Source organism: Oncorhynchus nerka, linkage group LG4 (genome assembly GCF_034236695.1).
Source record: "Oncorhynchus nerka isolate Pitt River linkage group LG4, Oner_Uvic_2.0, whole genome shotgun sequence".
NCBI lineage: Eukaryota > Metazoa > Chordata > Actinopteri > Salmoniformes > Salmonidae > Oncorhynchus > Oncorhynchus nerka.
Window position 1 is genome coordinate 38,428,643 of NC_088399.1, and position 72,089 is coordinate 38,500,731.

General features: G+C 42.5%; 1 pseudogene; it reads right to left on the reverse strand.

Moving 5' to 3' along the window:
• Nucleotides 1–15,001: 15,001 nt before the first annotated feature.
• LOC115128907 (leucine-rich repeat transmembrane neuronal protein 4-like) lies at nt 15,002–45,109 on the reverse strand (annotated as a pseudogene).
• Nucleotides 45,110–72,089: the final 26,980 nt, after the last annotated feature.

A 72,089-nucleotide genomic window follows, 5' to 3' on the forward strand; every position in this document is an offset into this window, starting at 1 on the left:
AGTTACAGGTCTGTGAGAGCCAGAAATCTTGCTTGTTTGAAGGTGACCAAATACTTATTTTCCACCATAATTTGCAAATAAATTCATTAAAAAATCCTACAATGTGATTTTCTGTATTTTTTTTCACATAGTTGAAGTGTACCTATGATGAAAATTACAGGCCTCTCTCCTCTTTTTAAGTGGGAGAACTTGCACAATTGGTGGCTGACTAAATACGTTTTTACCCCACTGTATACAGTTGAAGTCGGAAGTTTACATACAATTAGGTCGGAGTCGTTAAAACTCATTTTTCAACCACTCCACAAATTTCTTGTTAACAAACTATAGTTTTGGCAAGTCGGTTAGGACATCTACTTAATGCATGAAACAAGTAATTTCTCCAACAATTGTTTACAGACAGATTATTTCAATTATAATTCAATGCATCACAATTCCAGTGTCAGAAGTTTACATACGCTAAATTGACTGTGCCTTTAAACAGCTTGGAAAAGTCCAGAAAATGTCATGGCTTTAGAAGCTTCTGATAGGCTAATTGACATAATTTGAGTCAATTGGAGGTGTACCTGTGGATGTACTTCAAGGCCTATCTTCAAACTCAGTGTCTCTTTGCTTGACATCATGGGAAAATCAAAAGAAATCAGCCAAGACCTCATAAAAAAAATGTAGACCTCCACAAGTCTGGTTCATCCTTGGGAGAAATTTCCAAATGCCTGAAGGTACCAAGTTCATCTGTACAAATAATAGTACGCAAGTATAAACACCATGGGACCACGCAACCAACATACCGCTCAGGAAGGAGACGCGTTCTGTCTCTCCTAGAGATGAACGTGCTTTGGTGCGAAAAGTGTCAATCAATCCCAGAACAACAGCAAAGGACCGTGTGAAGATGATGGAGGAAACAGGTACATAAGTATCTATATCCACAGTAAAACGGGTCATATATAGACATAACCTGAAAGGCGGTTCAGCAAGGAAGAAGCCACTGCTCCAAAATCGCCATAAAAAAGCCAGACTACAGTTTGGAACTGCACTTTTTGGAGAAATGTCCTCTGGTCTGATGAATCAGAAATAGAACTGTTCGGCCATAATGGCCATTGTTATGTTTGGAGGACGGGGGGGGGGGGGGGGGGGGGGGGCTTGTAGGTCGAAGAACACCATCCCACGGGGTTGGCAACATCATGATGTGGGGGTGCTTGCTGCAGGAGGGACTGGTGCACTTCACAAAATGGATGGCATCATGAGGGGGGGAAATTATGTGGATATATTGAAGCAACATCTCAAGACAGGAAGTTAAAGCTTGGTCGCAAATGGGTTTTCCAAATGGACAATGACCCCAAGGATACTTCCTAAGCAAAATGGCTTAAGGACAACAAAGTCAATGTATTGGAGTGGCCATTACAAAGCCCTGGCCTCAATCATATAGAACATTTGTGGGCAGAACTGAAAAAGCATGAGCAAGCAATTTGGAAAGTATTCAGACCCCATTTTGTTACGTTACAGTCTTATTCTTTCTATTAAATTTTTTTGCCCCTTTTTTGTCCTCAATTTCATCATATCCAAATTGGTAGTTACAGTCTTGTCTCATCGCTGCAACTCCCGTACGGACTCGGGAGGCAAAGCTCGAGAGTCGTGCGTCCTCCGAAACACGACCCAACCAAGCTGCACTGCTTCTAGACACAATGCCTGCTTAACCCGGAAGCCAGCCGCTCCAATGTGTCGGAGGAAAAACTGTGCACCTGGCGACCGTGTCAGCATGCATGCGCCCAGCCCGCCACAGGAGTCGCTAGAGCACGATGGGACAAGGACATCCCTGCCGGCCAAACCCTCCCCTAACCCGGACAATGCTGGGCCAAATTGTGCACTGCCCCATTGGTCTCCCATTCGCAGCCGGCTGCGACAGACCCTGGACTCGAACCAGGATCTCTAGGATCACTGCGATGCAGTGCCTTAGACCTCCGCACCACTCGGGAGGCTGACAGCCTTATTCTAAAATGGAAAAAGTTAAATATCACATTTTTACAAGTGTTCAGACCCTTTACTCAGTACTTTGTTGCAGTACCTTGGGCAGTGATTACAGCCTTGGGTCATCTTGGGTATGACACTATAAGCTTGGCACACCTGTATTTGGGGTGTTTGTCCCATTCTTCTCTGCAAATCCTCTCAAGCTCTCAGGTTGGATGGGGAGCGTCGCTGTACATCTATTTTCAGGTCTCTCCAGAGATGTTCAATCGGATTTATGTCCGGGCTCTGGCTGGGCCACTCAAGGACATTCAGAGACTTGTCCCAAAGCCACTCCAGTGTTGTCTTGGCTGTGTGCTTAGGGTCGTAGTCCTGTTGGAAGGTGAACCTTCGCCCCCAGTCTGAGGTCCTGAGCGAACTGGAGCAGGTGTTCATCAAGGATCTCTCTGTACTTTGCTCCGTTCATCTTTCCCTCGATCCTGACTAGTCTCCCAGTCCCTGCCGCTGAAAAACATCCCCACAGCATGATGATGCCACCACCATGCTTCACCATAGGGATGGTGCAAGTTTTCCTCCAGACGTGACGCTTGGCAATCAGTCCAAAGAGTTCAATCTTGGTTTCATCAGACCAGAGAATCTTGTTTCTCATGTTCTGAAAGTCCTTTAGGTGTCTTTAGGCAAACTCCAAGCATGCTGTCATGTGCCTTTTACTGTGGAGTTGCTTCCGTTTGGCCACTTTTCCATAAAGGCCTGATAGGTGGAGTGCTGCAGAGATGGTTGTCCTTCTGGAAGGTTCTCCACAGAGGAACCCTGGAGCTCTATCAGAGTGACCATCGGGTTCTTGGTCACCTCCCTCCCCCGATTGCTCAGTTTGGCCGGGCGGCCAGCTCTAGAAAGAGTCTTGTTGGTTCCAAACTTCTTCCATTTAAGAATGATGGCAGCCACTGTGTTCTTGGGGACCTTCTATGCTGCATAAATGTTTTAGTACCCTTCCCCAGAACTGTGCCTTGACACAATCCTGTCTCAGAGCTCTATGGAACATTCCTTTGACCTCATGTCTTGGTTTTTTGCTCTGACATGCACTGTCAACTGTGGGACCTTTTTCTAGACAGTTGTGTGCCTTTCCAAATCATGTCAATTGAATTTACCACAGGTGGACTCCAATCAAGTTGTTGAAACATCAAGGATAATCAATGGAAACAGGATGCACTTGAGCTCAATTTCGAGTCTCATAGCAAAGCGTCTGAATACTTATGTGAATAAGTATCTTCTGTTTTTTGTTTTAATAAATAAAATAAAAAAAATTTGCTTTGTCATTATGGGGTATTGTGTGTAAATTGAGGTAAAAAATATTTAATCAATTTTAGAACAAGGGGTCTGAATACTTTCCGAATGCACTGTATTTAATGTTGGCCGTTTCAACTTAGGTTTCAGAATAAGAGGGACATAAAACTGCTCATCCCTTTTCTTTATGTTTGACTTGATGTTTCTGCTAATATACCTGAGCAAATGATGGATGGTTGCTGATGACAGAGATCTATCATAAAAGTTTAATTAAAAACTATGAAATTATTTTTAAAAAAACTTTGAGCATCACTTTAAATGTCCTATCTTGACCATAATCATGGAGGAAGCAGACAATGTTCTGTCATTTAACAGCTGATTGAAATAGTTCTCTCCAGTAGCGGTAAGCAGTGTAGCTCATAATTGCCTGATGGGGAAAAGTGGCCTAACTCAATAGTAATACTCAAACTGTCATGCTGGTTGAATGCTTATCCTGATGAGCACTCTTCAAGGTAAAAGTATTCCATTAATTGCACCTAACCGCGGTTTATATCATCAAATCATGGCTATTATTTCCTGAGGGGTTCATTGTTTCAGCCAACAAACTCAAATATGTGTAACATCTGTTGTGACTTCTACCATATGAAAATGTATTTATTGTGACTATGCTCTCAGTTTGTGTCTCAGTGCTATTTTCCATTACCACTGGCAAGAAAACACTCGTTCTTTCTATTTGAAAGGAAATATCAGAGGGGGGGCATTGTAGTGTACACGAAATTGAACACAAATGTAAGTGTTTTGGAGATGTCTGAATGTAAATCTGTTCCAATTGAGCTTTCAGAGCATAAAGCATAGCATTGAGCTTTTAGGACATAAAGCATAGACTTCCTCTCAATTATTATACTTTTGATTTATAGGCGAGAAATATACCTCTGTACAAACTACCTCTGTGTAAACTACCTCTGTGTAAACTACCTTTGTGTAAACTACCTCTGTGTAAACTACCTCTGTGTAAACTACCCAGTTTTGTGTTCCCCAGTTATAATCATATTATTGACACTTGCACAGTAAACCAGACTTGACATCATAACAATTTACGTTTTTGTGAGTCCAAACACCTTTGATGACCAAACTGAAACAGCCTCAGAGGAAAAATCACACCATCTCTGATCCTTTCTCCCTTGTGCTTTAATTGGGCTTTGACCCAGCATGCAGCATTCGTCTCTCGTCCTCCTCTTGAGGATGGGCCGCAACTTACAGTCTTTCTCACCGCTTTCCGTTGGGACTGCCTGCACTGCACTGAGCCATAATGAAAGGCTGTGCTGGTCGGCAATATGGCTCTTTTATCAAGCTAAACCGAGCTGACGACTGCTGCTCAATTATTAAACATTCCCCGAAATGAGCAACAACATACCATAGAAAAAAAACCTGCTGTAGACCCCCTTTACTACTTTGCAGAGGACAGGGAGAAAAGAAATGTCTGTGTATGTTTGAGATGATGAGATTCACTTTGTCACTGTAATGGGGAGAAACACATTTGTACTAAGGCTACATTGCACTGGCATGTTTCCATGAAAACAAGAAAGTACAAGCCTTGGGATCCCCTTCTGGGAAAATCCATGCATTGTCTGAGAGAAAACTCAGATTGAATTAAATGAAGTTCCAATCAGAAATAATATGCCAGCCTTTAAAGTTGAGTTAATCACTTTGCAGGTAACACGAGGTCTCTGTATCTCCATGGATTAAGGGCACAACATGTTGACAGAGTGCAAAAGAATTAGCCACGCAACAGCTCTGCTTGTCATAGAGGAGCTTAGCCATTAAGAGGAATTTTAATGAATGGCTTGGTGCCTAGAGGTGCTAAATGAAATATTTCTCAAATAACTCACAAAAGGTGAGGCGTTTAAAAATAATTAGAAAGGGTTTTGTGCCGAATGAAAATTGGACCTCGGTGTTGTCAAATCAAATAAATGCCTTATACTTTTATTACCATGAATGACGCTGGAGGCTTACTTAGCTGCATAGACAACAAGGCAAAAATCAAAACTGATAAAACAATTCGCAAACTGTAAGGGTAAGGGTAAACAATGTTGATCATAAAGTGATCATTCATATGGATAACATAGGTTCTGTGGACTTCTTTTGTTTTGCTGCACTATAGTAGCATCATTCATTCAACCTGTAAACACACAAGTGTGTAGATTAATTTACTCATTATACAAACCAAACATTTACAGGGTTTTAGATTTTGCTTACTGTGATCTTTGGTTCCTTCCAGTTGAGTTTAATAAACACATGACTTTCTGTCACTTTTTTTCTCTCCTCCTTCCAAAACGATACCTCTCGGAGCATAAATAATCCCATTTTACTAAATCACTTCAGGTGCGTATCCATTGATAAAACAGTGCATCTGTACAGGGAAACATGCTTCCTGAGATCAAACGTATACGTGGTGCTGGTGGCTGGTGATTGTAATTACCCTGGTATTGGGTATAAATAAGTGCCTCATCCTGGCAGGCCTGGGGCATCCATCTGCATTAAACAGCCCTATCATAAGCTTTGGGATTACCCGTATTGCTAAGGCTCTTTTATGATTACCATAAATCTTCCCAAAACAGGCAGGAGCTAACCGAATGCCCCTTCCACTATGCCCTCTACTATTTTACTAAACACACTGCTGAGTTAAGCGGCCGGAGAGACTAGGCTGAAGAAGGCCGTAGCTACTGCAGTCTGGCAGGCAGGGGGACAAATGTTTTATTTTATTTCACCTTTATTTAACCAGGTAGGCCAGTTGAGAACAAGTTCTCATTTACAACTGCGACCTGGCCAAGATAAAGCAAAGCAGTGCAACAGAAACAACACAGAGTTACACATGGGACAAACAAACGTACAGTCAATAACACAATCTAAAAATATGTATACAGTGTGTGCAAATGTAAGGAGGTAAGGCAATACATAGGTCAATAGTTGCAATAGTGGTAATTACGATTTAGCAATTTACACTGGAGAGATATGTGAAGATGAGGATGTGCAAGTAGAAATACTGGTGTGCAAAAGAGAAAAAAAAAAAAATATATATATGGGGATGAGGTAGGTAGTTGATTGTATGGGCTATTTACAGATGGGCTGTGTACACCTGTAGCGATCGGTAAGCTGCTCTGACAGCTGACGCTTAAAGTTAGTGAGGGAGTGATAGAGGAAATTCTGTTTGAAATGACTAATTATGTATACATTCCAATCAGAACTGACTAGTCCAAATGCTATAATGTACTGTACATGTGAATTTTCTCTCTTGCTCCCTTTCCCAATTGTATATAATGTTGTCAGGAGTTTAGTAACAATGAAGGTCTGTTCCTTAGTTCATTCAGTTGTACAAATCTCCAGGTGGTGGGAACGGGCCATCTCCAGATTGTCGGGAATGTTGATTTATGCTGACTGGCCTTGACTTCGTGCTGATAACGCGAGGGCTCAAGAGCTAGAGGGGCCCTCTGTTTGTGAAATGGAACGTTTGGAAAACGCTGACGTCATTTTCAGTTTATAACCTGTGGAAATGTGTGTAAGCATTTAGTACTCTCTTGTAATAAACGCTGTTACTTTTGGCTTTTAAGACTGGTCTCAATCTACTTCATGCATAATTAATGAACTAACAATTCATTAATGAATTAGAAATGAGTGCGAATTGGTTTTGGCAATAAAACATAAAGGAATTTAGAATTCCTCTATCAGGGAGATATAAGAATCCAACTTCAGTGATTTTTGCAGTCATAGGCAGCAGAGAAATGGAAGGAAAGGCGGCCAAAGGATGTGTTGGCTTTGGGGATGACCAGTACAATATACCTGCTGGAGCGCGTGCTACGGGGGGGGGGGGGGTGTTGCTATGGTGACCAGTGAGCAGAGATAAGGCGGAGCTTTACCTAGCAAAGACTTATAGATGACCTGGAGCCAGTGGGTTTGGCGACGAATATGTAGCGAGGACCAGCCAACGAGAGCATACAGGTCACAGTGGAGGGTAGTATATGGGGCTTTGGTGACAAAACGGATGGGACTGTGATAGACTGCATCCAATTTGCTGAGTACAGTGTTGGAGGCTATTTTGTAAATGACATCGCTGAAGTCAAGGATCGGTTGGATAGTCAGTTTTACGAGGATATGTTTGGCAGCATGAGTGAAGGAGGATTTGTTGCAAAATAGGAAGCTGATTCTAGATTTAATTTTGGATTGGAGATGCTTAATGTGAGTCTGGAAGGAGAGTTTACAGTCTATCCAGACACCGAGTTGTCCACATATCAGAACCGTCCAGAGTAGTGATGCTATTCAGGCGGGCAGGTGCGGGCAGCGATCGGTTGAAGAGCATGCATTTTGTTTTACTAGAATTTAAGAGCAGTTGGAGGTCACGGAATGAGTGTTGTATGGCGTTGAAGCTTGTTTGGAGGTTTGTTAACTTCACTAGGATAGGGGGCAGCATTCGGAATTTTGGATGAAAAGCGTGCCCAAATTAAACTGCCTGCTACTCAGGCCCAGAAGATAGGATATGCATATAATTAGTAGATTTTGATAGAAGACACTCTAAAGTTTCCAAAACTGTTAGAATGATGTCTGTCAGTCTAACAGAACTGATATGGCAGGCGAAAACCCGAGGAAAATTCAACCAGGAAGTACTATTATTTTGAAAGACTGTTTTTCCATTGAAAGCCTATCCAACATACAAAGACTTAGGACCCAGTTCGTGAGCTCTGTTGCTTCCTCTACATGTGGCCATTCTTTAGGCATTGTTTCAGGCTTTTACTCCGAAAAAATGAGGGAGATACAGCACTTTCAATCAGAGGCCAGTGGAAATTTCCAGACATCAGCCATGTGCCTGATCGGGAACACGCCTTTCTTTTTTCTCCTTTCCTATTGACGAAGCTTTTGTCTGGTTGAACTATTATTGATTATTTATGACAAACACACCCGGAGGATTGATTTTAAACATTGTTTGGAATGTTTCTACTAACTTTTATTGTACTTTAAAAAAACTTTTAGTCTGGATTTAGTGCACGCGCCTTAAGCATTCGGATTACTGGACAAAACACGCAAACAAAAATAAGGTTTTTGGTCATACAGAGGGACATTATCGGACAAAACAAACATTTATTGTGTAACATGGAGACCTGGGAGTGCCACCAGGTGAAGATCATCAAAGGTAAGTGATTCCTTTTAATGCTATTTCTAACTTTTTTGACACTCTCCTTGGCTGGAAAATGGCTGTATGGGTGTCTGTGGCTAGGTGCTGACCTAACATAATCGCAAAATGTGCTTTCGCCGTAAAGCATTTTTGAAATCTGATACAGCGGTTGCATTAAGGAGAAGTTTATCTTTATCCGTATGTTTTATGATGAGTATTTCTGTAATTTGATGTGGCTCTCTGCACTTTCACCGGATGTTTGTTTGAGACAACGCATTTCTGAACATAACGCGCCAATGTAAACTGAGATCTTTGGATATAAATATGAACTTTATCGAACAAAACATACATGTATTGTGTAACATGAAGTCCTATGAGTGCCATCTGATGAAGATCAAAGGTTAGTGATTAATTTAATCACTATTTCTGACAATGTGAGCCCTCTCCTTGGCTGGAAAATGGCTGTATGGTTTTCTGTGACTAGGTGCTGAACTAACATTAACCTCCTCAACCTATGGGGGCGCAATTTCATTATTGGATTAAAAAAACGTGCCCGTTTTAAGCGCAATATTTTGTCACAAAAAGATGCTCGACTATGCATATAATTGACAGCTTTGGAAAGAAAATACTCTGACGTTTCCAAAACTGCAAAGATATTATCTGTGAGTGCCCCAGAACTGATGCTACAGGCGAAACCAAGATGAAACTTCAAACAGGAAATGAGCAGGATTTTTGAGGCTCTGTTTTTCATTGTCTCCTTATATGGCTGTGTAAGCGCCAGGAATGAGCCTGCCCTTTCTATCGTTTCTCCAAGTTGTCTGCAGCATTCTGACGTATTTGTAGGCATATCATTGGAAGATTGGCCATAAGAGACTACATTTACCAGGTGTCCGCCCGGTGTCCTTTGTTGAAATTGCTGCGTAATCTCCAAGCTGCTCGCATTCATCCATGTGATTGAGACAGAGAGGAGACTTCCAGGAATGATATATCATGAAGAGATATGTGAAAAACACCTTGAGGATTGATTCTAAACAATGTTTACCATGTTTCAGTCGATATTATGGAGTTAATGTGGAAAAAAAGTTTGGCGTTTTGATGAATGAATTTCCTTTTTTCTTTGGTAGCCAAACATGACGCAGAAAACGGACCGATTTCTCCTGCACAAATAATCTTTCAGGAAAAACTGAACATTTGCTATCTAACTGAGAGTCTCCTCATTGAAAACATCCGAAGTTCTTCAAAGGTAAATTATTTTATTTGAATGGTTTTCTGTTTTTTGTGAAAATGTTGCCTGCTGAATGCTAACGCTAAATGCTAACGCTAGCTATCAATAGCTATCAATACTGTTACACAAATGCTTGTTTTGCTATGGTTGAGAAGCATATTTTTGAAAATCTGAGATGACAGTGTTGTTAACAAAAGGCTAAGCTTGAGAGCTAGCATATTTATTTCATTTCATTTGCGATTTTCATGAATAGTTAACGTTGCGTTATGGTAATGGACTTGAGGCTGTAGTCACGATCCCGGATCCGGGATGGCTCGACTCAAGAAGTTAATGCGTGGTGTGCTTTCGCAGTAAAGCCTTTTTGAAAACGGACACAAGTTTATCTTTAAAACGAGAGGGGGATGACCGCGGCCGCTTTCCAATCTTTAGGAATCTCAGACGATACGAAAGAGAGGTTGAACAGACTAGTAATAGGGGTTGCAACAATGGCGACGGATAATTTTATGAAGAGAGGGTCCAGATTGTCTGGCCCAGCTGATTTGTAGGGATCCAGATTTTGCAGCTCTTTCAGATCATCAGCTGTCTGGATTTGGGTGAAGGTGAAGCGGGTGGGGGCTTGGGCCAGTTGCTGTGGGGAGGTGCAGAGCTGTTGGCCGGGGTTGGGGTAGCCAGGTGGAAAGCATGGACAGCCATAGAGAAATGCTTATTGAAATTCTCGATTATCGTGTATTTATCAGTGGTGACAGTGTTTCCTAGTCTTGGTGCAGTGGTTAGCTGGGAGGAGGTACTCTTATTCTCCATGGACTTTACAGTGTCACCAAAACTTTTTGGAATTAGTGCTGCAGGATGCAAATTTCTGTTTGAAAACGCTAGCCTTTGCTTTCCTAATTGACTGTGTGTATTGGTTCCTGACTTCCCTGAAAAGTAGCATATTGTGGGGACTATTCGATGCTAGTGCAGTAGGCCACAGGGTGTTTTTGTGCTGGACAAGGGCAGTCAAGTCTGGAGTGAACCAAGGGCTATATATGTTCTCAGTTAAAACATTTTGAAAGGGGCATGCTTATTTAAGATGGTGAGGAAGGCACTTTTAACCTGTTAGTACTCTAGGGGCAGTATTTCATTTTTGGATAAAAAGACGTGCCCGTATTAAGCGCAATATTTTGTCACGAAAAGATGCTCGAATATGCTTGGAATTGATAGCTTTGGAAAGAAGACAGTCTTACGTTTCCAGAAATGCAAAGATTTTCACTGTGAGTCCCTTAGAACAAATGTTTCGGGCAAAACCAAGATGTATGACCGACCAGGAAATGCACAGGATTTCTGAGGCTACGTTTTCCATGATCGCCTTATATGGCTGTGAATGCGACAGGAATGAACGGACTCTTTCTCTTGTTTCCCCAAGGTCTCTGCAGCATTGTGACGTATTTGTAGGCATATCATTGGAAGATTGACCATAAGAGACTACAATTGCCAGGTGTCCCTCTTGGTGTCTGCGTGGCAATTGGTGCGCAAAAATCAACTCCCAGTATTTTTCCAGTCACTTATCAGAACGAGGCAAGATACAAGGACGGTGCTTTCAATGGAGAGAAATATGACAAACCACCTTCAGGATTGATTCAAACAACGTTTTCCATGTTTCAGTCAATATTATGGAGTTAATTCGGAAAAAAGTTTGACATGTAGGTGACTGATTTTTCGGTTAGTTTCGGTAGCCATATGCATAGTAACAAAAGGGAACGATGTGTCCTACACAAGAATCTTTCAGGAAAAACTGGACATCTGCTATGTAACTGAGAGTCTCCTCATTGAAACATCTGAAGTTCTTCAAAGGTAAATTATTTTATTTGATTCCTTGGCTGGTTTTTGTGAATATGTTGCGTGCTAAATGCTAATGCTAACGCTAAGCTAGCTATCACCACTCTTACACAAATTAGTGATTTTCTCTGGTTCTAAAGCATATTTTGAAAATCTGAGACGACAGGATTGTTAAGAAAAGGATAAGCTTGAGAACAGGCATATTTATTTCGTTTCATTTGCGATTTTTAAAAATCGCTAACGTTGCGTTATGCTAATGAGCTTGAGGCTGTAGTAACGATACCGCATGCGGGATGGGGCGTACTATCAGGTTAAAGAACAACCAGGCATCCTCTACTGACGGGATGAGGTCAATATCCTTCCAGGATACCTGGGCCAGGTCGATTAGAAAGGCCTGCTCGCAGAAGTGTTTTAGGGAGTGTTTAACCTCATAGTCCGCCCAAACCCGTATGCGGTAGCGTAACTACAGCCTCAAAATCATTACCATAACGCAACGTTAGCGATTTCTAAAAATCGCAAATGAAATAAATATGCCTGCTCTCAAGCTTATCCTTTTCTTAACAGTCCTGTCGTCTCAGATTTTCAAAATATGCTTTAGAACCAGAGAAAATCACTAATTTGTGTAAGAGTGGTGATAGCTAGCTTAGCATTTAGCGTTAGCATTTAGCACGCAACATATTCACAAAAACCAGCCAAGGAATCAAATAAAATAATTTACCTTTGAAGAACTTCAGATGTTTCAATGAGGAGACTCTCAGTTACATAGCAGATGTCCAGTTTTTCCTGAAAGATTCTTGTGTAGGACACATCGTTCCCTTTTGTTACTATGCATTTGGCTACCGAAACTAACCGAAAATTCAGTCACCTACATGTCGAACTTTTTTCCGAATTAACTCCATAATATCGACTGAAACATGGAAAACGTTGTTTGAATAAATCCTGAAGGTGGTTTCTCATATTTCTCTCCATTGAAAGCACCGTCCTTGTACCCTGCTTTGTTCTGAGATTTGAATGGAAAAATACTGGGAGTTGATTTTTGCGCACCGAATGCCACGCAGACACCAAGAGGGACACTTGGCAATTGTAGTCTCTTATGGTCAATCTTCCAATGATATGCCTACAAATACGTCACAATGCTGCAGAGACCTTGGGGAAACAAGAGAAAGAGTCCGTTCATTCCTGTCGCATTCACAGCCATATAAGGCGATCATGGAAAACGTAGCCTCAGAAATCCTGTGCATTTCCTGGTCGGTCATACATCTTGGTTTTGCCCGAAGCATTTGTTCTAAGGGACTCACAGTGAAAATCTTTGCATTTCTGGAAACGTAAGACTGTCTTCTTTCCAAAACTATCAATTCCAAGCATATTCGAGCATCTTTTCGTGACAAAATATTGCGCTTAAAACGGGCACGTCTTTTTATCCAAAAATGAAATACTGCCCCTAGAGTACTAACAGGTTAACTGTGATGAGAGGTGGTCGTTTGACCGCGGACCCATAACGGACGCAGACAATTAGGCAGTGATCGCTGAGATCCTGGTTGAAAACAGCAGAAGTGTATTTAGAGGGCAAGTTGGTCAGGATGATATCAATGAGAGTGCCCATGTTTACGGATTTGGGGTTGTACCAGGTAGGTTCCTTGATAATTTGTGTGAGATTGAGGGCATCTATCTTAGATTGTAGGACGGCCGGGGTGTTAAGTATATCCCAATTTAGGTCACCTAACAGTACGAACTCTTACGATAGATGGGGGGCAATCAATTCACATATGGTGACCAGGGCACAGCTGGGAGCTGAGGGGGGTCTATAACAAGCGGCAACAGTGAGGGACTTATTTCTGGAGAGTTGGATCTTTAAAAGTAGAAGCTCATAGTTAAAAAATTAGAAAATCTTTAGAAGCAGAAACTGTTTGGGCATAGACCTGGATAGTATGACAGAACTGTGCAGGCTATCTCTACAGTATATTGCAATTCCGCCCCCATGCGGACCACCGAGGCAGTTAAAGCGGCAATCAGCAGTTCGAATAGTCCCCGGCCCTGTTTAGGTAAAAAGCTCAGGGACGGGACTGGAGAAATATAACCACACTCAAATTCATAGATGGATGCAAGGATTGACCATTCATGATATCTACACTATAGTTTTAACCATGGTTCGAGGCTTTTCAGTATTTATTTACATTTACTTTGTTTACAAACATTGGACTAAAACAAGCTGATATTTTAGGTTCCGATGGGGTACGACAGTTGAACTAAGCTCTTGAGGCATCTATAAGTTATAATCTTCAAGAATCAATGGGTACATATCATTAATGTAGAAGTCCATCATTTGATGTAGCAACTGCAGATTGGTCCATTAAATAAGCCACCAGTAATAGGCATCCAGCCATGGAGACTGGGAGCATGTTGATCCCCACCTCTCCTTTTTCTGCCACATTAGAAGACAGGCAGCCAGGGCAGGTCCAGTCGCTCTATTATGGGGGATCCTACTAATGCTGATCAATACCTCATTAATCCATGTTGTGACTTGGCTTGAATAGACTTGAATAGAATTAGTTTTTTGGAATCTTATGAGTTGGAGAGCTTCACTTCTCAGTTAGGTCAAGACGGGGTTATGTAAACATAACAAACATGATGTTGTGACTAATCTACAGTATATCTAACCATCCAAGGAGCCAAGCCATGATGCCGTATCAATGACTTATGTGAGACCTTAAAGCAGGAACAGTGTATACAGGATGTGTCACTGGAGCCATGCAAAATGTTTTTGCCTTTCATCATGTGCATGTTTAAATATTGTGCCTCAAAATGCTACTGAAGCACAACGCTGTACGAAAATAAGCTGATTGGTAAATAAACTATACAAACTAAAAACGAAACAAAGTGCATTAAAGCCAGAGAGCCGAACATGACACGTGGCAGTGTAATAATGCAGCTCCCTGAACCCGAGCTAGGTTGCCATTGCCTCCTGGTTCTAAATAAAAAATGTACGTTTCCAGTGTCTGGTTCGATTTATGAATCAAAACCGCAGAAATAATTGGAAACCGTCAAGGTTCTAAGTCGACTGTATTATGAACCAAGATTCAAGGGTGCTTACCCCATTATATATTACTTTTTTTGCACTATGTGGTCAAAATAACACTTTGATATTGTGAAAATGCAGTTTCAGCCTGTTCAGGTGGGATGGAACTTCAGGTGGTTCAGGTGGGATGGAACTTTTGGCCCACGTGATATCACATTGCAATCTGATTATAATAGACCAATGACTGTTCATCTGGGTAAGGGGGTGGGCTCTAGACCATCAGCCAATCAGGGCTGTGTATGTAAATATCTTCACATTTGTTTCCTAACGCCCACACAATCAGACTGAGCATTTGAAAGGACAAAGGGAAATAAATGATAAAAAATATATTTTGAAGTTATTTTCATTAAATAAACACACACAGTGATGTATTAGACATACAGTGACGATTTAAAAATACAATTACAAAAGCTGCATGGGGGTTTAACAGTGTATGCCTGATAAAGGATTTACCTCTCTTTCTTGAGCCTTTGTGTTTTTGCTTTTGGGGTTTTGTTTTTAAAGGCTGATGTGACTGGTCATACCTCGCATTCCCTGGAGCCAGAGATGCAGGTGCAGGACCCAGTCCCGTTGCCGAGCACCTCCAAACCCTCCGGGGTGGCAGCCGGGTTGTAGCTCATGTAATATTCCTGCAGCTGGGAGCTCAGGTTCTGCTCTGGCTCGGGGCTCTTTTTCCGTCGCTTGCGGCCCACCACGGAGCTCTGCTGCAGGAGTCGTGCAGCGTTCGGGTAGCGCCTCCACGACACATAGATGACGGTCAGGATGAGCGACATGGAGAAGAAGAGCGCCACACTGCCCACCACTACCTTGTGGAAGGACATGAGCTCCAGCTCTGGGGGCTGAGTCACCACCAGGCTGCGGAGGGAGGTGGAGCCTGGGGAGGGGAGTCTCTGGGGTCAATTCCTACCCGGCTTGGGAAGGTCGGGTGGGGAAGGGGCTGAGGCCGAGGTGGGGGTAGGGGGGCCAGGGTGGTAGGTGGAGGCAGGGGTGGAGGGGGGCTGGTGGGAGCAGGTGTTGGGTCGGGTGTCGTCTCAATTAAATCTGGTGTCGGGGAAGGAGTTTCTGTCTGGAAGTAGTCTGTTTCCTCACAAATTCCGTTGTTCCTCGTAGCCTCCATGATCTTCTCTCCCTGGAGATGCTTTGGGCTGCTGCATATCATGGTGGTGTCTTTAGTGCCTCGAAAGTTTCTCAGCCAAGCCACCAGTGGGCAGATGCCTGTCCCACATTCCCACACGTTACCCGCCAGGCTGATGGAGGTCAGGGATATCCAGGCAGACACTGCCTCCTGGGACACATTGGACAGTTTGTTGGACTCCAGATTGAGGATCTGTAGGTTGGGCAGGCAGTGGAATACGGCTGGGTCCAGGGTCTGGATCTCGTTGCCAGACAAGTCCAGTTTCTGCAGCGTGTGCCAGCTCCAGGGCAGGCCCTGGTTGACTGCTCGGATGCGGTTCCACTGCAGATAGAGCCCCCGCAGGTTAGCAAGACGTGGAAACAGAAAGAAGTTGATCCGGGAGAACTGGTTGTGTTCCAGGTGCAGCTCCATGAGCCTCTGCAGCCCCAGGAAAGTGGTCCTGGTGAGGGCCCGGAGACGGTTGTAGCCCAGGTCCAGAAACTCCAGGCTGCGACATTCCAGGAAGGCCCGGATGGGGATGTTGGTGAGGCCGTTTGAGCGGAGGTGGAGGTTCTGCAGCTTCCTCAGGCCGTGGAACTGCCCCGGCTGCAGCATCTGCAGCTTGTTGTAGGACAGGTCCAGGCTGCGGAGGTTGGGCACCCCGTGGAAGGTGGCATTGTGGAGCTGAGAGATCTTGTTGGAGCTGAGGATCAGCTCTTTAAGCCTGCGGACCCCCTGGAAGGCCCGGCTATCTAGAGCAGAGATCTGGTTGTGGTCCAGGTAGAGCCAGAGGATTTGGTTGAGGTGGGCAAACTGGTAGGGGAGCAGTGTGTGCAGGTCATTGTAGCGGAGAGAGAGGCCTTGGCAGCCCACTGAGATGTTCTCAGGGACATCTGAGAAGCCAGCTGACTCGCAATGGACGATTTTCCCCTCACAACGGCAGCTGTGGGGGCAGGTGCGTTCACCAGAGCAGAGCAGCAGCAGGGCCTGGAGGACGAGGAGCAGGAGGAGTGGGAGGTGCACCAGTCGTCCATCACACAGCTTAGAACCTACGGATAGAGAGACAGAAAGGGAGAGAAGAAGCAGGCATGTTAGAAAGGAATTCTTACTAATCCACATAGACAAAAATACCCATAAAATTATAAATATTAATGATTTTATAGTTCAATTAGAGTACGTTCATCATTGCCACATTCAAGGATGTTCCGTACATTGTAAAAGGATATTCTAAAAAATATTTGATTTTAAATTAATACATATAACACATATACATCATGTTTTCATATTCTCGTTGCAATCAATATGAGATTGTTGTACAACAGTTAGTGCATTATGAATATTACGCTTTCAAGGTCTGTTGATTGACATGGCAAAAATGTCTAAGTGCACACACACAATGTTTGTATTGGGTAATTGTGCTCCCTTTTCACCCCGGTGAATCTGTGCAAGGCTCATAGTCTTGTGTTACAGCTCTTTGCATTTCTAATGCTGCAGTAGACAGCACACAGACTACAGGCTTATGCCCTGATAAACTAGTCAGGAGACAAGACCCTACTTGTCTTGACACATAACACTCCTCTCACCCCCTCTGTGATTCAACGCTTTGATCCTATTCTTCTCTGCTTTGTTCTCTTTGTGCAGCAGATAATAACGTCTTGTCCCCATTTTAAACCATTTGTTAGGAAACAAGAACACCTGTAGATTTAGCTCTAATTGAGGCACATTGCTGCCTGCTGTGTGATGTCTTCCCTTTGCGCATAAAGACAGACAGTGTGACGTGACAGTTAGCAAAATTGAATTCCCTCGAGAACTGATGTGTCCATGAAGTGGCACCTTCAGCTGGAATGTTACTTCAATGTAATCGAGGAGGTCTCTAGGTTATGGATGGATGACTGTGTGTGTGTGTGATCAGAGGCTCCGTACAGTACATTGACATGGGGCCCCAGATCAAAGCAACCCATTCTCTAGGGCAGTGTTCCCTGATTGATATCCGTGAGGACAAAAATGTGAAAAAATTCCCTATTTCCTGAAATGACATAACTTGCACACCATGCCACTGATGAATGCTAGATATCACGCCCTCAATGAAACAATTGAATATTGAAGCGTATATATGAAATGTAAATGTATGTTCTAAGTAATTTAGCAGACACTCTTATGCAGAGCGACACAGTTGTTGCATTCATATTAAGGTAGCTATGTGAGCCAACCGCATATCAAAGTCAGATGCTAGGTTTTCATCGAATTGGCGACAGATTTTCATGTGAATATTCAAAAATCTGCATAAAGAAAATGTGCGCATTTTCCCACCAGTGGTGTGTTTCCACCATACCGACTTGTTGCAGATAAAAATCAGTGTGTGATGTCGTAGGTCACACAAAATGTACTTCGCTTAAATGTTCATGTACTGAATAAAAATCTAAAGTTCAATATGTTTCCATTGCATTTTCAACTCTACCAATAGTTTTGTCACAAAATCTGTTGCGTTAAATATCATATGTGCCGACTCTGGTCTTGGCACATGCACTCTAGCCAACAGCTCACAGACACAGTGCAGATAGGCTGAGTGGGGAGGCTACTTACATTATGAAATTATTATTGATAAGAGCGATATTTGTATTTGTCAAATGGCAGTCAAGCATCGATCATCACGTCACCAGAAAAATACCCTTGATATTTATTTGAATGTACAGTTGAAGTCGGAAGTTTACATAAATTTAGGTTGTAGTCATTAAAACAAATTTTTCAACCACCTCGTAAATTCCAGAAAATTATATCATGGCTTTAGAAGCTTCTGATAGGCTAATTGACATCATTTGAGTGAGTTGGAGGTGTACCTGTGGATGTATTTCAAGGCCTACCTTCAAACTCCGTGCCTCTTTGCTTGACATGGGAAAATCAAAAGAAATCAGCTATGACCTCAGAAAAAAAATTGTCTGGTTCATCCTTGGGACCAATTTCCAAACACCTGAAGGTACCATGTTCATCTGTACAAACAATAGTACGCAAGTATAAACACCAGACGCGTTCCGTCTCCTAGAGATGAACGTACCTTGGTGTGAAAAGTGTAAATCAATCCCAGAACAACAGCAAAGGACCTTGTGAAGAAGCTGGAGGAAACAGGTACAAAAGTATCTATATCCACAGTAAAACGAGTCCTATATTGACATAACCTGAAAGGCCGTTCAGCAAGGAAGAAGCCACTGCTCCAAAACTAATGATGACCATCGTTATGTTTGGAGGAAAAAGAGGGAGGCTTGCAAGCCGAAGAACACCATCCCAACCGTGAAGCACGGGGGTGGCAGCATCATGTTGTGGGGGTGCTTTGCTGCAGGAGGGGCTGGTGCACTTCACAAAATAGATAGCTTCATGAGGGAGGGAAATTATGTGGATATATTGAAGTAACGTCTCAAGATATCAGTCAGGAAGTTAAAGCTTGGTTGCAAATGGGTCTTCCAAATGGACAATGACCTCAAGCATACTTCCTAAATTGTGGCAAAAAGGCTTAAGGACAACAAAGTCAAGGTATTGGAGTGGCCATCACAAAGTCCTGACCTCAATCCTATAAAAGCTGTGTGGGCAAAACTGAAAAAAGCATGTGGGAACAAGGAGGCCCACAAACCTGACTCAGTACTCTAGCTCTGTCAGGAGGAATGGGCCAAAAGTCACCCAACTTATTGTGGGAAGTTTGTGGAAGGCTACCCGAAACGTTTATCCCAAGTTAAACAATTTAAAGGCAATGCTACAAAATACTAATTGAGTGTATGTAAACTTCTGACCCACTGGGAATATGATGAAATAAATAAAAGCTGTAATAAATAATTCTCTGCTATTATTCTGACATTTCACATTTTTAAAATAAAGTGGTGATCCTAACTGACCTAAAACAGGGATTTTTTTACTAGATTAAATGTCAGGAATTGTGAAAAACTGAGTTTAAATGTAATTGGCTAAGGTGTATGTAAACTTCCGACTTCAACTGTAGCATCAATCTCATCACCATGCACTTTCACCACCGTGTGAATTTCATCATAACTTATTTTATTTTATTTATTTCACCTTTATTTAACCAGGTAGGCAAGTTGAGAACAAGTTCTCATTTACAATTGCGACCTGGCCAGCAAGGAAGGAACTTATTCCATCTGTGACTCCAAGTTTCTTCAATATGATGGTTATTATATCAAGATTTACGCATAAAGGCATTTCCACCGCAATTTCTTGCATAATTAATCTTAGACACAAAAAGATCCCACCATGTCAAATGAACAAATGATCTGTCAGCATTTGTAAAATTGTACCGAAACTTCCTGTTTCCATCATACCGTAGCTGTCGAGATTTTCTTTTATACAGTACTCGAATAAAAACTGTTGAAGGAAACGTGATTATAGTAAGTCGTTTTTCCCTTAATAAAGTAGCTATCAACAAAGTTAGTGCTAGTAAGAAAAGACGAGGGAGTATAGTTCATAAAGGCAAGTGTTTTTTTTCCTTAGTGAGATTAAATACCAACCTCTGCTGCTGTTTGAGAAAAAAAAGTAATGCCCTAATGCCCTCATTCAGAATGCCCTAACCTGCAGTGCCTTTGCAAAGTATTCAGACCCCTTGACTTTTTCCACATTTTGTAAGGTTACTGCAGTGTTACTCACTATTTTTTGTAAGGGGGCCACTTTGGGTTGAGACAATCATTCAGAGGGCCACACAGATGTTTAATTTGTACTTTTTCTTCCGACATTATCAATTGAGAGAAAATTCAGAGCAATAGAGCACATGCAATTTATTTGATGTACAGCACATCACAAATATATACACACACACATGTTATGTAGCCTATTCGATGTGTGTCAGACCCATATTAAGGGTTACCTCAGTAGTTCGATGAGTGAAAATGTGCCTTCTGCTCCTTGACTGAATTCATTCTACATGTATAGTCTGTTGGTGCTATCCTTGTGAGGAAATCCAGGTGTGCATTGGTCAGTCTGTTTCTGTTTTTGTGTCACAATACTCATTGTTGAAAACGTTTCTTCACATGAATAAGTGTTGACAAAAATGGTCACCTTTTGCACGCACTGCTTCAGAAGTGGATACTCTGTGTCTGACACAAGGCTCCAGAAATGGGTTCACCTGATCTTAGTTCACCTTACAATGTGTCATTTGCCTGCAGCTCCACTATCTCACTCTTTATTCCAGCACGGTCAGGACAGAGGGCTGTGATGACAGGGGTCAAAGATGACACTAGAACATGAAAGGGGTTCTCACTGACGTTGATAAACTCCTTGTATTCCATGATATTCTTGAATCTTGACTCAAACTACTTCAACTCTTCCAACACACACAAATGCATCACAGCTAAAAATGTTGCAGTATGCTGGGTTGGGTGTGGTGACTGCCATGAGTTTTGGGTAAAATATGAACAGTATGGAGATTTAATTGTGAAATGCTGTGACCACACGCAGAATTTTGCCCAGTTGTATCTTTCCTTGGAGCTGGAGATTCACCATGTTTAGGTAGCATGTGATGTCAGTTAAAAAGCCAGAATTAATATCCACTATGGATCATCCAGCTCTGGCTCCTCTCTCCCTTTGCTTGCAACACATTCATGAATTTGAGGGAGGAGAAAGAGAAATCTTTCCAAACTGCCACAAAACAGCCAACTCACCTCGTTGTGAAATATCAAGTCGCCGTATTCCGTTTGGTATTCCTCCAGCAACTCAGTGCCCTCGCAATAATAAATGTTCACCACGTGCACGACGTGCTGCATCACATTCTTTGAGTTTAGCCACAAGTGCTTCCTGATGAATGATACTGTACAATGAAATGTAACAAATTTGGGGAAATCCTCTCACTTTCTCACCAGGCCTATGAATCCCTTCTCCTTACTTCGCATGCTTGGGGTGCCGTCAGTGCACACAGATGCCATATTTGACCAGTCAATATTATTATCAGCACAAAATGTAACATGGGCAGTAAACATTTTTTGAGGGAAGCGGACCCAAACACATAATTGGGCAATGTCACTTACATCAGTGCTTTTGTCAAACGCAATTCTAAAACACGGCACCACGGATATGTCAGTAATCAGTCGCTTACCGATGTCCTCGCCGATGTCTTCTACAGTATGTGTCTTGTTATGGTCGAGTCAGAGTTGCAGTCCCTTAGTTTGTGAAATCAGCACATCGGCCACTTTCAGCCAAAAAATATTCCTTGACAATCTCCACATCTGTGAAGGCCTTCTTGTTTCTCGGAGTATCCAAGCAATCTCATATGTTGCCTCTGTTGTTTTCTCTGCAACAGTGCTAGATCTGTCCATCATCTGTCGTTGTTCTTTGAGCTGTCCTTTTGAGTTGTGCTATTTTGCGGTTTCTGTGGTTGCTTTGTGGCAGATATGTTTTGTCAAAGTGGGCATGATGTGACTGGAAATGTCACTCTAAATTTGCTCGTTTAAAACAATTGACTGCTTTCTGGCTAATTGAGCAACTCCCATCATGCAGTACAACAAAAATACTGGTATGTCCATTTCTCTTGGAACGTTCTGTGTTTTTCTTGAATTGACCGAATCCTTCTCTTTGCCACCGGAGCCATGTTAGCTACGTTAGCTATGTTAGCTACGTTAGCTATGTTAGCTAGCTGCATTTCCCCGCCCCCATCTTCCTGATTTTCCTGTTTCTCCGGTGGTTGTTCGTTCATAGCTGTCACGTTGTTCTCCAGCTCTTCCACCTCATGTTCATTGTCAATAGATTTACGTTTGTTTTTTACAATAAATCGATCCATGTCGATCAGACTGCAAAATTAGCTAGTAGCAAACTGATGTGTCGGTCGCTGTAGCTGAGCAGTCTATTTCAGCAAACGTTCTAGTTCAGCCTTTCTGTTAAACAGCTGCGCTATACTGCCATCTATCTGCCATCCAGAGAACAATAGATATATTCAATGAAGTGATTCAGGCCTGCCTTAAACACATTGAATTGAAATTGTATCATTGTTATGTATTATGAATGTAAAACAGGAAAATCACTGCAAGCTGCAAATTAAGGGCTCGCGGAATGAGTACCCCCGGGTTAAAGCCTTATTCTAAAATGGAATAAATATTTTTTTCACCTCACCAATATACACACAATAACCCATAATGACAGCGCAAAAACAGGATTTTTGAATTGTTTGCTAATTTAAAAAAATAAAACAGAAGCATCACATTGTCATAAGTACTCTGTACTTTGTTGCAGCATCTTTGGCAGCAATTAAAGTCTCGAGACTTCTTGGGTATGACACTCCAAGCTTGGCACGCCTGTATTTTGGGAGTTTCTCCCATTCTTCTCTGCAGATCCACTCAAGCGCTGTCAGGTTGGATGGGGAGTGTTGCTGCATAGCTATTTTCAGGTCTCTCCAGAGATGTTTGATCGAGTTCAAGTCTGGGCTCTGGCTGGGCCACTCAAGGACATTGAGAATCAATTTCCGAAGCCACTCCTGCGTTGTCTTGGCTCTGTGCTTAGGGTCGTTGTCCTGTTGGAAGGGGAACCTTAGGACCCCAGACTGGGGCGGAGTGCTCTGGAGCAGGTGTTCATCAAGGATCTCTCTGTACTTTTCTCTGTTAATCTTTCCCTCGACTAGTCTCCCAGTCCCTGCCGCTGAAGAACACGCCCACAACATGATGTTGCCACTACCATGCTTCACCGTAAGGATGGTGCAAGGTTTCCTCCAAACGTGACGCTTTAGTCTTGGTTTCATCAGAGTTCAGTCTTGGTTTCATCAGAACAAAGAACCTTGTTTCTCATGGTCTGAGAGTCTTTAGGTGCCTTTTGGCAAACTCCAAGTGGCCTACATGTGCCTTTTACTGAGGAGTGGCTTCAATCTGGACACTACCATAAAGGCCTAATTGGTGGAGTGCTGCAGAGATGGTTGTCCTTCTGAAAGGTTCTCCACAGAGGAACTCCGGAGCTCTGTCAGAGTGACCATCGGGTTCTTGGTCACCTCCCTTTCCAGATTGCTCTGTTTGGCCGGGCGGCCGGCTCTAGAAAGAGTCTTGGTGAGAGAAATAATCTTCTTCCATTTAAGAATGATGGTGGCCACTGTGTTCTTGGGGACCTTCAATGCTGCAGAAATGTTTTTGGTATCCTTCCCCAGATCTGTGCTTCGACACAATCCTGTGTCGGAGCTCTACGGAGAATTTATTCGATATCACAACTTGGTTTTAGCTCTGACATGCACTGTAAGCTGTGGGAGCTTATATAAACAGGTGTGTGACTTTCCAAATCATGTCCAATAAATTGGGTTTACCACAGGTGGATTCCAATGAAGTTGTAGAAACATCTCAAGGATGATCAATGGAAACAGAATGTACCTGACCTTGATTTGGAATCGCATAGCAAAGGGTCTGAATACCTATACAGGGTCTGAATACAGTATATATACCTATATTAAGTATTTCAGTTTTTAATTTTTAATACATTTGCAAACATTTCTACAAGCTTGTTTTCGCTTTGTCATTATGGATTATTGTGTGTAGATTGCTGAGGATTTTTTTCTTTAATCCATTTTAGAATAAGGCTGCAACGTAACAAAATGTGGAAAAAGTCAAGGGGTCTGAATACTTTCCGAAGGCACTGTATATGGTGATGCTACAGCTCACTCATGAAAAGACGTATGGTTTTCATGAATTCATAATGGTATGTAAATGTTGTACTTGTCTGGGCCTTGAATTGCATTTACATTCTGTGCCCCCTCAGTATTTACTAATGTTCTGACCTTGGTGGTTTGAGTGCCCATTGCCCACACTATTGCCTTACATTGGCTTTAGTGTCTTTTTAATAACAGCACTGGACACACACTGGACATGAAGAAACAGGCTTCTTTCTTTTACAACTCCGATGCTGATGTCTTCAGCGAGTTTTCTGCCATTGAAATCGTTGTGCGGGCCACTTACATGTTCTTTCAGGACACATTAGTCCAAAAAAGTGTAAAAATATACAGTATATATACTATAATATTATATATACACACACACATATTGTATTCTGTTCTGTCAGAGTGACTGAATTCACACCCCTTGAAATGAATTCAAAATGGATTCAAGTTAGATGTATTTTGTCACTGGCATACACAAAAGTCCCCATCATGTCAAAGTGGAATTATGTTTTTCACATTTTTACAAATTAATAAAAAATGAAAAGATGAAATGTCTTGAGTCAATAAGTATTCAACTCCTTTGTAATGGCATGCTAAAATAGGTTCAGGAGTAAAAATGTGCTTAACAAGTTACTTAACAAGTTGCATGGACACACTGTGTGCAATAAAATGTTTAATATGCTTAATATGCTTTTTAAATGATTACCTGATCAATGTACCCCACACATACTGTACCACAAAGGCCGGGGTGGCTTTTCAATGCCTCGCAAAGAAGGGCATCGCTTGGTAGATTGGGGGGGGGCAGACATGGAAGTTGGTGAGGTTATTATTACACTTTGGATGGTGTGTCAATACACCCAGTCACTACAAAGATACAGGCGTCCTTCCTAGCTCATATGCCGGAGAGGAAGGACTTTAAAACAGTTACAGAGTTTATTGGCTGTAACAGGAGAAAAATGAGGATGGATCAACAACATTCTAGTTACTCTACAATAATGTACAGAATACAAATATTCCAAAACATGCATCTTGTTTGCAACAGGGCATTAAAGTAATACTGCAAAAAATGAGGCAAAGCAATTCACTTCTTGTCCTGAACACAAAATGTTATGTTTGGGGCAAATCCAATCCAACACATGACATCCAATACAACACATAACTGAGTACCACTCTCCGTATTTTCAAGCACAGTGGTGGCTGTTTGATGTTATGGCTATGCTTGTAATCGTTAAGGACTGGAGAGTTTCAGTATAAAAAAAGAAACAAGCACAGGCAAAATCCTTGAGGAAAATCTGCTTGTCTGCTTTCCATGAAACATTGGGAGATGAATTCACTTTTCAGTAGGACAATAGCCTAAAACACAAAGCCATATTTACACTGGAGTTGCTTACCAAGAAGACAGTGAATGTTCCTGCGTGACAGAGTAACAGTTTTGACTTAAATCTTCTTGACAATCTATGTCAAGACCTGAAAATGGTTGTCTAGCAATTATCAACAACCAATTTGAAAGAGCTTAAAGAATTTTGAAAAGAATAATGGGGAAATGTCACACAATCCAGGTGTGGAAATCTCTTAGAGACTTACCCAGAAAGACTCACAGCTGTAATCGCTGCCAAAGGTAATTCTACAAAGCACTGACTCAAGGGTAGAAATACTTATGAGAATGATACATTTCTGTATAAACTTTCTAAAATCTTAAAAAACATGTTTTCACTTTGTCATTATGGGGTATTGTGTGTAGATGGGTGAAGAAAAAACAATAATTGAATACATTTTACATTCAGGCTGTTACACAACAAATGTGGAATAAGTCAAGGGGTATGAATACTTTCTGAAGGCACTCAGTGGACAGTTTATTAGGTAGACAGTGAGTCTCGTGGCCGTGGCTTTCTATTTAAAGCAGGCAAACAGGCTGCTTCAAGGACAGCTTTTTTCCATCTACGTAACATTGCAAAAATCAGAAACTTTCTTTCCAAAAATGATGCAGAAAAATGTATCCATACTTCTAGGTTAAGACTACTGCAATGCTCTACTTTCCGGCTACCCGGATAAAGCACTAAATAAACTTCGGTTAGTGCTAAATACGGCTGCTAGAATCCTGACTAGAACCCCAAAAATGTATCATATTTCTCCAGTGCTAGCCTCCCTACACTGGCTTCCTGTTAAGGCAAGGGCTGATTTCAAGGTTTTACTGCTAACCTACAAAGCATTACATGGGCTTGCTCCTACCTATCTTTCCGAATTGGTCCTGCCGTACATACCTACACGTACTCTATGGTCAAAAGACGCAGGGCAGCCTAGTGGTTAGAGTGTTGGACTAGTAACCGGAAGGTTGCAAGTTCAAACCCCCGAGCTGACAAGGTACAAATCTGTTGTTCTGCCCCTGAACAGGCAGTTAACCCACTGTTCCTAGGCCATCATTGAAAATAAGTATTTGTTCTTAACTGATTTGCCTAGTTTAAAAAATAAAAAATTGTCCTTAGAATTTCTAAGCAAACAGCTGGAGGCAGGACTATCTCCTATAGAGCTCAATTTTTATGGAATGGTCTGCCTACCCATGTGAGAGACCTACTCGGTCTCAACCTTTAAGTCTTTACTGAAGACTCATCTCTTCAGTACGTCATATGATTGAGTGTAGTCTAGCCCAGGAGTGTGAAGGTGAACGGAAAATCTCTGAAAGCAAACGAACCGCCCTTGCTGTCTCTGCCTGGCCGATTCCTCCCTCTCCACTGGGATTCTCTGCCTCTAACCCTATTACAGAGGCTGAGTCACTGGCTTACTGGTGCTCTTCTATGCCGTCCCTAGGAGGGGTGCGTCACTTGTGTGGGTAGAGTTGCTGCCGTGGTTCCTGTCTGGGTTGGCGCCCCCCCCCCCCCTTGTCTCAGAATGCTAAGTTGGTGGTTAAAGATATCCCTCTAGTGGTGTGGGGGCTGTGCTTTGGCAAAGTGGGTGGGGTTATATTCTTCCTGTTTGGCCCTGTCCGGTGGTATCATCGGATGGGGCCACAGTGTCTCCTGACCCCTCCTGTCTCAGCCTCCAGTATTTATGCTGCAGTAGTTTATGTGTCGGGGGACCAGGGTCAGTCTGTTATATCTGGAGTATTTCTCCTGTCTTATCCGGTGTCCTGTGTGAATTTAAGTATGCTCTCTCTAATTCTCTCTTTCTCTCTCTCGGAGGACCTGAGCCCTAGGACCATGCCTCAGGACTACCTGGCATGATGACTCCTTGCTATCCCCAGTCCACCTGGCTGTGCTGCTGCTCCAGTTTCAACTGTTCTGCCTGCGGCTATGGAACCCTGACCTGTTCCCTGAACGTGCTACCTGTCCCAGACCTGCTGTTTTCAACTCTCTAGAGACAGCAGGAGCGGTAGAGATACTCTCAATGATCAGCTATGAAAAGCCAACTGACATTTACTCCTGAGGTGCTGACTTGTTGCATCCTCAATAACTACTGTGATTATTAGTATTTGACCATGCTGGTCAGTTATGAACATCTTGGCCATGTTCTATTATAATCTCCACCAAGCACAGCCAGAAGAGAACTGGCCACCCCTCATAGCCCGGTTCCTCTCTAGGTTTCTTCCTAGGTTTTGGCCTTTCTAGGGAGTTTTTCCTAGCCACTGTGCTTCTCCACCTGCATTGCTTGCTGTTTGGGGTTTTAATCTGGGTTACTGTACAGCACTTTGATATATCAGCTGATGTAAGAAGGGCTATATAAATAAATCTGATTTGATCAAGGCATTCAGTTACTGTTCGATTGAACATTAGAATTGGCAAAATGAGTGACCTATGCAACTTTGAGTGTGGTATGATCGTTGGGGCCTAGCGCGCCGGTTCCAGTATCTCCAAAACTTCCGGCCTCCTGGGCCTTTCACATACGACTGGATGTAGGGTTCACAGAGAATGGTAAGGCAAACAAAAAACATCCAGTCAGCGGCAGTCTTGTGGGGGAAAACAGCTCGTTGATGAGAGGTCAAAGGAGAAAGGCAAGAATCATGCTAGCTAACAGGCGGGCCACAAACAGGCAAATAATGGTGCAGTACAATAGTGTAGAGGTCGACCGATTAATCGGAATGGCCGATTAATTAGGGACGATTTCAAGCTTTCATAACAATCGGTAATCTGCATTTTTGGACACCGATTATGGCCGATTACATTGCACCCGACGAGGAGACTGGGTGGCAGGCTGACTACCTGTTACTCGAGTGCAGCAAGGAGCCAAGGTAAGTTGCTAGCTAGCCTTAAAAAACCATTTTAACACAATCACTAGCTAGCTACACATGGTTGATAATATTACTAGTTTATCTAGCTTGTCCTGCGTTGCCTATAATCAATGCGGTGCCTGTTCATTTATCATCAAATCACAACCTAATTCGCCAAACGGGTGATGATTTAACAAGCGCATTCGCGAAAAAAGCACTGTCGCTGCACCAATGTGTACCTAACCATAAACATCAAAGCCTTTCTTAAAATCAATACACAAGTATATATTTTTAAACCTGCATATTTAGTTAATATTGCCTGCTAATATGAATTTCTTTTAACTAGGGAAATTGTGTCACTTATCTTGCGTTCAGTGCAAGCAGAGTCAGAGTATATGCAGCAGTTTGGGCTGCCTGGCTCGTTGCGAACTGTGTGAAGACCATTTCTTCCTAACAAAGACTAATTGATTTGCCAGAATTGTACATAATTATGACATAACATTGAAGGTTGTGCAATGTAACAGCAATATTTAGACTTAGGGATGCCACCCGTTAGATAAAATATGGAACAGTTCCGTATTTCACTGAAAGAATCAACTTTATGTATTCGAAATTATAGTTTCCAGGTTTGACCATATTAATGACCCAAGGCTCGTATTTCTGTGTGTTATTATTTTAATTAAGTCTATGATTTGATAGAGCAGTCTGACTGAGCGTTGGTAGGCAGCAGCAGGCTCGTAAGCATTCATTCAAACAGCACTCCTGCATTTGCCAGCAGCGCTTCGCTGTGCTTCAAGCATGTGCTTCAAGCAAGTTTATGACTTCAAGCCTGCCAACTCCCGAGATTAGGCTGGCAATACTATAGTGCCTATAAGAACATCCAATAATCAAAGGTATGTGAAATACAAATGGTATAGAGAGAAATAGTCCTATAATTCCTAGAATAACTACAACCTAAAACTTCTTACCTGGGAATATTGAATACTCATGTTAAAAGGAACTACCAGCTTTCATATGCTCTCATGTTCTGAGCAAGGAACTTTTTTACATGGCAAATATTGCACTTTTACTTTTGTTACGGTTTTCTTTCGTCGAAGAAGAGGAGGACCAAAATTCAGCGTGGTTATTTGTATACATCTTTAATAAAGATGAAAACACAAACAGTATACAAAAACAATAACCGTGAAAAAACCTAAACAGCCTATTTAAAAAAAAATTTTTTGGTTATCTTTAATAAAGACGATACAATACAAAACGTACCGTGAAAAACCTAAACAGCCTTATTTTTTTATTTTTATTCGATACATCTTTAATAAAAAGATAAATGAACAGTAAACGTACCGTGAAAACCTAAACAGCCTATTATTATTATTATTTTTTATATATATATTTTTTTATAAAGAATAATTTATTATCTTCAATACCATTCATTCTTTACAACTCATAATTTTCATACATACTCAAATAATGGTATTTTAATTTAACTAATTTAACTAAACATAAACCCCAAACAAAACCTCAGGGGAGCATCTTCCCTCCCCGTCACCCTACAAAATACCTTTCCCTATCTCCCCTTCCCTAATCTATCCCCTTACAAATCTAAATGACACCCAGCCCTAAACCCCCCTTCCACCTCTCCCGAGCAGCATGCTGCCCCCACTTCCTCTCCTCCCTCTTCATCCTCACCCTCAAATCTCCTTCCACCCTCCTCACTATCCCTTCCACCCCCCAATCTCTCCCTGTCTTCACCATGTTCTGCCTGGCTTCCCATAGCCCCTGTTTAAAGAGACTCATGAGAAGCCAGAGCAGAAACCTGTCCCTATCCGTCCCTCTCGCTCTCCCTACACCTCTCTCTAACCTGGCCCACGTCAATACAAAATCCCCCCTTACCAAACCGAACAACACCCGTGCCCTATCCCATACTACTCCGGCAAAGGCACAGTCCCAAAAGACATGGCGCACAGTCAGTCTCCTCCCTGCCACAAGAGGATCTTGGACAGGTGGGGGATTGCACCAAACTATACCGGTACATGATGGAATGTACCGGCAAGCACTTATTTATGGAGGCTCAACCAATTCAGGTCCTTGAGCCTGTTGTCCAGACCCCGCTCCTGCACTCCCTCCCAGACCACTTCCGAGATGCCCACTACAGGCGCCGGACTCCCTGCCTTTCTGACCTCCTCGTACAGGTGCCTGTGATCTAAACCTACTCGGGCAACTTCAACCTCAGGGTGCGCAGGACCCGTGTTAGACCACACCATTACGCTTCTCGCCTGATACGAGAAGAACACCCGCAGGAGGTAACCGGACGGGTGTATCACTGGATGAGCAAGCTCCGTTAACAAGAAAGAAACAAAAATTGTGTCCAGCTTGAGGGGGAAATGTGGTACCCCCCTACCTCCCTCCCCGATGGGACAGATCATGCGTGCCCTGGCGACCCACTCGCACCTGCCACTCCACATGAACTGAAACACAAGCCTCACTAGAGGCCTCCTCAGACAAGCCGGCAATTGGTAGATGTACGCCAAATACAAAAGAGACGGCAACACATCCACCTTTAGGACCAGGACTTTGCCCATAAAAGACAAATACCTAGCCTTCCACATTGCTAGCTTCCTCTGTACCACTGCGATACGCATTTTTCAGTTTAGCGTCGCTGAGCCGGAGGTCTCAAAATGGACCCCGAGAATCCTCAGGGCCCCCTCACAGAGAGATAACCCCCCAGGCACATCCGTTCTACCGCGCCATCTTCCGGAAAACTTGACGGAGGACTTTGCATGGTTCAGAACTGCTCCCGACGCTCGGGTGAAATCCCCAAAGATGGCAAGGGACCTTGTCAGGCACGAGTCCTTGCACAACAGCAAGGAAGTGTCGTCGGCGTACTGCGTCATCTTAACACGCAGCCCACCACTTCCAGGGATCAACAAGCCTTCCACCCCTGTGTCTGCCCTAATGGCAGTTAATCAGGGCCTCCATCACTTCTCTAATGTCCTCCGGCAACCGCCTGGACAAGTGTTCTAAAAACACATTTCCCTGCTCTACATCTATTTCCCTTTCCTTAAATAAACTTTGGAAATGATCAGTTGTCACCCTGACCATATCCTCTGGTTCTCTAACTATACTACCATTTTCTTCCCTAACGCCATGCATTACCTTCCTACTCTGTCTGGCCCTAACCGACTTAAAGAACATAGCAGAACAAGTCTCATTATGTTCTAGAAAGCCACTATGCGCACGCTCCAGGAAAGCTTGAGCCTTCCGCTCCTGCAACTCCCTGAGCTGCGCCTTTAGGGTTGCGGATCTCTCCCAGTCAAACGACCCGCCGAGGTTGCCTGCCTCGTACTCGAGTTCAATTAACCTTTGGATACGATCCACCTCCCTCCTCTCCTCCCTTTTTTTCCTCTTGCAATACCCTATTATAAAAGCACTAATCCTCACCTTAACTAATTCCCACCACTCTAACACCCCCTCGCACATGGACCGGAGGCCTTCAAGCCTCCAAAAGAAACCATAAAACCCGTCAACAAAAGCCTGCTCCTCCAGCACATCCCGATCTAACTTCCAGTACCCCCTACCAAAGAGGCAGACTGGCGACCCCACCTGCAGGAGCACCCCGTCGTGATCCGAAAAGAAAACAGGCAACAGCCGCCCAGACAACTTGCCCAAAGACCTGGGTACAAAAATATAGTCGAGCCTCCGCTCAACACCCCTGGAGTTGCGCCATGTAGGACCGGCCATTTTCGGAGTAGTGTGCAGACCACCATCTACCAGACCATGGCAAGCCATTAGCCCGGCAATGGCGCCTGCACTGCTATCCCCCCTATTCCTAAATCTGTATTAAAATCCCCCCCTATCACTAATTTCCTATTTGTGACACACAGGGGCGTCAGACAGTCCACCATCTCCCTCCTGTCTGCCACCACCTGTGGCCCATACACCACCACTAATCTAAATTTACAATCCCTTATCGTGACATCCACCCCTATAACCCTCCCCTGCATTACCACAAAAGAATCCTCCACTTTTACCTCCCTGTGCCCACACAAAATCCCTACCCCCGATGAGTGCACCCCCCCAATACCCCAAACCGACTCCCCCTTGTCCCACTCCCTCTTAAACCTACTAACATCCCCTCCATCCCTCAGGTGAACCTCCTGTAAAAAACAAAAATCAAACCCCACACCCTCCAAATAACTAAAAACCGCCCTCCTCTTAACAAAATCCCTTAAAAACCTTACATTTAAACTAACAAAAGTAAAATTAGACCCCATGAAAGAATAAAATAAAAACATGTAATACACTCAAATTCTAAACCCAGACAGAAAAAAAAAACAGGAGACTCACCCGATGCTCCCCTGCTCCATATCTACCGGTGAGAACACCATCCGTACTCCCGACATCCCCCCCTCTTCCTCCATCTCACCAACCCAGGATGCAGGAATAGTGTTTGGCTCGGGGTGCCCTGCACCCTGGGTCTACCCCCACACTCCTCCCCTCCCCAGTGCTGCAGCTGGTTTGGAAAGTCCCCAAACAAAACACTCCCCACCTCCTCCTGTACCCAGTCCTGAGTCTTGTTAGGTGTGTCCCCACCCAACAGAAGTTGAGGGCCTGGGGAAACCAGCAACAACCCAGAGGTTTCTCCCACCCCCATCACTCTCTTGGCCATCCCCTCCCTCTCACTGTCGGCCAATCGCACCCTCCTCTTCATTCTCTTCTTTGGTGATGGCGGCAGTGGAGAGATACCACCCTCCCCCCCCCGCCAGCTCCTCCACCATACCCCTCATCTCTTCCACCAGGGCACTTTCCCCCCAGTCCACTTGCTCTTCCACCGTCTCCTTCTCCAACACTCCTCCCTCGCTTTCTTCTCTCTCATGCTCCTCCACTCGGTTGCCTTCTTCCGCCGCTTTTCCTGTTTCTCCTACTCCCGTGCCTTCCGTTTCCTTCTCTCTTCCATCCGCCGCTTCTTGCTCCTCCTCCTTCCTTGCGGCCTTCCCCTCTGGACCTGTACTCTGGTCATGAGGCGTGCTTTCTTCCCCTCCTCTTCTTCCCCCATCCCCCGCTCCTGCTCCCCCCCCAGCCGCAGACGCATATGACCTCTGACGAGCCGGGCACCCCCGCCACAGGTGTGCTGACGAGCCACACCCGTGGCACGCCTTAGGCTTGTCACAATCCCTCGCCTCGTGTTCCTCAGATCCACAAAATCTGCATTTTCTTGTGCTGCACGAGGCGAATATGTGGCCGTAGGCCATACAGCGCCTGCAAAATGGGGGCTGACGTGCATAAAACAACGTCCCCCTGTCAGCCCCTAGGGAGAACATAGCAGGAGGATGGAGGTAGCCACCATGTCCCTTTGGGTCCTCCCTGAGGAGGGCCTGGAAGCCTCTCCTCCCATTCCAAAACCCTAGGGAGTCTTTGAGGTGCCTTGCTGAGGAGACGTTATCCATGTATCTCCCCAGAAAGGCCCTCACCTCTTCGTCCTTAACGCAAGGGTTGTAAATGTTAACAGTTACAACCCTAAAGTTGTTCTTCGCCAGGCTCGTTATTTCATAGTGGCTCATCGGCCTCTCACCTCCCACTGCTCTTGCCCTTCTCAGGATATCATCGTGTTTCTCCTCTGTATATGGTGCCACGTCGTATGCTCCCTCCAACGAGTTGCCTTGGAAACAAAACACGTCCTTCACCGTCAGCTTTAGAATCCCCATCAATATTATACTTCCAAAAGTTTCCCGTCCTAAAGGCTCCAACTCCTTTTCCTTCCAAGCAAACCGAATCGTGTTGGCCAGCCCAATCCCAGGGACCGACCGTGTTGATGTATTTAGCACCATCTCCGCAAGGAGAATGGCGCTCGTTCCCTTCTCTTCCAAAACAAGGAAAAAAGAAAAACCAAAGTGACTGAGCCTATTTGGTGCAAACAAACACAGAGACAGGAACAATCACCCACGAAACACTCAAAGAATATGGCTGCCTAAATATGGTTCCCAATCAGAGACAACGATAAACACCTGCCTCTGATTGAGAACCACTCCAGGCAGCCATAGACTATTCTAGACAACCCCACTAACCACTATCCCATAACCTACAACAAACCCCTAGACAAAACACACCACATAAAATAACCCATGTCACACCCTGGCCTGATGAAAATAAATAAATAAAACACAAAATACTAAGACCAGGGCGTGACAACTTTCTTCTCCAACACTTTGTTTTTGCATTATTTAAACCAAATTGAACATGTTTCATTATTTATTTGAGACTAAATTGATTTGATTGATGTATTATATTAAGTTAAAATAAAAGTGTTCATTCAGTATTGTTATAATTGTCATCATTACAAATATATATATATAAAAATTGGCCCATTAATCGGTATCTGCTTTTTTTGGGTCCTCCAATAATCGGTATCTGTGTTGAAAAATCATAATCGGTCGACCTTTACCATAGTGGTCTGAGACGCGTGCAGAACGGCATCTCTGAACACACAACTCGTTGGTATTTGTCACGGATGGGCTATTGCAGCAGACGACCACACTGGGTTCCATTCCTATCAGTTAAAAACAAGAAGCAGCAGCTTCAGCGGGCACGTGTTCACCAACACTGGACAAATAAGGAGTGGAAAAACATCACCAGGTCTGACGAATCCCAGTTCCTGTTGTGTCATGCTGATGGTAGTGTCAGGATTTGGCATAAGCAGCATGAGTCCATGGCCCAATCCTGCCTGGTGTCAATGGTACAAGCTGCTGGTGGTGGTGTAATGGTGTGGGGAATATTTCCCTTGATACCAATTGAGCAATGTTTCCATGCCCTGAAGAATTCAGGCTGTTCTGGACGCAAAGGGGGATCTGACCTGGTACTAGATGGTACTAATACCTAATAAACTGGCAACAGAGTTTATATACACACTTTACATTCAATACGCAACAATTGAAACATTTTACTGAGTTACAGGAAATCAGTCAATTGAAATAAATTAATTAGCTCCTAATCTATGAATTTCATATGACTGGGAAATCTGTTGGTCACATTTACCCCCCCCCCCCTGTCAGTATCTGCTGTGGCCACCATTCACCTCATGCAGAGGGACACATCTCTTTCACATAGAGTTGATCAGGCTGTTGATTGTGGCCTGTGGAATATTGTCCCACTCTTCTTCAATGGCTGTGCGAAGTTGCTGGATATGGGCGGGAACTGGAACACGCTATTGTACACTTCGATCCAGAGCATCCCAAACATGCTCAATGGGTGACGTCTGGCGAGTATGCAGGCCATGGAAGAACTGGGACATTTTCAGCTTCCAGGAATTATGTACAGTCGTGGCCAAAGGTTTTGAGAATGACACAAATATTAATTTTCACAAAGTCTGCTGCCTCAGTTTGTATGATGGCAATTTTCATATACTCCAGAATGTTATGAAGAGTGATCAGATGAATTGCAATTAATTGAAAGTCCCTCTTTGCCATGCAAATGAACTGAATCTCCCCAAAATATTTACACTGCATTTCAGCCCTGCCACAAAAGGACCAGCTGATATCATGTCAGTGATTCTCTCGGTAACACAGGTGTAAGTGTTGATGAGGACAAGGCTGGAGATCACTCTGTCATGCTGATTGAGTTTGAATAACAGACTGGAAGCTTCAAGAGGAGCGTGGTGCTTGGAATCATTGTTTTATCTCTGTCAACCATGGTTACCTGCAAGGAAACAAGTGCTGTCATCATTGTTTTGCACAAAAAGGGCTTCACAGACAAGGATATTGCTGCCAGTAAGATTGCACCTAAATCAACCATTTATCAGATCATCAAGAACTTCAAGGAGAGCGGTTCGATTGTTGTGAAGAAGGCTTCAGGGCACCCAAGAAAGTCCAGCAAGCGCCAGGACCGTCTCCTAAAGTTGATTCAGCTGCGGGATCGGGGCACCACCAGTACAGAGCCTGCTCAGGAATGGCAACAGGCAGGTGTGAGTGCATCTGCACGCACAGTGAGGAGAAGACTTTGGAGGATGGCCTGGTGTCAAGAAGGGCAGCAAAGAAGCCACTTCTCTCCAGGAAAAACATCAGGGACAGACTGATATTCTGCAAAAGGTACAGGGATTGGACTGCTGAGGACTGGGGTAAAGTCCTTTTCTCTGATGAATCCCCTTTCCGATTGTTTGGGGCATCCAGAAAAAAGCTTGTCCGGATGTAGTTACCTGGTATATTTAGTTTACCAATAGATGGCAGTATTGACTCAAGACGGGGGTTAGCTTCCCGCTAACCATAGTTATTTCCTATGTCTGCCTATATAACTATGATTAAGAACGCTTCAGGTAGCTTAAAAGCCAGGTGCATTGGAGAATGTAATTCTAAGTTACAATGAAATGCTAAACCGTACTTAAGTCCCATGAGTCATAACTCTAAGAAGCCTTTGAGGATACTACATATTTGGCGATGAGGATAACTATGGAGAACTGCGCTGGATTTTTTTGCCACGAATTTAACGTGCATTGGAGAATGTAATTCTAAGTTACAATGAAATACTAAACCGTACTTAAGTCTCATAACTCTAAGAAGCCATTAAGGATACTAAACCGGAGAAGACAAGGTGAGCGCTACCATCAGTCCTGTGTCATGCCAACAGTAAAGCATCCTGAGATCATTCATGTGTGGGGTTGCTTCTCAGCCAAAGGAGTGGGCTCACTCACAATTTTGCCTAAGAACACAGCCATGAATAAAAAATGGTGCCAATACATCCTCCCAGAGCAACTTCTCCCAACCATTCAGGAACAGTTTGGTGACGAACAATGACTTTTCCAGCATCATGGAGCACCTTGCCGTAAGGCAAAAGTGATAACTAAGTGACTCGGGGAACAAAACATCAATATTTTGGGTCCATGGCCAGGAAACTCCCCAGACCTTAATCCCATTGAGAACTTGTGGTCAATCCTCAAGAGGCGGGTGGACAAACTCCAAGCATTGATTATGCAAGAATGGTTTGCCATCAGTCAGGATGTGGCCCAGAAGGTAACTGACAGCATGCCAGGGCGGATTGCAGAGGTCTTGAAAAAGAAGGGTTAACACTGCAAATATTGACTATTTGCATCAACTTGATGTAATTGTCAATAAAAGCCTTTGACACATATGAAATGCCTTTAATTATACTTCAGTATTCCATAGTAACATCTGACATTTTGTGTCACTCTCAACTTTTGGCCACGACTGTACATATCCTTGCGGCATGGGGCTGTGTATTATCATGCTGAAACATGAGGTGATGGGAGCGGATGAATGGCACAACAACGGGCCTGAGTATCTCATCATGGTATTTCTGTTCATTCAAATTGCCCTTGGTAAAATACAATTGTGTTTGTTGTCTGTGGCTTACTCTGCCCATACCATAACCCCACTGCCACCATGTTTGCCCACTGAAGTCGGTCACAATGCCGAATTGCAGTCAAGTCAAGACCCTAGTGAGGATGAGCTTCCCTGAGAAGGTTTCTGACAGTTTGTGCAGAAATTCTTTGGTTGTGCAAACCCACAGTTTTATCCGGGTGGCTGGTCTCAGACGATGCCGCAGTTGAAGGAGCCAGATCTGAAGGTCCTGGGCTGGCGTGGGTACTCGTGGTCTGCGGTTGTGAGGCCGGTTGGACGTACTGCCAAATTCTCTAAAATGACGTTGGATGCGGCTTATGGTAGAGAAATTAACATTAAATTGTCTGGCAACAGCTCTGGTGGACATTCACACAGTTAATATGACACTTGCATGCCCCCTCAAAACTTGAGGCATCTCTAGCATTGTGTGGTGTGACAAAACTTCACATTTTAGAGTGACATTTTCTTGTCCCCAGCACAAGGTGCACCTGTGTAATGATAATGTTGTTTAATCAGTTTCTTGATTTGCCACAGGTCAAATGGATTACCTTGGCAAAGGAGAAATGCTCACTAACAGGGATGTATACAAATTTGTGCACAACATTTTTATGTCAGCTCATGAAAATAGAATCTGCACTTTACATGTTGCATTTCTATTTTTGTTCAGTGTATACATACTTTAAAAATACATTTTCAGGACGGAAAAACTTTTAGTGTAAACTTAAACGACTACAGGACCTAAATATAAAAAAATATATATAATCTTTGAGAACTAACAATCACTAAAATAAAAGCTAGACAGTTAGAGATAATTACAAATTTAGAAGTATGTTATTACTTTTGAGCAAAATAACAGAGCATTCGCCATGGCAAAAGGGATAGAATCGCAGGAAATTAGCTTGAATAAAACTGCAACATTGTCTCTCAGCTCGATGGCAAAATGTGTAGAATTACAGGAAATTAGTTTTAAAACGTCAAAAATGTATCTCAGATCCATGGAGAAATGTAGAACATTTCGGAACATTGGCAAAAAAATAAAAAATAACATTGTCTACAAAATGGGGATCTCAAAAATTCTCTCTCAAATCCTGCCTCGTCGACGGGCTGACCGTGCCCATTGCCACACCCACTAACTAATCCCTTTTTGATATAGAAAAAAACTCTGGCCTTGTTGTATGTTTCATCTCACAGTCCTTTGCTTCTGGATTTCAGTTGCCATTCATCCAGTTGCCGCTCACCTTACTGCTGCACCCGACCTACTCAGCAACAATACAATTAATGCCGTTTTAGGTTCTCTGTTGTGTGCCTCTCCACGTTATCAGTTGTCAGTACATGGGACTTCAGGTCCACTTCTCATCAAGGTTATGGCTTGTTGCAGTGATGTATGACAATGTGTTTATAGACGTCCAACCATCTGTTGTTAATGCCACGTATGGTGTTTGAGAGCTCGTGTGGTGTTTGCAGAACAATCATTGTACAATTTCTCCAGCCAGGCCATCACGTTGTTTTTACATGGCATCTTGCAGTCTATATACCATTAGGGTATTGAAGCTGACATCCTCTACCATTGACAATGGCTGCATATCAACTGCAATCAGCACTGTGATTTTCTCACTCTGCCCCTTATCACACTGCTGCCAGCAACAATTTGGGTCTCACGTTGCCTCCCTTTCAACATTGCACCTGTAGCCTGCTGCCACACTAGCTCAATTCCAACTCATTTCATCACTTTCTCATTTAACTTCTCAAAGTATTGCCATAGAGGATTTCACTGCTGTGACTTCCCTGTCTTACTCTCTGCCATTTTTCCAACTGTTAATTATGATGAATAATTGATCATTTGAAAGATTCATTACTCCTCCTACTAGGCCTATAGTATTTTTGCATTAGGTATTTGTAAAATACCTTTATGATGATGATTAAGACCTGTTAGTGGCAGTTTTGTGATAACTGCACTGTGATTTAATATCTGTGAAAAAATGTTTTGGGATTTTTTTGTAAACGTTAACGATCACAAATCCATGTAAAAGTTTAAAAGTCACACTCATAACAAGTATGGTCAGAAAATGATCAGCATCCATTTCGAAGCTGTAATTGATCAGTGACCCATTTAGGCCCAGAATCACCCTGAAATTTTGGCTTTCAAAGATTAGTTACCAAAATTAAACCCATTACAGGAGAGAATTCCCATAAGCCTCTGGCTTAGTAGAAAGAACACCTCTGTGAGAGAAAATCATCCAGCCTACAATACTTCCAGTTTATGAAATTATGATTCAAACTGTGTTGGAAATGATGATTTAAGCTACTGTGTGTAAATTAAGCTCTGAGGTCCTCAAAGTGATACAGTATGCAAGGCCAGCGCCCTCACCTTTATTAAGAGTACACCGACAGAGCCGGCCAATCATCCATTGCAATTTACAGACTCATCACTTTTACCTAAATGGTAATCCCACTGGAACAGTTAGCACATCCCTCAATGAGCCTACAGAGAACCCTCTCTTAAATCAAATAACTTACAGATGATTTGGTGGCTTGCATTAGCACACGTGCCTCTCAATAAAGACCTATGCTATAAGGGGGGAAATCAATAGAGAGACACATCTGGACATATTTAAACCACGAGCTAAATTCTCCAGGTGTAACATTATCTGGGGTCGGACCAGTCTCTCGTGCTTCGGGCTCATTGATGACTTTGCAAGACGGCTACGCTAATTAGCACACATCGGCTCAACATAGATCTCAGAACGGACACGGAGCAATAACACCCAGTGGAAGTGTCTTTATTGTGCTCCCTCGGGGGCTTTTAAAGAGTGCCAGGCAGAGACGTGGCCATTACTGGTCATTAAACATGGCGTACTGTTCAGACGTAACCTGATTTTCTCCCTCACATAGATCTGACATAATATAGGGCCTGCCAGGAGTCCCCCTTCCCAACGTGGTGCCAATACTCTCTAGAAACCACTTAAACGGAGATGAATCAACAAGCTTGTGAGATAAATAGAGTAAACAAATTGTTATGCCATTGCCTGCCTCTGTAGGCATACCAAGGGGAATTAAAAAAGAACATGAGAGGTGCAATGACAAAGGACTAGAATTACTTAGACACACACGAGCACACACACAGACACACAGGAGCACACAAACACTAGAGCACACACACACAAACTTATTTGAGATTCATTACAATGCTTAGCTAACATTAGCATTACATAAAATACCCCCAGCCTAAGGTTTTATCTGGTACCCTCTCTATCCAATGTTAATTATAGACTAAAGTTACTTTTCAATCTGATTTCAGAATGAACAAATTGAGCATGTGCCTCCCAATGCTCTAATTCTGCTACAAATATCATTGAGAGGGAAATATCATAAAATTATGAACACTGACAGCTCAACTTATTCTAATGTCATTTTTAACAACAATGTTCTACTTCAAGGCCGTTGCATAATGGTAGTATATTCCACAGAACCTTTTTTACAAAGTCGAAGGCATGAAACAAGGTTCTGGTGTAAGCATAGCTACCACCTCAGGGTTGCACTGCAGATAAAAATCTATCCAAATTCCACCCGCTTCTCTCTGTTGCTAAAATACATTGATGGCATCGAGCTCCTCCAAGGTTAGTTCATTTAAAAGCAACTCATTTAAAATCGTCTATGAGGCTGGCCCTTTCATAAGCCTGGGTTGGATTCTGGCAGCCATGGCAGAGTCAGCTGTCGTCTTCCTTGGCGGAGCGACAAGTTGATATTTCATTTGAATGCACAGTGCTCTTGTGGTGGGCTGACGCAAAGGCTATTACCCAGAGTGCCCATGTGAGCAGAGTGGCCAGCCCCAGGAGTGCTGCACCGTGAAGCACTTCAGAGAACCAAAAAATATGACATATAGCCTAAGCCCTCAGCATAGAGCATGGGTCAGGTACGGTATGCTATGGAATGTGCAAAATACATAGGGCCCTCCCTATTCAATCACTCTCAGTAATAGGTTTCCTTAATAAGTAGAAATCCATAAGGATATTGCACTACTAGCAATGGGGAAATTCATAAGGACATTATATTTTCTTTCCCCATTGCTAGTAGTGCAATATCAAGATAACATGGCTCAAGATGTTCTATTCTAATGTGTCTTTGAAATTAAGAATAAGATACTCAAATTGTATATCTGAGCTCATTAAAACACTTCAACGTCATCTTATGTATTCTACCCTGAGCTGCTGCCTACATGGAAACATGCTCTCCTCTATAGTAGGTAATTACTAGAGGTGGGGTTACCAAGGGACATGGGAGTTAGGTGCTTCAAAGACAAACAAAATGGAGGAATTAACCTCTCCTTGTAAAGGTAAAACGCCAAGATCAAACACATCCTTTATAGTACATTTTGCTAACTCAACAAGTGGATAAGGAATAGATGCAAGAGAATCCATAGTCTAGACTTATTCTTTCAACATTGATAGTGTCTCCTTGGACACAGGAGCAGAGAGCTTTTAGTACATTGCCTTCGGAAACTATTCAGACCCCTTGACTTTTCCACATTTCGTTATGTTACAGCCTTATTCTATAACGTATTAAATAAAACATTTTCCTCAGCAATCTACACACAGGTTTTTAATTATTTTATTATTATAAATGTGCAAAAAATATGAAATAGCTTATTTACATAGGTATTCAGGCCCTTTGCTATGAGACTTCAAATTGAGCTCAGGTGCATCCTGTTTCCATTGATCATCCTTGAGATGTTTCTATACATTTCTTGATTGGAGTCCACCTGCGGTAAATTCAATTGTTTGGACATGATTCAGGACAGGCACACACCTGTCTATATAAGGTCCCACAGTTGACCGTGCATGTCAGTGCAAATTACCAAGCCATGAGGTCAAAGGAATTGTCCTTAGAGCTCTGAGACAGGATTGTGTCGAGTCACAGATCTGGGGAAGGGTACCAAAAAATGTCTGCAACATTGAAGGACCACAAGAACAAAGTGGCCTCCATCATTCTTAAATGGAAAGTTTGGAAACACCAAGACTCTTCCTAGAGCTGGACGCCCAGCCAAACTGAGCAATCTGTGGAGAAGGGCCTTGGTCGGGGAGGTGACCAAGAACCTGATGATCCCTCTGACAGAGCTCTAGAGTTCCTCTGTGGAGATGGGAGAACCTTCCAGAAGGACAAACTGCTCTGCAGCACTCCACCAATCAGGCCTTTATGTTAGAGTGGCCAGACGGAAGCCACTCAGTAAAAGGTACATGGCAGCCAGCTTGGAGTTTGCCAAAAGACTCTCAGACCATAAGAAACAAGATTCTCTGGTCTGATGAAACCAAGATTGAACTCTTTGGACTGAATGCCAATCGTCACATCTGAAGGAAACCTGGCACCATCACTACGGTGAAGCATGGTGGTGTCAGCATCATCCTGTGGGGATGTTTTTCAGTGGCAGGGACTGGGAGACTAGTCAGGATCGAGGGAAAGATGAACGGAGCAAAGTACAGAAAGATCCTTGATGAACACCTGCTCCAGTTCGCTCAGGACCTCAAACTGGGGCGAAGGTTCCCCTTCCAACAGGACAACGACCCTAAGCAAACAGCCAAGACAACGCAGGAGTGGCTTCAGAAATGGATCGGCCCAGCCAGAGCCCAGACTTGAAGCTGATCAAACATCTCTGGAGAGACCTGAAAATAGCTGTGCAGCAACGCTCCCCATCTACAAACCTGTTTTTGCTTTGTCATTATTGGGTATTGTGTGTAGATTGATGATGGGAAAAAAAACAATTTTATACATTTTAGAATAAGGCTGTAACGTAACAAAATTTGGAAAAAGTCAAGGTGCCTGAATACTTTCCGAAGGCACTGTATGTATTAGTGCTGAGCCAAGCTCTGGCTTAGTAGCACTATACGTGATATACTGCAATATTGAGTGTGTTCACTCAGATTTAAGACACATACAATTAAAAAGACTTTCAAGCCATAGAAGTTCGTGACATATTACCGATGCAGGACTGCCATCATGCAACACAGATTAATTGGTCACACTGAAATTGCAATATTGAAATGAAGTACGCCTTACACACTTAAAACCCATTATTTCACACACATTTATTTAGAAATGGGAGAGAGCTGTAAAGTTCACAGTGGAAGCAGGGCGCAGTATAAAATCGACTGATTTATGATAAAAGCTTATTTTATAGGTAGAGCTAGCAGAAGTGTAGCAGCAAAGGCAGTGGAAGTGGAGGCAGAGGTAGAGTAGATAAAGCTATAGCACAGCAACAGCTGTAGATGTACAATAAAGGAGCTGGTTACTGGTGGCAACAGGATACTGCTGCTAATCGTTATCAGAGAGACAGTAATTGTGAGAGAAATTCATCCTGGATTACAGTACATAAATTAGAGCCTTAAATGAAATGAGGACAAACATCCTTAACCTCAATTACTCTGTGTTCATCTCTATGGCTGGAATGAGGTAGATTTGGTACGTCTCTGATGCAGAACTGAGGGAGAGAGGCCAACCCACACACATCCCTGGGATCATAGTGGGAGGCTGGGGAATGGATTAACAAAGCATATTAAATTATTTGAGAAAAAATATATCAGGGAAGGCTCAAGAGAAGAGCAAGAGCTGTCTTATGTGCTCTCTTCAAGAACATTTTGGGGGGGGAGACTAGTTTGCATTTTACTTTGTCTTTTCCTATGTCTCAACTGTGCTGATTAGTGTTTTCCTGTGCATATTATATAACGGTATAGTTTTGGGTCTATTTTTCTAAATGATTTATTTTAAATAAGGAAAGCAATATTTTCCAGTATTTCATACAGGGTAGATAACTCAAGCGTTAAGAGATAATGTCAAGATTAAACTGCACAATTATGGGCATTAAGTGCTGATTAGCAAATATAATCTTCCGATTAAAGGATTGTAGATAATTCTAGAATTTCATTGCTTATTATCGATGAACAGACTTGCAGTTGAGCCAACAACTTTTTTAAAGTTCAAGTTTCAAGTTTTATTAGTCGTGTATACGAATCAGAGCAGGTGGTCAGTCCAGTTCAAGTGTTCTGCTGTGGCTTTTCAAATAGAAACGGTCTCTGAGCATGTTGGTATCAGACCTTACCGTGATCTGGGGTCAGGATCTGGGGACCCAGGCCAAATCTTTTCAGTCTCCTGAGGGGGAAAAGGTGTTGTCGTGCCCTCTTCATGACTGTCTTGGTGTGTTTGGACCATGATAGTTTGTTGGTGATGTGGAAACCAAGGAACTTTAAACTCTGGACCCGCTCCACAACAGCCCTGACGATGTGAATGGGGGCGTGTTCGGCACTCCTTTTCCTGTAGTCCATGATCAGCTCCTTTGTCTTGATCAGGTTGAGGGAGAGGTTGTTGTCCGGGCACAACACTGTCAGGTCTCTGATCTCCTCACTATAGGCTGTCTCATAGTTTTTGATGATCAGGTCTACCTACCACTGTTGTGTCGTCAGCAAACTTAATGATGGTGTTGGAGTCGTACTTGGCCACGCAGTCATGAGTGAACAGGGAGTACCGGAGGGGACTAAGCACGCACCCCTGAGGGGCCCCAATGTTGAGGATCAGCGTGGCAGATGTGTTGTTGCCTACCATTACCACCTAGGGGCGGCCCGTCAGGAAGATTGAACTCTTTGGCCTGAATGTCAAGCGTCATATCTGGAGGAAACGTGGCACCATCCCTATGGAGAAGCATGGTGGTGGCAGCATCATGCTGCAGGGATATTTTTCAGTGGCAGGGACTGGGAGACTAGACAGGATTGAGGCAAAGATGAAAGGAGCAAAGTACAGAGAGATCCTTTGATTTTAAAAAAACTGCTCCATTCAGGATCTCAGACTGGGGTGAAGGTTCACCTTCCAACAGGACAACGACCCTAAGCACACAACCAAGACAACGCAGGAGTGGCTTCGGGACAAGTCTCTGAACGTCCTTGAGTGGCCCAGTCAGAGCCCTGACTTGAACCCAATCCAACATCTCTGGAGAGACCTGAAAATAGATGTGCAGCAGCACTCCCCATCCAACCTGACAGAGCTTGAGAGGATCTGTAGAGAAGATTGGGAGAGGGTCCCCAAATACAGGTGTGCCAAGCTTGTAACGTCAGACTCAAGGCTGCTAAAGGTGCTTGAACAAAGTACTGAGTAAAGGGTCTGAATACTTAAGTAAATTTGATATTTAAAAATATATATAATAATAAATTAGCAAAGAAATCTAAAAACCTGCTATTTCTTTGTCACTATGAGGTATTGTGTGTAGATTGATAAGTAAAAAATCTATAGAATCAATTTTAGAATAAGGCTGTAACCTAACAAAATGTGTAAAAAGTCAAGGGGTCTGAACACTTTGCGAAGGCACTGTATACCTGTTTGCTTTAAGTGTGTGGTATCTTTGTCACAGGAAACAAGCTGTAATAGCAGGGATAGGAGATTCAGCACCATTGAAACTACTGACAGAATTCTGATGTTCAGCACCACATTACACTGGACAGCGACTGTCTCTGGTGCAGCCTGTAAATAAGGCCTAACCATGGAAGTAACTCTGTTTGATAGCCTGGTTAGTCATATTGACGTTTTTCAACCACGCTTTTGAAATATAAATAATAAGGAATACATGTTTACATTTTAGTAGACACTCTTATACAGAGCGACTTACAGGCGCAATTATGGTTAAGTGCCTTGCTAAAGGGCACATCGGCAGATTTTTCACCTAGCCAGCTCGGGGATTCAAAAGAGTGATCTTTCAGTTACTGGCCCAACACTGTTAACCGCTAAGCAACCTGCCACCCTAAACCATTTAAACTAACCTAAAACAGTCCTCTCCATTGTTGCTTTGAAATCCCAACCAAAAAGTGTTACATATTTTCATAAAATAAAGTAACTTTACATATCTTTATCCAGGAGGAGATTAAGTGGCTACATTAAGCCAGATGTGATCCCAGGTCTCGAAGCTGAGAGCAGTTCTTGCATGTCTTGTTTTAGTAAACATGCAAGGCAAAGGTGATTTAGCATGGATCTACTCTGTCTTACAAGCACTCATGTCTGGCCGATTAACAAGCACAATGAGCAAGCAACAAATAAATTAGCATGGCAGCCGACAGACACAGACACAGTCACAGACAAACCATTCTACATCAAAGAAAGCTGGTGATTAGACCATGTCATCTTATAGCTCCCCAATGATCCCTATCACCTATCTGTCATCATTTGTATCTAAAAGCCACCAATAAAATGCTAATTGTTCTTAAATGTTAATGTCCCACCCCACAAAATCTAAAGAGGCCCTTGAGAGGAAAAACCATGCCAGTGCCTGCATCTACGGATCTGTGCATTTCAAAGTCTGACATTAATTAGGTAAGGGATGGGATTTAAAGTGGAAGGTAGTAAAACTCTTTTACTTTGTTCCATCACAGTTAAATTTAAAGGAAGGGGCTTTATATAGTCTCAATCGAAAAATATTATTCATATTATTCAATATTATTCATTATTCAACTCTTCCATATCCGCCAGTCAGCCAGACTCTTCCATATCCGCCAGTCAGCCAGACTCTTCCAGATCCGCCAGTCTGCCAGACTCTTCCAAATCCGCCAGTCTGCCAGACTCTTCCAGATCCGCCAGACTCTTCCAGATCCGCCAGTCAGCCAGACTCTTCCAGATCCGCCAGTCAGCCAGGATCTGCCAGAGCCTTCCTCCTCTCCTGTGCTGCCGGAGTCTGCCCCTCTGTCCCGAGCTGCCCCTCTGTCCCGAGCTGCTCCTCTGTCCCGAGCTGCTCCTCTGTCCCGTGTTATTAAGTAGGGTTGCCGTGGCTAGGAGGTCACGGAAGCGGACAAGGTGGGGGAAGACTACGGTGAAGAGGGGGCCACGTCCAACACCAGAGCCGCCACCGCGGACAGATGCCCACCCAGACCCTCCCCTATAGGTTCAGGTTTTGCGGGGGGGTACTGTCACACCCTGACCATAGTTTACTTTGTATATTTCTATGTTTTGGTTGGTCAGGGTGTGAGCTGAGTGGGCATTCTATATTTCATGGCTAGTTTGTCTATTTCTATGTCTGGCCTGATATGGTTCTCAATCAGAGGCAGGTGTTAGTTATTGTCTCTGATTGGGAACCATATTTAGGTAGCCTGGGTTTCACTGTGTGTTTGTGGGTGATTGTTCCTGTCTCTGTGTTTTGCACCAGATAGGGCTGTTTTGGGTTTTCACGTTTCTTGTTTTTGTTAGTTTGTTCATGTGAAGTGATTTATTAAAACATTAATCAAAACAACCACGCTGCGCTTTGGTCCGCCTCTCCGTCAATGGAAGAAATCCCTTACAACCTCCACAAGTCTGGTTCATCATTGGGGCCAATTTTTAAACGCCTGAAGGTACCACGTTCATCAGTACAAGCAATAGGACGCAAGTATAAATACCATGGGACCACGCAGCCGTCATACCCCTCAGGAAGGAGACGCATTCTGTCTCCTAGAGATGAACGTACTTTGGTGTGAAAAGTGCAAATCAATCCCAGAACAACAGCAAAGGACCTTGTGAAGAAGCTGGAGGAAATAGGTACAAAAGTATCTATATCCACAGTAAAACAAGTCCTATATTGACATAACCTGAAAGGCCGCTCAGCAAGGAAGAAGCCACTGCTCCAAAACCGCCATAAGAAAAGTCAAACTACGGTTTGCAACTGCACATTGGGACAAAGATCGTACTTTTGTCCTCTGGTCTGATGAAACAACAATAGAACTGTTTGGCCATAACGACCATTGTTATGTTTGGAGTAAAAATGGGGATGCTTGCAAGCTGAAGAACACCATCCCAACCATGAAGCACGGGGGTGGCAGCATAATGTTGTGGGGGTGCTTTGCTGCAGGAGGGACTGGTGCACTTCACAAAATAGATGGCATCATGAGCAAGGAAAATTATGTGGATATATTGCAGCTACATCTCAAGACATCAGTCAGGAATTTAAAGCTTGGTCGCAAATGGGTCTTCCAAATGGACAATGACCCCAAGCATACTTCCAAAGTTGTGGCAAAATGGCTTAAGGACAAAAAAGATATTGGAGTGGCCATCACAAAGCCCTGACCTCAAACCTACATAAAATGTGTGGGCAGAACTGAAAAAGTGTGTGCAAGCAAGGAGGCCTACAAACCTGACTCAGTTACACCAGCTCTGTCAGGAGGAATGGGCCAAAATTCACCCAACTTAATGTGGGAAGCTTTTGGAAGGCTACCCAAAACGTTTGACCCAAGTTAAACAATTTAAAGGCAATACTACCAAATACTAATTGAGTGCATGGTAACTGACCCAATGGGAATTTGATGAAAGAAAAGCTGAAATACATAATTCTCTACTATTATTCTGACATTTCACATTCTTAAAATAAAGTGGTGATCATAACTGACCTAAGACAGGGAATTTTTACTTGGATTAAATGTCAGGAATTGTGAAAAACTGAGTTTAAATGTATTTGGCTAAGGTGTATGTAAACTTCCAACTTCAACTGTATATAATCAATTAGTTGGATTATTTGTTGGATTTCAGTCCAACTGTCCTTTCTACCAAAAAGCTCTGACACATGAGGCGAATCAAATTCCACCATTGTTAAAGAGTATTAACTCCTTATTTCTAGGATACCCACTAGCCTACAGTACTCCCATGTCGTTTTTCACAGTATACCAGTACCACGGTACTATCATGGTACCAAAACCTCATAATAAAACATTTTACGATACCTAGTACCATTTCATATGATACTACCACATTTTTGGTGGTATCATATGCCCTACCGATCTAAAGAAGCCGCTGGCGCCTGTTATAAAATGTTTATAAAGTCACTTTCATTTACAAATTTAAGCAACAGCCACTAACTAGTCACTTGTACGCTCCGGTCCAATACCCACTTCACTTTCAAACGTGTGGCAGGTGTAATCTGCCAGCCGCATTTCCTTCCAGCCACCACTCACCTGCTTCTCTCCGTCCACACTTCCTAAACATCTATTCCTTCATCAGATTTTAAAATATCATTTAGGCGTGATGGCGAGAGGGGATGCAGACCATGATGAGTCTTCTGTTGTTACATATGTACTGTACATTCAATACATTGGAGCAGCATGCAGAGCGAGCAAAGTTGATACATTGTATACAGTGGTGGAAAAAGTACTACATTTTCATACTTGAGTAAAAGTAAAGATAACTTAATAGAAAATGACTCAAGTAAAAGTGAAAGTCATCCAGTAAAATAATCCTGGAGTAAAAGTCTAAAAGTATTTGGTTTAAAATATACTTAAGTATCAAAAGTAAATGGAATTGCAAAAATGTACTTAAGTATCAAAAGTAAAAGTTGAAACCATTTCAAATTCCTTATATTAAGCAAACCAGATGGCACAATTTGATTGTTTTTTTTTATTGATGGATAGCCACGGGCACACTCCAACACTCAGACATAATGAACAAACAAATCATTTGTGTTTGGTGAGTCCTCCAGATCAGAGGCAGTAGGGATGACCAGGGATGTACTCTTGATGTGAATTGGACCATTTTCCTGTCAAAATGTATTTTTGGGTGTCATGGAAAATGTATGTAAAAAGTAAAAATAAAAATTACAATATTTTCTTTAGGAATACAGTGAAGTAAATGTTGCCAAAATATAAATAGTAAAGTACAGATATTCCAAAGAACGTTTTACTTAAAGTACTTTACACCACTGATTGTATATAATTTCCCTGGTATAATAACCAAGAGCACCAGCCAGTCAGATAGGCTTTGCAAGTTTACTTTCACCCAGTAGTGCCAGAGAGGAAAAACCACTTCACGACAGTCATGCTTGCAGCTTTACATCAAAGAAAACAGCTTGTCTGTAGATCAAACAGTAAAAAGAACATGACTCATATTACCAGAGCTACCTTTCTTTCTTACTGCGCAACTTCGTGCGCATTTGATGTAATTTCACAAAACATGTAGAGGGCCGTTTTGAACTAATCCCGGCCGTTTGTTATTGTTTTGATAACAAACAACGTTGTTCAGTCATGTTACCTAGCTAGCTCACAACCTGGTAACTTGACAGTAGGTCTTAGGCATACTTGATTGGCGCAGGAAGAAAGGAAAAGGGTCTGCTACTCATGAGATGTGTTTCAAAGGTAGGATTCACATTGGCCTAACTATATCAAAATCCTCTCTCTTTCTGGTGCTTCTTACATTCTGTTTGGTGCCTAACATATTACAGTTGGAAGCAGTGTGTATGTTTGTCGGAGAGAGAGAGTGGTATTTATGATGGCGACAGAGAGAGTGTGTGTGTGTGTGTTAACTGAAGAGTAAAGGTTTCACGTGTGAATATCAGTGACAAAGTTTTTTTTGTGTAGCACGTGCATAACATTTAGATAACGGGAACAAGTGTCATGGGACTGGGCGAAAAGGACACACTCTGAATCTCCAAAAGTGACCGAGGTGACAGGTATTGTTCTGCCCTTAATGTCAGATAACCGGAGCTTACATTTTGACGAACAGGTATCAGTAGGAATGAAATATCCCATCAGAGAAGCTAGCCATAGTATTGGTATGAATTCAGGGCCTTGAAGCCACTGTCTGACTCCGTCTCCATTGTTATCCATACTGAGGAGCTATACTCAACTGAGTGGTCAGTGATGTGGCCTGCAGCAGTTGAGAAATCTATATCTAGTCACTGATTAAAGGAGTCGATATGTGAAGCAGTAATTGGGTTTAACCTGCCGGGGTCCTGCCTCACTGCAGACTGGCAGGAACAGCTCATCAGCTAGGTCAACATTGGATGACTATAGGGGGCAGAGGGCAAAAAAACGATTCAATTTTCAGTTGAATTTAATGAGACCATACCAGCATCTCACCAGTGGAATCGTCATGCAGAGCAGAGCAGCACATTGGTGCGATTAGAAAAACCTACAGTTTTCCAAAATGAGAATTTCTCAACAACTGTTCATAATGCACTAGTGCATAACCCATGCATAAGTAAATATAAGTAAATACATCATTAAGTTCATCTATTAGCAACAGCCAATGATAGCCTTCCAATTAAAACCAAGAGAAACACATTCATGTCTTAAAAGCAGTGGTATATAAGGTGCATAATATGTTGTCCATTATGCTACAAATGTTGATAATGATATAGTCATCTCATAAATCAAATCAAATCAAATTTATTTATATAGCCCTTCGTACATCAGCTGATATCTCAAAGTGCTGTACAGAAACCCAGCCTAAAACCCAAAACAACAAGCAATGCAGGTGTAGAAGCACGGTGGCTAGGAAAAACTCCCTAGAAAGGCCAAAACCTAGGAAGAAACCTAGAGAGGAACCAGGCTATGTGGGGTGGCCAGTCCTCTTCTGGCTGTGCCGGGTGGAGATTATAACAGAACATGGCCAAGATACCACTCAGTGTGCTGTTACCCAGTGGCATAGCGCAGTTTGGTGAGGTGCCCCCACAAGGTCCAAACAAGCCCCCCTAACTTCCTGCAATTCTACACATTTTGCCATGTGCCAAAGAGAACAATATTTTTTACATTCATGCTGGATGGACCTAGCAGCTGGGTCTTTTTTTATGATCTCATTAGGTTATTTCCAGGATCCATGGCTTATTAGGGGCGTGGCTTTCAGTTCGATCTTATTGGCCACCCATCAGAGTAAATGTAATTCCTGTTCATCATCATATGTTTGGATACTGCACATGTAAATTGTTCACTTTTGTTGTCGTTGCATTTGCCATATTCCTTGAGAATATTATGATTATTTATGACATATTATAATAAGGTATGCTACCTTTAATGCATAATAAGGTTGTATCCCAACAATGAGGTTTAAGAGAACTCAAACTTCTGTAAGCCTCATTGAAGATACAAAAATGTCAACATTCAACCTTAACGTGTGATAACTATACAACAAACTGATGAACAGGAATTACATTTACTCTCACGGGTGGCTGAAAATAACTATGTGAAAGCCACGCCCCTACTAAACTACACTGCCAGCTTTCTGATCTGACCTGATGTGTCATATCACTATAACCCAACATCAACAACCCAACCGTGCTCTTTTTAAAGAAAGCAACCCAACTAAGTGACCCAACGCCTGCAACCCAGTAGTTGGGTCAACCAAACGACCCACCATTTTTTTTGTGTGTAGTTGGCTATTCATTTATCAAAATGAAAAGTAGTCTCGTTTAAAAATCAGACTGTATCCACTCACCCATATCGGCGTGCCTGGCTTTTCCCCGGTGTTCGGAGGCGTAATCCCCAGCACAGATCACCGCTGATCACTGCGCCGTTCTCCACCGTTCTCCAACACTTGGCTTCGTTCTATCCGTGGGCAATGCGCGCGTCGCCTCACTAGACAAACACGAAGACTGACTCACCTGCTCTCATGCTAAACAATTCATCCAAACGTTAATGGTTTAGATATCGCAAATTCAAGTTTACCCCCATGACTACATCCACGATTAGTTAACTTTTGTAGTTATATTCAGAATTGCGTTTTATTTTTGACGTAAGGAAAAAATACCCCACGCACAAAACTCATATTTTTGTGCTATGGTTTTATCCACAACAGCAATACACCAAATAACGAAAACGCTAAAGGCAGGATGAAAAGTTAAATAAACTCTACATGTTGCTACAAAAAGAAAGACCCCCTTTCAAGATGCCCTCATTGCTGTCTTGCCACAAACATCAAGAGGAAGCGTCGTATTCTGAGGGAGACCAGAGGAATCCGGGCTGTCATTACAGTGTGCAGTCTGATGCGAGCGTGCGCCCGTGATGCGCGCGCGCCTGAGCGTGCGTGTGTAAATGCGTGTGCTTGTGTGTGTCAGGCAGAGCTGCAGCAATGGAAACAACAGTTTAGTCTGCAGGTGGCTCTGTAAAATGACTGCCCTACCGGTTTATGGGCTCAGATTGATGTTTAATACACCCATTTTCTTTCTACCTCGATCGTCTTCCCACAACACTATTCTGCTAACCCTGTATCGCCTACGCACTCGATTCGGAAGGTAAATTCACAAATGTTGTGCTAACATTGAGGAATACTGAGGGCTACTGTACACAGGAAGGAACTTGCTTTATAATGAGGGATACCGGGAGAAAATCGGACCTCTCTGAAATTAAAATGGTGGCCCTCCCTTCATTAAAATATATTTTTACCTGAACACTTAAAAAAAAAAAAGTGAACCTCCCCTATACTCAAAATAATAATTAAAACATAAAGTGGATAGCAGAGAACATGCCTACAGGTTACCCAGTGGTGTAAAGTACTCCAGTAAAAATACTTTAAAGTACTACTTAATTCGTTTTTGGGGGTATATTTACTTTACCCAAAAGTACTTGTTACATTTTGACAGGAAAATGGTCCAATTCACACACTTATCACAAGAACATCCCTGGTCATCCCTACTGCCTCTGATCTGGCAGACTCACTAAACACAAATGCTTTGTTTGTAAATGATGTCTGAGTGTTGGAATGTGCCCCTGGCTATCTAGCAATAAAAAAGCAACAATAAAATGTTGCCCTCTGGTTTGCTTTGAAAGGATTTCAACTTTTACTTTAGATACTTAAGTATATTTAAAACCAAATACTTTTATACTTTTACTCAAGTAGTATTTTACTAGGTGACTTTCACTTTTACTTGATTCATTTTCTATTAAGGTATCTTAACTTTTACTCAAGTATGAAAATTGAGTACTTTTTCCAACACTGAGTACCCTCACATAGGACAGACCAGTACTGGGTTTACCAAAAGCATCGTAGCACTAATATCATCTTAATTATATTGACACTAAATGGACTGAAGATTATTTTAGTGCTACAATACTTTTGGGAAACCCATTTGAGAGCCTTAGATATGCCATTTTAGAAACTGTTCTTGTTTTTGTATGCATTACATTGCGAAAGTAGCCAGAAGGTTGTGGATTCACAGACCACCGCAGACAAGGGTAGGGGTGAAAAGATATCCAATATAATAAAAGTACTGCATGAATCTATCACCTTATTTTCGGTCCAGGAAATAATTGCCTTTTATTAACTAATTTCATGCAATTTTATGTCAAGTTACATGACTGGAGACAAGCAGAATATTTTTTTAATACCACAACAAAGCATGCAGCACTCTAGACTTTTTGATTTCTATACAGGCTATTGTTAAAAAAGAGGACACCGGTAGTCTAAGTTTGGAACAATGCTAAAGTTGTCTATCAACTGTAAAAATTTAGCGCAACAGAACCAGTTACAACTGAAGTATCTGATATCATGACGTTGCCCTCTTTGGGTACAGCAAGCCCCATACCCCTGTCTCCTACACCCAGGCTGCTGTAGTCAGAGAGAGGTCATAAATTCCTGGAGGAGATTATCTCCTCATGGCCACAGTATAGAGAGTAGAGTTTTCATAGAAGAGAACAAAGGAATTTCTTCCACCTCACAGAACTTGTGGTCTGAACAACATTTATGTTCTGGAGAAGGTATAAAAGAACGGTGAATAATCCAGCTACGAACTGGTCCATTTGGTACAATTTTGTGAAACTTATGGGAGACAATACTGCCACATTACCATAACACTGTTTATATAATAGCCTCAGATATGCGAATTTCTCAACAGACCATGTTGCTCTCAATTACGAGAGGACAAAGGTTGCAGACCAGCTTACCTCGATAATGAGAGGGCCAAGGTTTGAGACCAGACTGCTGAATCTTTTAACCATCCCACGTGGTTAAACTCTTAGACTATCGATACCTACAGAATAATAACAAGTCTTTGATATTAATTACTAGTCTGCAGCTAGGAATTCGGTATCATTGAACGCGAAGACCGACAACCGCCGAAACATTTATTCTATAACGACATGAATTAATGTCACTCTGAACTATCCATTCTAACCACGACAGAGAGGGCGGACAAACTCTCCAACAGCAACAAACTTTTCAACAGAGATCCCGACGACACACTGAGCATAAATATATACATTGATTGCAATTGTTCCCGAATGAGTGAGCGTTCATGTGCAAACGATTAGCATTTCAATTGTTATAATTATCAACTGTGTGTTGTCTTATCTTTTGATTTTATTTGACCTTTATTTAACTAGGCTAGTCAGTTAAGAACAAATTCTTATCTTCAATGATGGCCTAGTAACAGTGGGTTAACTGCCTGTTCAGGGGCAGAACGACAGATTTGTACCTTGTCAGCTCGGGGGTTTGAACTTGCAACCTTCCAGTTACTAGACCAACGCTCTAACCACTTGGCTACCCTGCGTCGACCCCCACTTCCCTTTTGTACACCAAGCTGCGATGCCGGTGTATCCCACTAGGGAAACTCCGTTATCGTTTCCTTGTAACTATCTACTGTTTGTTTATGCATTTCTGTGAATTACTTAGTTAGTAAATAAATTATTTAAGACAATTGATGTATGGATGGCTCATAGTGAAGACTGGGTTCGTGCAGAATGAGACTAACATTTGGAATGAGACGAATGTGAGGTAAAGAAGAATTCCTTAATCAGAAGACTATTAATCAGATATGAAAATATCTGAAAGTTATATTGGGAAAATTATAACTTTATAATCTGAATATTTTCTTTGGTGCTCCGACGTCCTAGTTAATTACAGTTACATGATAAATCAGTTTAATCGCTTAATAATAATTACAAAGAGTTATTTGATAAAGATTAATGTTCAGTTTAATGATGCCAAAGACACGACTGATCATATATGAATTCAAGAAAAAGCCCGTTGTTGTTTAATACAGCAGCCGCCTATCATCAGGTAGGCCTATATGCACTTGTAACTTTTGTATTTGGGGAAACAATCATTTTCTAATTTATTCTGTTTTATTCCATGATATTTTTGTTAGAACATAGATTTGTGTTGACTGTGATTAGGGCATGGGAATATAAAAGCATCTGCTGGGCTAAATTGACAAACTAAAGTGTAGGCATGTTTAGATCACTGCATGATCCTCAAACTAAAGACTGGCCAAACTTGTGTTTCTAAATGTGAATTCAAAGACACTGTAGAATTACTGTATAGCCAAATAAGGCATTTTTCATGTCAATATTATTTAACAAAAAATAAAAATAAAAACATTTTCATTTTAAACAGGCTAAATGCGAAATGTATAGGCATGTTGTTGAAGTGCTGTTGTTGATGTGTTGTTGAAATGCTGAGCACTCGTGACAGCCTGTAGTATGTCACAAACTCTTCATAATTGATTTCTTAAAATGGCAGGCTATAGCATTGAAATAATAATAATTTAGCCTAAATAATTCAAGCAGGTGCAGAAGCTGAGTTTAATAATAACAAACATGAAGATCCTGGCAGTGACTCCTAAGGAACCACCCCAGCTCCTGGTTCATCCTTTCCACCTGCCCGTTGGACTGAGGGCAGTACCTGGTTGTGAGGCTGACCGTGAAACCCAGCTTCTCCATGAAGGCTCTCCATAACCATGACGTGAATTGGGGGCCACGGTGGGAGACGATTTCCTCCGGAAGGCCATAGTGCCGAAAGACCTGCTGGAACAGTGCCTCAATGCCCTGGAGAACGGTAGGGGGACCAGAGAGAGAGGGATAAAAAGGCAGGATTTAGATAATCTGTTCACAACAACCATAATAGTAGTGAAACTATCATAAGAGGGGAGATCAGTGACAAAATCAATAGATAGATGAGACCAAGGCTGCTGAGGCACGGGAAGGAGAAGGAGTTTCCCTGCTGGAGCGTGCCGGTGATATTTATTCTGGGCATATACTGAGCAGGAGTTGACATAGTGAGCAATGTCCTGCTCCAAGGTTGGCCACCAGTACATTCCAGAGATAGATTGAATAGTGTGGGTGATACCTTGGTGTCCAGCGACGAGAGATGTGTGGGCCCAGGTCAACAGAGCTGCTTCCTGTGCTTGGCCCTCCTATGTTGAACATAATAAACGTCTCTCTATCCACCGGATGTGTACCAAACTCACTAAAAGTGGCAGTAATACAGCCTCTCTTGAAAAAGCCAAACCTTGACCCAGAAAATATAAAAAACTATCGGCCTATATCGAATCTTCCATTCCTCTCAAAAATTTTAGAAAAGGCTGTTGCGCAGCAACTCACTGCCTTCCTGAAGACAAACAATGTATACGAAATGCTTCAGTCTGGTTTTAGACCCCATCATAGCACTGAGACTGCACTTGTGAAGGTGGTAAATTACATTTTAATGGCATCGGACCGAGGCTCTGCATCTGTCCTCGTGCTCCTAGACCTTAGTGCTGCTTTTGATACCATCGATCACCACATTCTTTTGGAGAGATTGGAAACCCAAATTGGTCTACACGGACAAGTTCTGGCCTGGTTAGATCTTATCTGTCGGGAAAGATATCAGTTTATCTCTGTGAATGGTTTGTCCTCTGACAAATCAACTGTAAATTTCGTTTTAGGACCACTATTGTTTTCACTATATATTTTACCTCTTGGGGATGTCATTCAAAAACATAATGTTAACTTTCACTGCTATGCGGATGACACACAGCTGTACATTTCAATGGAACATGGTGAAGCCCCAAAATTGCCCTCGCTAGAAGCATGTGTTTCAGACATAAGGAAGTGGATGGCTGCAAACTTTCTACTTTTAAATTCGGACAAAACAGAGATGCTTGTTCTAGATCCCAAGAAACAAAGAGATCTTCTGTTGAATCTGACAATTAATCTTAATGGTTGTACAGTCGTCTCAAATAAAACTGTGAAGGACCTCGGCGTTACTCTGGACCCTGATCTCTCTTTTGAAGAACATATCAAGACCATTTCAAGGACAGCTTTTTTCCATCAAAAAATTTGATCATATTACTCCAGTGCTAGCCTCCCTACACTGGCTTCCTGTCAAAGCAAGGCCTGATTTCAAGGTTTTACTACTAACCTACAAAGCATTACATGGGCTTGCTCCTACCTATCTCTCTGATTTGGTCCTGCCGTACATACCTACACGTACGCTACGGTCACAAGACGCAGGCCTCCTAATTGTCCCTAGAATTTCTAAGCAAACAGCTGGAGGCAGGGCTTTCTCCTATAGAGCTCCATTTTTATGGAACGGTCTGCCTACCCATGTCAGAGACGCAAACTCGGTCTCAACCTTTAAGTCTTTACTGAAGACTCATCTCTTCAGTGGGTCATATGATTGAGTGTAGTCTGGCCCAGGAGTGGGAAGGTGAACGGAAAGGCTCTGGAGCAACGAACCGCACTTGCTGTCTCTGCCTGGCCGGTTCCCCTCTTTCCACTGGGATTCTCTGCCTCTAACCCTATTACAGGGGTTGAGTCACTGGCTTACTGGGGCTCTCTCATGCCGTCCCTGGAAGGGGTGCGTCACCTGAATGGGTTGATTCACTGATGTGGTCATCCTGTCTGAGTTGGCGCCCCCCCTTGGGTTGTGCCATGGCGGTGATCTTTGTGGGCTATACTCAGCCTTGTCTCAGGATGGTAAGTTGGTGGTTGAAGATATCCCTCTGGTGTGGGGGCTGTGCTTTGACAAAGTGGGTGGGGTTATATCCTTCCTGTTTGGCCCTGTCCGGGGGTGTCCTCGGATGGGGCCACAGTGTCTCCTGACCCCTCCTGTCTCAGCCTCCAGTATTTATGCTGCAGTAGTTTATGTGTCGGGGGGCTAGGGTCAGTTTGTTATATCTGGAGTACTTCTGTCTTGTCCGGTGTCCTGTGTGAATTGAAGTATGCTCTCTCTAATTCTCTCTTTCTCTCGGAGGACCTGAGCCCTAGGACCATGCCTCAGGACTACCTGGCATGATGACTCCTTGCTGTCCCCAGTCCGCCTGGCCGTGCTGCTGCTCCAGTTTCAACTGTTCTGCCTGCGGCTATGGAATCCTGACCTGTTCACCGGACGTGCTACCTGTCCCAGACCTGCTGTTTTCAACTCTCTAGAGACAGCAGGGGTGGTAGAGATACTCTTAATCATCAGCTATGAAAAGCCAACTGACATTTACTCCTGAGGTGCTGACTTGCTGCACGCTCGACAACTACTGTGATTATTATTATTTGACCATGCTGGTCATTTATGAACATTTGAACATCTTGGCCATGTTCTATTATAATCTCCACCCGGCACAGCCAGAAGAGGACTGGCCACCCCTCATAGCCTGGTTCCTCTCTAGGTTTCTTCCTAGGTTTTGGCCTTTCTAGGGAGTTTTTCCTAGCCACCGTGCTTCTACACCTGCATTGCTTGTTGTTTTGGGTTTCAGGCTGGGTTTCTGTACAGCACTTTGAGATATCAGCTGATGTACGAAGGGCTATATAAATACATTTGATTTGATGATCATATATTCATATGACAACCCAATGATAATTTATTCATAAGAGGGGGGGAAATGTATGGACAATACAGCATAGGACAAAGGCCTCAATGGCATAGGACAACCTGCTGTTGACTGTTGGTTATTCAAGCCCAAAAATAGATGTCATCTTTTTATGACAATGAAACACCTGAATTAAATACAACCAAACCATTAAGAGCCCTGATGGTGTAGGTGACCTGAAGTGATTTTCTAACATCAGGTTTGCTTTTAATTTGCTTATGTACTACTGTAGGTTCACCAGCTGACCTCTAGACACCCATGCAGACTGGATTCCCACTGAGAAGATGAGCAATTTCTACTTCAATGTCTACTTTTATGATTCTGTCGTGCCAATTGAGTAGAGCACCTTCACCTTGTCGTCATGACAAAAGTGCTCCCTTAACCTCAAACAGTATGAATATATAACATGTAATTTGGAACATGTACAATGCTATTGTTTATGATATTGTAAACATATTGTACTTTTCTAATGGGCTATATTGTTGTATGGGTGAAATGAAAAGTATTTTGTCATCTCTGCTTTGCCTAGCCCCATTGAATGAAACATCTTTGTTATCGTCCAACAATTTGTTTTATTTACAATTTTAAATACATTTAACAGACAATGTAATTGTGGTAGTCTTTGGCAAACCATCTCCATTACCACAGTGGCACCTACAAGTGCCACTCAGACATTCTTGGCGAAAAGTATCTGGCAGTGAACTTGGTGGTAGCAGATGTGTGTGTTTTAAGCTAACGATCCCATCTCCTGCTTCCATACACCACATTTGTGGTGTTACATTTCACCACAAATGCAACATTAGAACAAGGCATACACAAAATCTAGCATAATGATTAGCCTCATATCCATTATCTACTGGTATCGTTTTTAATTTGAAAACATATAGCTGAACAGTGTGTGAGTTAAGCTGTTCTCTGCTTCAGATGCACAATGTCAAGGGATGCATTGCAAATGCACATAAGGCTTAAAGGCGCTGCATGGTTAATCCGGCGTCTGCATTGGCCATGCAGCATTTACATGATACGGCCTCTGCAGAAGCCAGGGCACTCCTACTTCTTGCGCGTCACGGAGCAGCACAGAGCGTTGTGAAGGAAGTGAGTTTGTTTTATAAAGGAACTCTCGCCCCCAACTAATGTCAACCAATCATGTCAATGCAGAGCTACATGGAGGCCTTCCCATTGTTGCAAAATTTGAGAGGCACCCGGCGTTGCGGAACAGAGCCCAATTTGGCCTCTGCAATTTTGTCACACCACCCATACAGCACCTCCTACCACATTTTCGGGTCAAGCATGAATTGGCTCTGTCATAATACTGTAGGTCAATGGTTCTCAACTCCAGTCCTCATGGACCCAGAACAGTGCAGTTGTATTGTAGCCACAGACAAACACACCTGATTAAACTTGGCAACTAATCATCAGGCCCTCAATTTATTGAATCAAGAATGTTTTTCCGGGGCTACAAGTGTGTTCGGGGTAAAGGACTGGAGTTGGGAACCACTGCTGTAGGCCTATGGCTGCATTGGCTTTGCATGTCATTATCAGTTGTGAAATGGGTTCACATGGCAGATAAACAAAATTGTGACAATCAAAAAACTAATTGGAGAGCTTATGACTGAACAAAAAGGTCATGTTCATTTGAGAATACAACAGAGAAATCAGAGACAGATTCCCTGCCCTCATTTTGTTGCTGGATTGTGAACTGTGATTAATCAACATCAACACTAGTTCATCTTGAATAATAGTTAAGTTAACAAATTAAAAGACTTACCTTCAATCAACACTTTCATATAATTTTAAAGTGTACCAGTAAGTGAACTCGTATGTAAAGGTTCAACAGTTCAGTAACAAGTAGGCTTTTATTACTAAAAGACAATTTCAGCTAAAAAAATAAATACCAGAGGTGGCCAACGTCACTCCACTGATCCCTGATCTACTAGGTGAGCAGACTTCTGTTGCAGCCCAGCGATAACACTCTTGATTATAAACTAATTAGGTTTGATACATTGAATCAGGTGTGTTAGTACTGGGCTGGAACAGAAGCCTGCACACCACAAGAGGTTGGTGGCACCTTAATTGGGGAGAACGGGCTCGTGGTAATGACTGGAGTGGTGGAATGGTATCATTCATGGTTTCCAGGTGTTTGATGCCATTCCATTTGCTCAGTCCGGACATTATTCTGAGCCATTCTCCCCTCAGCAGCCTCTACTGCTGCACACCCAGCAGGGTTGGCCTGCTACCGTTGTAATAGGTTTATACAATGTGTGACCTTGAACTGTATTTTTGTTCACAAAATTTGCGAACATATACAGTAATCCATTGTATATAAGGATGACCCTATTCTCTTGAGACATTCATTGGGACCTCTTCATCTGCAGACAGGGTTTGGCAGCTCTCTGTATATGAGGACAGAAAACATCACCAAGAAACCGGCTGCATTCTACTCAAGTTAGACAGCCCTGACTATTATGTTGCTAAATCTCTCTGTCCTCGGTTTCTCACCAAGGACTAAAACTGGAGAATAGTTTCATAATGTCCTCTGACAAAGTTACCTGCCCTATTCAGAGTAGCCTACCCTCCCTTCTGTCAGCGCTAGCTAATCCTTTCATCCTCTTCCATGGCTGTTAGCAAGATACCTACCTAGCTACAAATGAATCAAGATAGCTAACATGAAGCTATTTAATTCATGTAGCTAGCTAGCTATACAGAATGTAAAGTTAGCTAACATTACGTTAGCAGCTCAAATTTAGGTTAGCCTTCACACTAAGTTTCTGTGTCAAGCTAGTTAATAATACATTGTTTAATCACTTTCAACATACTTTCAACATATTTGGTCCTTGGAAAAACTAAACTTCTTCCCGAAGTTTCTGGTGGTAACAAAATGCAGCCAGTCATGTGGACGATTGGAGGACTTTCAACAGACTGAGTTTGGTCTTCCAACATGGTGATTTGTTACGCAACTGAAAGCGTTCTATAGAGCCTTGAGAAAGGGTTATTATTTGTGTGTGTATATGAGTCATCATTATTATTCACATGAAGGTGATCATTTTATGATGGGTCATCCCTATAACTCATATTGGGCAATTACAGGGGAGGAAAAGGGTAGACCTGCGAGTCAGATCTGAACAGGAAAAAACACGCTGTTTGACAAGCATTAAGGGACAAATCATTCTAATTAATCTGCTGGTCAGACAATTGGCTTATTTTCAAGCTGTTCCTGTGATCTGTGGGCATGTCATAGATTATATAAACTCAAGTTGAAAAAGTTAGGAGGAGAACTCAGTTGCGGAGCACAAAGTTCTATATATGACTGAGCTTTTACATTAAAAGTTTATGAATGTACAATAACCCCCTAGGTGTTAGTTTTCTAGTTAATTAGCCACCACCATCTCATGCAACCAATCATACACATGAACTGGTGACATTAACAGACACCACCACCTTGATTGAAGTATCTCTAAATCATCTCAAGGCCATGGTTACATCATACATCACATACTGTACCAGTCCAAGTCCGACTGCACATAGGGAGCTCTATCAGAATTTTTACAGATGGTTTCTTTTTTTCAATGCCCGAGGGTTGACTTGTGAGGTTAAATGTAAAGTGTCAACACATATGACATAAGAAAATCTATGGGCACGTCTCTGACACTCTTAACATGAGCAAGGATCATTCAAGCATAAAAAGGCCATATTACCATAATTAGCTATTGTTATCATCACCAAACATTTCCTTCAGAGTGGGTTTATCCATAGCCATCGGAACTGAAGTCTAATACAATGGCCTTTCCCACTGGGCAAAAAAAATGGTTTGAATCAACGTTGTTTCCATGTATTAAAAAATGCATAATAATGTGACGTTGAATCAATGGCTGCGTTTCAAACACATGGAAGTACACACGGTCCTCCACTTACCCTGCCATATGCCCTAGGGGAATCCCCGCGGCCATCTTTGCCGTCGGTCCAAACAATTAGCCAAGCAAGGGAAGTTGGCAACGTAAGCCTCTCAACCCTCTTTTGTGATCGAGGTTGCGAGTGTACAATTCTGTTCACTCCGGGGCCTGAAACGCCCCATAATTCAATTTGCAATAATTGTACATCCGCTAAGAAGTCAGCCAAAACTTAAAACCAACATCAATATGGATGAGTCAACATACTTGTAAGTAAAAACTAATGTAAATAAGTTAGAAATTGTGCTACTAATGCACATGACGGCACAAACACATATCCTAAAAGTAATTATGTTTTTGTTCAGTTAGCTTTTGGACACATTAGCTAGCATATACAACTTTCCCTGACAATACACTTATACGTTGTAATTTTAGATTTACCAGATATAGTCGGATGTCTGCGGATGCGTTGTCTTTTAGTCAAGATAGGAAATGCAATCATAATTGACGGTAGTGCATAAAGAACACACAACAGCTACCGGTGGTTCTATGATGACTGAAAACACAACCGTGGGATGAACAAGTGACACATTTCCAGGCAAGGGCGGTCCATTTAGAATGAATTCGTTCCCATGCCCTGCAAGTGTCAACTCATCATACGTCATGATACGTCATCCGAAGTGTCCTCTTAACTTGAGGGCAGAGGATGTGTCTTTTACATGTTTGGAATGCAGGCAATGTAAAACTTTTTTATTTTTTATTACATCAACGTAAGGAAATTGTCTCTTTTTTTCCACCCAACTTTTAAGCTAAATCCAATGACATGGTGATTTTTTTTTCTCTTGATTTCACATTAGTTGACAACAACCAAATGTAAATCAAAACTAGAAGTTGAACTGACATCTATACCCATTGGGTTGTTTCTCATTATAAGCATATTCTATCATTTATTGAGCATTATTAGCTCAAGGCTTTGTTTTAAGCAGGTTTGCTGAAACAGGCAGCTCACTGCCACTCTTCATCTTGGTGTCATAATTCAGCATGAAAGAGAAAGAGATGCAATGCATAACGCACATCAAAGCATAGACGTTCACCATTCACAGCTAGAAACAACTGACACGGAAGGTTAGAAAATGTGCATGTGTGTGCCTGCTTGTATCCCTGCGCTTATGAATGAGTGTGTGGTGTATGACCGTCATATACTGTATGTGTGGCCTATAGGTGCGGATATGGTCGATTCCAGCGGGAGGACTGGGGCGGAACATGTCTGAGGTGGTGCTGGAGTTGTTTGTGTGTGCATGTCTGTCTCACTAGAATCTAAGGAAATGGAATTTGGATGTCTTGACTTTATGAACTCTTCCATTAGCGCACTTCTCTCTGCTGTAGATTTTGGGATTTAGAAATGATGAACGCTGCAGTTAAATCAATGATAGATAAGAGTTCACACTACCCATAAATCTGTAATTGATTTTTTATTACGTTTAGAAAGTTAAATGCCCAATGCAGCCATTTTATCTCAATGTCAAATCATTTCTGGGTAACAATTGAGAACCTTACTGTGACTGTTTTCAATTAAAATTGTCCCCCCCCCCCTTCTTACCAAAGACCAATTTGTCAAGCAATAATCTTTTCTAGGACTGTCTGGGAGTGGTCTGAGTGGGGAGGGGGAAACTAGCTGTTATTGGCAGAGAGGTTTGGAAGTCTCTTTCATGTTGGTCGATTAAAGGTCCAATGCAGCCTTTTTTAAAATCTTAATATCAAATCACTTCTGGGTAACAATGAAGCACCTTACTGTGACTGTTTTCGATTAAAATGCTCAAAAATAAACAAATTTGCTTCTTAGCAAAGAGCAATTTCTCAAACCTGAATTTTGCTAGGACTGTCTGTGAGTGGTCTAAGTGGGGAGGGGAAAACTGAAACTAGCTGTTATTGGCAGAGATGTTTGGAACCAGTGGAGGCTGCTGAGGGGAGAACGGCACATGGCCTGAACAGAGCAAATGGAATGGCATCAAACACCTGGAAACCATGTTTGATGTATTTGATACCATTCCACCAATTCCGCTCCAGTCATTACCATGAACCTGCTCTCCCCAATTAAGGTGCCACTAACCTTCTGTGTTTGGAACTCTTTCTTATTGGTCTTTTAATTAACCACCTGGTGTTGTCAGGAGGCAGGCCAAAACTCCATCCCACCAAAACAGGCCAACATTTCTGGTGGTCTTTTCAAACAGCTCTTACACTAAAAGTGCATTATCATAATATGGACATTTATATAAAACACAGGAAATTACCGTTTTGCAACATAAATATTAATATGCAGTCAGCCAGCCTACCTCTTTATTGTTCCCGACAGTGGTCACCAACGCAGAGTAGCACATGAATTAAGAGTTCAAATCAAATCAAATGTTATTCATCACATGCTTCGTAAACAACAGGTGTAGACTAACAGTGTAGTGCTTACTTACTGGCCCTTCCCAACAATGCAGAGAGAAAGAATAGAGAACAAATAGAAGAGTAAAACGAGTAATGATAGAAGTAATAATAAATACACAATAAACGATAACGTGGCATATACATGGGTAACCACTACCGAGTCGAGGTGCAGGGGTACGAGGTAATTGAAGTAGATAAGTACATATAACTTGGAATAAAGTGACGAGACAACAGGTTAGAAAATAAACAGCAGCAGCAGCGTATGTGATGAGTAAAAAAAGTAAGTTCAAAAAGGATCAATGCAGGTAGCTATTTGGTTAACTATTCAACTAACTATTTAGCAGTGCATCTGTAACGCCTACGGTGTGGTCGCAGAGGGAACAGTCCATGACTTGCATGGAGTTTTTAAGGCCTTCCTCTGACACTGCCTGGTATAGAAGTCCTGGATTTCAGGGAGGAGCTCAGCTCCAGTGATGTACTGGGCCGTACGCACTACCCTCTATAGCGCCTTACGATCAGAAGCCAAGCAGTTGCCATACAAAGCGGTGATGTAGCCAGTCAAGATGCACTCAATGGTGCAGCTGTATAACTTTTTAGGATCTGAGGGCCCATGCCAAATCTTTTCAGCCTCCTGAGGAGGAAGAGGGGTTGTCGTGCCCTCTTCACGACTGTGTTGGAGTGTATGGACCCCTGATCCTTAGTGATGTGGACACGAGGAATTTGAAGCCTCAACCCGTCCCACTAAAGGCTACCGATGTGAATGGGGCATGCTCGGCCCTCTGTTTTTTTTAGTCCACGATCAGTTCCTTTGTCTTGCTGACATTGACGGATAGGTTGTTGTCCTGGCACCACACTGCCAGATCTCTGACCTGTGTTAAATGCGAGTTTTAATGCAAAAGTATTCATCCCCCTTGGCATTTTTCCTGTTTTTGTTGCATTAGAACCTGTAATTTAAATAGATTTTTATTTGGATTTCATGTAGTAGACATACACAAAATAGTCCAAATCGGTGAAGTGAAATGAAATAAATATTTGTTTAAAAAAAAGGCCCCAGAGTCCGCAACACCACTAAGCAAGGGGCACCACCAAGCAAGCGACACCATGGAGATCAAGGAGCTCTCCAAACAGGTCAGGGACAAAGTTGTGGAGAAGTACAGATCAGGGTTGCGTTATAAAAAAATGAGATCACGCTGAAGGAGCTGCAAAGCTCCACAGTGCAGATTGGAGTATCTGTCCATAGGACCACTTTAAGCCAACCCTTCACAGAGCTGGGCTTTATGGAAGATTGGTCAGATAAAAGTATTTGCTTAAAGATTAAAATAAGCAAACACGTTTGGTGTTCGCCAAAAAGCATGTGGGAGACTCCCCAAACATATGAAAGAAGGTACTCTGGTCAGATGAGACTAAAATTTAGCTTTTTGGCCATCAAGGAAAACGTTATGTCTTGTGCAAACCCAACACCTTATCACCCCGAGAACACCATCCCCACAGTGAAGCATGGTGGTGGCAGCATCATGCTGTGGTTATGTTTTTCAACGGCAAGGACTGAGAAACTGGTCAGAATTGAAGGAATGATGGATGGTGCTAAACACAGGGAAATTCTTGAGGGAAACCTGTTTCAGTGTTGCAGAGATTTGAGACTGGGACAGAGGTTCACCTTCCAGTAGGACAATGACCCTAAGAATACTGCTAAAGCAACAGTTGAGTGGTTTAAGGGGAAACTTCAAATGTCTTGGAATGGCCTAGTCAAAGCCCAGACCTCAATCCAATTGAGAATCTGTGGTATGACATAAAGATTGAAGGAGCTGGAGCTGTTTTGTCTTGAAGAATGGGCAAACATCCCAGTGGCTAGATGTGCCAAGCTTATAGAGATATACCCCAATAGACTTGCAGCTGTAATTGCTGCAAAAGGTGGCTCCACAAAGTATTGGCTTGGGGGGGGGGGGGGGGGTGAATAGTTAAGCATGCTCAAGTTTTCTGTTTTTTGTCTTATTTCTTGTTTGTTTCACAATAAAATATATTTTGCATCTTCGAAGTGGTAGGCACGTTGTGTAAATCAAATGATACAAACCCCTAATAAAATAATTTAAAAATCCAGGTTGTAAAGCAACAAAATAGAAAAAATGCCAAGGGGGTGAATACTTTCGCAAGCCACTGTAGTAAGGTACTTAATTCTTACCCAGAAATTATTAGATTTTTTATAAATGGCTGCTTTGGGCCTTTAACAATGTCTTCTGTTGTGTACGGCCCTGATTCTCTCTCCTCTCTACTAAACTCAGTAAAAAAAGAAATGTCATCTCATTGTCAACTGCATTTATTTTCAGCAAACTTACCATGTGTAAATATTTGTATCAACATAACAAGATTCAACAACTGAGACAAACTGAACAAGTTCCACAGACATGTGACTGACAGAAATTGAATAATGTGTCCCTGAACAAAAGGGGGTCAAAATCAAAAGTAACAGTCAGTATCTGGTGTACCCACCAGCTGCATTAATTTCCAGCTGCACCAGATTTCCCAGTTCTTGCTGTGAGATGTTACCCCACTCTTCCACCAAGGCTCCTGCAAGTTCCTGGACATTTCTGGGGGGGAATGGCCCTAGCCCTCACCCTCCGATCCAACAGGTCCCAGACATGCTCAATGGGATTGAGATCCGAGCTCTTCGCTGGCCATGGCAGAACACTGACATTCCTGTTTTGCAGGAAATCATGCACAGAACGAGCAGTATGGCTGGTGGCATTGTCATGCTGGAGGGTCATGTCAGGATGAGCCTGCAGGAAGTGTACCACATGAGGGAGGAGGATGTCTTCCCTGTAACGCACAGCGTTGAGATTGCCTGCAATGACAACAAGCTCAGTCCGATGATGCTGTGACACACCGCCCCAGACAATGACGGACCCTACACCTCCAAATCGATCCCACTCCAGAATACAGGGCTCGGTGTAACGCTCATTCCTTCGACGATAAACACAAATCCGACCATCACCCCTGGTGAGACATAATAGTGACTCATCAGTGAAGAGCACTTTTGGCCAGTCCTGTCTGGTCCAGCGACGGTGGATTTGTGCCCATAGGCAACGTTGTTGCCAGTGATGTTTAGTGTGGACCTGCCTTACAACAAGCCTACAAGCCCTCAGTCCAGCCTCTCTCAACCTATTGCGAACAGTCTGATCCCTGATGGAGGGATTGTGCGTTCCCGGTGTAACTCGGGCAGTTGTTGTTGCCATCCTGTACCTGTCCCGCAGGTGTGATGTTCGAATGTACCGATCCTGTGCAGGTGTTGTTACACGTGGTCTGTCACTGCGAGGAGGATCAGCTGTCCGTCCTGTCTCCCTGTAGCGCTGTTTTAGGCGTCTCACAGTAATGACATTGCAATTTATTGCCCTGGCCATATCTGCAGTCCTCATGCCTCCTTGCAGCATGCATAAGACACGTTCACGCAGATGAGCAGGGACCCTGTGCATCATTCATTTGGTGTTTTTAACAGTCAGTAGAAAGGCCTCTTTAGTTTCCTAAGTTCTCATAACTGTGACCTAAATTGCCTACCGTCTGTAAGCTGTTAGTGTCTTAATGACCGTTCCACAGGTGCGTATTCATTAATTGTTTATGGTTCATTGAACAAGCATGGGAAACAGTGTGTAAACCCTATGCAATGAAGATGTGTGAAGTTATTTGGATTTTTATGGAGTATCTTTGAAAGACAGCATCCTGAAAAAGGGCCGTTTCTTTTTTTGCCGAGTTTATACAAGGCCATGTAAACACAATGCACCTCTCCCCATGACATGTCAGTACATTAAGAGAGCAAGCATGAATTAGTGAAGAATGAAGGAGGCGAATGCGCTGTAATTCCATTCAACACATCTCTCCTGTCTCCTTGAGAACATGGTTCTCTCTGATCATCGAGAAGCAAAACAAAGCAGACCTAACTGCTGCTGTGCTCTTAATGTACGACACAATGTCGCCAGGCATACTCGAGGGAGAGGAGATGCATACAAAACGAGAATAATGACACAGGATTAAAGGGAATCTATTGGCCTTCTTGGCATTAGTTTTTTTCAATTGCTAACAAGCATTGATCAATACTGAAGCCACTTTTGCAAAACTCTTCACACAGTCTGCATTACCAACATGCATCTTGGCCAAACAGTTCATCTCACCTACAAAGCTCAAATCACCAAAACAATTTGTAAATAAAATAAGCTTGTTTGACCATAACACTGGCAACAATTCTCACTCAGAAAGCATATGTTGTCACTCATAACACACTGACCTAAAAAAACACTAACAGGGAGCATTACATAAATTATGAAAATGTTATCTTTGAAGTTTGAATGGTTTTTCACGTAAATCAGTATAGAATAAGAATAACACCTTTTCACTTTAACTGTATTAATGAGGGAAAAAAGTATTTGATTTTGCTGATTTTGTACGTTTGCCAACTGACAAAGAAATGATCAGTCTATCATTTTAATGGTAGGTTTATTTGAACAGTGAGAGACAGAATAACAACCAAAAAATCCAGAAAAACACATGTCAAAAATATGTCAAAAATGAGGGAAATAAGTATTTGACCCCTCTGCAAAACATGACTTAGTACTTGGTGGCAAAACCCTTGTTGGCAATCACAGAGGTCAGACGTTTCTTGTAGTTGGCCACCAGGTTTGCACACATCTCAGGAGGGATTTTGTCCCACTCCTCTTTGCAGATCTTCTCCAAGTCATTAAGGTTTCGAGGCTGACGTTTGGCAACGCGAACCTTCAACTCCCTCCACAGAATTTCTATGGGATTAAGGTCTGGAGACTGGCTAGGACCTTAATGTGCTTCTTCTTGAGCCACTCCTCTGTTGCCTTGGCCGTGTGTTTTGGGTCATTGTCATGCTGGAATACCCATCCACGACCCATTTTCTGAACTGTTGTCACCTTCTCACCTAGCTGCTTGGCGATGGTCTTGTAGCCCATTCCAGCCTTGTGTAGGTCTACAATCTTGTCCCTGACATCCTTGGAGAGCTCTTTGGTCTTGGCTATGGTGGAGAGTTTGGAATCTGATTGATGGATTGCTTCTGTGGACAGGTGTCTTTTATACAGGTAACAAACTGAGATTAGGAGCACTCCCTTTAAGTGTGTGCTCCTAATCTCAGCTCGTTACCTGTATAAAAGACACCTGGGAGACAGAAATCTTTCTGATTGAGAGGGGGTCAAATACTTATTTCCCTCATTAAAATGCTAATCAATTTATAACATTTTTGACATGGGTTTTTCTGGATTTTTAAAAATTTAAATTATAAAATTAATTATATTAAATGATAATTTCTTTGTCAGTGGGCAAACGTACAAAATCAGCAGGGGATCAAATACTTTTTTCCCTCACTGTATATGTAACAAGAATTAATCAGAAATGCAGAAATTTTCTATATCTTTGCATATAGTAATTTACTTGTGAAAAATAAAAAGTTGAAACAAAAAACAAATTCCTGAAATTCCAGGTCTGCAATAATAATTACAACAAAAACATCAACAACATGTGTAGTATAATCACTCATACTGTACAGTACTGTGATGGTTCTAGTTCTCATCAACATGTATAGTATAATCACTCATACTGTACAGTACTGTGAGGGTTCTAGTTCTCATCAACATGTATAGTATAATCACTCATACT